Consider the following 61,633-nt stretch of genomic DNA (forward strand, 5'->3'; position numbering starts at 1 on the left):
TAACAAAAACAGAAATTTGAACCATAAAAGGTAGGGAAAGCTTATTGAAACAAATTAATCGAAGAATTGATGTACAAGAATCCCGTCCTAGAACGAAATTGTAGGGGGTCTTCGTAGCCACTTGGTTACGCGTTCGCTTACCAAGCGATCGATCGTGAGTTCAAACTCAGGGCCCTCAATTGACCATCTTTGTGTTGTTATAGAATAACTACGTCCACACAACCATCATCAGCGATGGAAATCGATCCACGGTGGAACAAAGATCGATTCATCCATATAACTGCTCTGCTCTGCAAGAAACATCAGGCTGCTGTTCTATAAATAACTCAACAATGATCAATATCAACTGTCTCCGCTGTCCGGTCTGCTGAACAATGGAAGAACAGAAAGAATACCCTTACGCCTAAATGGCTACTACTGTGTAATTTACCATAATGTAATGGAACAGAAAACTTAACGCCTAAATCGCTACTACTAACTACTGTGTAATTCACAATTTATAGAAACATAAACATATGTACATGTACACGATTAAACCCGGCTCTGTTACAGCTAAATGCTAATGAGCCTAATAAATAAATGGGATAAAAAAAAACGAAATTGCCATAAATTTGCAATAAATTTAAAAATGAATGAATTGTTTGCGCAATTGTTATATTGATTAAGCTTTTGATATCAAATTCAGGCAATAACTTGAAGTATCGTTTGTTTCACTTCGAAAACATTCACTGCCCAATATGGGTTGTAATACACGAAAATCTTCAACGCTGAAAATAAATTGGACATAATTCAAAGGCTCGAAAAGGGTACTAAAAGGACAAAGGACAATGAATTCAATGTGTCGCACAATGCGAATTCATTCATCTTAAAAAATATGGACTAGAGTCGTGAGAAGGGTAATGTAATTGGCTTCAATGATTTTCAATTGGTATATTTTGTCTGGCGATGTGATAAATAAAATCAACCGTTTAGCAAATCAGGGCCTGACGGCGCATTCAACAATGAAACTATAAGCCCACCCAGTAAGCAAATGCTTTCCAGATTATCTAGGCTGATTTATTAACAAAAAAAAATCAATTGACAATTTACTAATTTTTTTTTTCTATCTACAGAAAAATTTGTATCGAACGAATGAGCTGAATTTTATATTAATTGTTTAATGTTTTTTGTTTCAAGATGATTAGACACCAATTGCTTTTGTTTCTAATATAATTTTATTGTTTTGCGTGAGCTTGGACGTTTCACTCCTTATAGCGACATCTAAGCTCTTTATAACGACAATCTTTTATACCCTTGCGATGTCGCTATAGAGAGCTTTCACTGGATTTTTTAAAAATCGAGAAACGTAAGAAAAAACGTTTTGATCCGCATTTTTCTCTTCAAACGTTTTGTCAAAAGACATGGTTTTGACTTGTCAGAGGTCAGAATCTGTTCGATTCTTTTGTTCCAGATAATCAGAAGGGCTGGAATCGTGTACGCCATGGCACAACTTTTTTTGAACTCACTTACTTATGATTAATTATAATGATTTTTTCCCAGTTCTATTTTTGTTCTGTTGCTAAATGATAGATAAACAAGTACAGTAGAACTCCCATTATCTACGAGCGGATGATCCACGGTGCGGTTTATCCGCGAAAGCGAGTTCCATAGTAATTCTATGAACCTACCCTAAATTTGACAATGATTGGTAAGTTTTTGTTCTTCTGTTTTGGTCATGATTTTAACATTATTTGACTACTGGTGTACACGGCCTTACAGATGGATAGTTCAATGATTCCTGTACTAAAATATCTGATTTTTTTGTGTTTGCACCTCATTTTTAGTCATTTGTTGTGTTATCCGCGATATTCGTGATCCGTGGTGAGCTAGCCCGACTATTCCGCGGATAATCGGGGGTCTACTGTAATGATATAATGGATACTAACAAATATTCTTTGTTTTATGTTTACGGAGCTCGGAAAAACGTCCGAAATTCGTGTCTCTACACTAGAATACCACCTTAATGCCCTCCTCGACCGCAAAAAAACGAAACGACTAGACGCCCAAGAAAAACTACCGCAAAGGATGACTCTGCCATAAAGCCTCGAAAAAGATCCGAGACGAACTAAACTTGTCCGTGAGTTCCCGGGCAGTTCAGCGGCGGCTGGTGAAGCATGGGCTAGGCGGTAAAAGCCCCCGGAAGGTCCCGATGCTGACGCCGAAGCATCTGAAGGCACGGCTGAAGTTCGCGAAACACCACTTCAATTGGATCGGTCCGGTGAAGGAGAAGCAGTGGCGAAATATATTGTTGTCTGATGAGACGAAGGTAAACCTCGTCGGCTCGGACAGAAAAACTTGGGTCCACCGCCCAATAGGCTTTGCTTACATGCCACAGTATACCATGAAGACATTCAAGCATGGAGGAGAGAACATTATGGTGTGAGGGTGCTTCTCCTGGTACGGGGTTGGCCTCCGTTGGCCTACTGGGTGGATAAGATCATGGATCAGTACATCTGCGCCCAGATCACAAGTAATTTTATGCAGTCACACGCCGAGTAGGAGATGCCCCTGAAATGGCAATTCATGCCGGATAACGATCCGAAGCACACCGCCAAGACCGTCGAAAAGTGATTGCAGGATAACAAAGTCACCGAACCTGTACAGTCACCGGATCTGTACCCTATAGAGAACCTATGGGAGATCGTGAATAGGTCGGTGTATACGGAGAAATCGGAGAAAAAGCAGCAACTGTGGGATAGGATCCAAGCTTGTTGGTATGCCATCCCGGTAACCACGTGGCAGAAGCTGGTGGAATCCATGCCCAACCGGGTGCGTGAAGTGATGCGTAACAAAGGTTACACAACTAGGTACTAACCCTAGAAGATTTTCATGGTATGAAATTTCTTGTTTTTATTTTGTTACCATGAATTTTAAAACCGCTCTTAATTTTTGTCGCGTCATTGTTAAATATGCTCAAAACGCATTTTTTAATGAATTACTATTGTTTTATCTACAGATGTTATAAATTTCATCGAACGATGAAAATAAATTATTATAAATGGGTTGAAGCACTGGATTGGATTATTTTTGACATAGAACTACGTCTTTCATTAAGGGTGCCAAATCAGAAAACAGGTCACGTTTTTATGAAATAAACTTAACGTTAATAACTATTTTTGCCGTGAACGGATTCTGGCGATTTACATACCAAACGAATCGGAAATTCCCTAAGATTTATTTGATATGCTATACATTACAATCCCATAGTCTGTATATAGTTTAAATTGTGAAAAATGGAAGCATATCCCATACATTTGTTCTGTCCATTTGTGTGCTTTCCCGAACAGAGCTGTCAATAACGAGCAACTTATCGATGAGCAACGAAGGGGAAATCATAAGATGTAAAGTCTCCGTGAACATAGGAAAAGAAGAAGAATGAAGGGGAATATTTGCCTAGAGTATAAACTAGAGATGAAACGGATATCCGGTAACTATTCGGTATCCGGCCTATCCGGCCAATATTTGCTATCCGGCCGGATACCGGATAGTGCCTCACTATCCGACCGGATACCGGATATTTGAGAAAAATCTTATTAACATTACATAAATTATAATACAATAGCATATAAACATCATCCACACGTGATTAGAAGTAAGGTGCGATTACTGACATGTCAAAATTGTTATTAAAATTGAATCATTATCAACTCATACCATCAACGTTTCATTCAGCTTCATTTCGTTTCGTTTAACAGATGTTGAAGACGACAATTCTCAGAGGATTCGTCTCAAGATATTTTTGTATCATGACTCCTAAATGGTCTGACCTGAATCTCGAGTCTCAAAAGGTTACATTCAGATAATTTTGATCTTCTTCTAAGTAGTTAAAACGACCTCTCCATCGGTATGGTCGTTATCCAATTACTTTTTTGATGCAGCAATATGCGAAAATACCTCGAATATATAAAAGCCCAACGAACTTCTCCACCAAGCCTAACAGTTGATGAGTCTTCGATTTGTGGTGAAGTAAGTGTACCTCCTCTAAGACTAGAATACCTGAAGACCGTTCTAAATTTGTTCTCAATATCTATGAAAATAAATGATTTCAGATTGCATGTAACTCTTACTCTCACTCACAATACTAGAATCATCTCAATACACTCACAAACATCTACTTATTATAACATGACCCATTATCGGAAAAAAAAAACTTCCAAATTCCTTGTAGAAAACATGATACAAACATGATTAAAAAGGATTTTTTTAACTGACAAAAATCGCACCATAATCGCAAAGCTAAATAGGATATTTATTCCAAACGATAAAATTTATTAATCGTTCAAAATTCTTTTCAAAAAATTTCAAAATGTGTTTATTTCTTCCTCACATTCAACGCTTCATTTGCATCATGTCACATGCCGTTTCTCTTAATTTTACATTTGCTAATATAGAGCCGAATATCCGGCCGCCGGATATCCGGCTATCCGGCCTCGAAGCCAGCCGGATATCCGGTATCCGGCCAAACCACTATCCGTTTCATCACTAGTATAAACATTGGATCTTGCTGAGGCAAACTTCATTCTTCGTGAGGACACCGACTGGACAACACCGTTGCTGGGCGAGCTGGACGGCGAGGGATCGAATGGTTTCCTCAAGGAAATGGGGGTGGAGGAGTAATATGAGGAAAGAGTAGAGCTTTCCAAGGGCCTTTTTGAAGGCTAGAGTCGAATGAACTGAAGAAGTTTAAAGTCCCTTTAATTCAACAAGGAAAAGGTAGGAAAGGCAAACTTTCAGTATCATTCTAGATACGAAAAAATGAACATCGCTTGTTCTTCCTTGTTTTGCGTCTTCACATGTCTTTGTTTCGGACTGAGCTGTGGACGCGACCAAATACTCACTCGCTGATGTGTCTGGCATTTCAATCCTTGTTTCAAACTGACGCCATTGCATTAATGTTTTGAGCTACACGATTGTGTGGGGAATTATCAAGCTAGGCTATCATCAGCTCACCAAGAAAATAAATGTTCTGATTTGGTTTCACATGACGGTAGGAAAACTCTCTCCACTAAGGAGGACAGCTGCGCTTATCTTGAGCATGTATTGTTCTGCGAGCACAAGAATGAATCATCAAACAATTATCGTCAAATGATTCTGCAATAAAAAACATTTCAGGGCAACCGAAATGGTAGAATGGTTATTTCAAAATTTTCGTAGCATTATATATACGCAGTTATAAACAAGCGACTTGAATTAAACTACAGCGTAGTTCTAGGCAAAAATGCAGTCGTGTCTTGAACACAACCTCCTATATTTTTTTCTTAAAGTTTTGACACTTTCTTTTTTTTTGCATCAGCAGTGGTCTTGATGTTTTGTCCGACACTGTAGACCGGTGAAGTCATACTTGTAGACCTGATGAAATGCCCTATATTGAACAAACTTATGAGGAAAAAGTGCGTTTAGACTGGCGAAATATAAGACATTTACCTTATATGTAATTTAGTTGATTCGTTTTAACTAATGATGTTTATTTCTATCACAACATCCGATTGTCTCGGAGCAACCTGGCACTGCTGTGATTTCCACATTGCACATTGATATGTTGTTCAAACCATTAGAGCCTTCGCCCCCCATTCTCTCTACACTTTCGTACCGCCAATTTAGTCAAGATATTTCAATTATTGCACATCAATCAAGCGCGCAGTACATAGATCAAAGTGTCGTAAATGAATTCTACCACCCGCACCTGTCCCTCTCGAGCGCGTATGGTATCTGCACCACCAGACCAGCAAAGCTCACCACCATCTTCTCTCACACCCAGAACCGCGCACACACCCATCAAGCGAACGCAAAGGCAGCCTTTACTCCGCAATCATTTCACAGTTGGCTTCGTGTGGAAATATTCTTGGCCGTATAAATTTACATTGTGGGAACCGTGGGAATTTTTGCCAACTGCTCTTTGCCTTCGCTTTCTGGCTGATGTGTAAATGTATTGCCATGCTCTCCGTGGGTTTACGATGGTGCGGTGGCGTGTCGTGCCAGACGGGTGGACAGAGGGCAGAGCAGGGGGATGTTTCTGGTTCAACTTTGCCGAGGCGAAGTTGATGGAACTTGAAGCTCTGGAAGCCACACCGTCGAGGACATGTCGTCGAGAGACGAAAGAGGAAAGTGAGAGAAAGAGAGCAAATGTAGCGTAGTTCTGGGGCTGATTGTGCTATTTCATTCTATCCCACGCCGCAGAGAATCGAGTTTTATGTATTAATGAATAAATAATATGAAAAATGGGCTTTTAAAAATTAAACTTATGAAGAGTTGATGGGGTGAACGGAACTCGAGCTTCCTGTGTTGAATTGTTCTCTCGAATTGGTACGCATTTAAAGGGACTCAATTTAAAGGTTTGAGTCCATTTAAAGTTTAAATTCCGTTGTTTTCGTATGTTTTTATTGAATATGGTGAGCTGCCAAAACATCGATATTATTCAAATTAATGACCATTGCGTATTTGTTCAATTCAGACGTGTCGATCAATGAGACATGCATCCTATTAGATGTGCAGCCGCATTAGTATGTAATGACTCTAGGAAGAACCACTTCGCAGCATGGGAATCACAGTGGTAGAAGAAGTAAACATTTTTGCTATACAAATGCGATCACTATGATGTTATCTCATATTACGGTTTTCAGCCTGGCCCTAGTCCAGATCAACAATACGACAATACCATACTTCTGAGTTGCTGATGATAACTTCGACCTATTACAGCGTCGACTCGATTATAAACAGCCTTCGAATTCTTTCCATTGTATAAAATCGAATCCTGTATATAATCGAGTCAAAAAGAAATATTTTTTAAATTTTTTTTTGACCCCTTAAAGTCATAAAATACAGGTCGGACTCGATTATATACAGACTCGATTACATGTGATTCGATTCTACACAATTTTGGATTCGATTATATACAGTTTGAAAGAAACTTTTTTTTTAAAGTTCAAATATGACTTATTTCAAGAAAAAATCTAACCTTTACAACGTTAAGGTGGAATTGGGGTGGCTATTATATCTACATGAGGGCAGCGAAAATGGTCATGTCAAATTTTCAAAACCGACCATGTACATTTTGTTTATTGGCTCAAAAAAAATGACCTGTGCAAAGTTTCAGCTCAATCGGTCATGATTTAGGGGTGTCTCATAGCGCTCAAAGCTTAGAAGTTTTGAGGAAATTTGGAAAATCGATTTTTTTTCGATGCCAAATGACTTGAAAATACATGAAATGTTGAGATCTAATGTCATCTCGAAAAAAATTTTTTGGCTGGAAATCGAAATCTTGAGACTTAGAAAAATCAAAACTTTGAGTGCTTTGAGGTACCCCCAAATCATGTCCGATTGAGCTGAAATTTTGCTCTGGTCATTTTTTGGGTCGATAAATAAAATGTACGTGGTCGGTTCTTTAAATTCAATCATTATTTTTTTCCATACCTTCATTGCCTCTCAGTCCCAAAAGGTCGATTTTCGGCCAAAAATTTTTTTTCGAGATGACACCAGATATCGACGTTTCATGCATTTTTAAGTCATTTGGCATCGAAAAAAATCAAAAAATCAAAACTTTGCACAGATCTTTTTTTTTGGCCAATAAACAAAATATACATGGTCGGTTTTTTGAAATTCGATAATGAAATGTTTTCCACACACCCTTGCCACCCTAATGAACGTATCATAATATAACGATAATAATACAGGGTTTTCCAACTTTAAATTCCGAAAGTAAATTGAAATAAAACACACTTAGAGTTCGAATTTCGATAAAACTTTTATTTCATATTAAAGTTTGGTTAATGCCATTATGTGTGAAATACAACATCATTCAAATGTCCACCTAGGGCTTCCTCGCACACCTTGATCCGGAACAGGTAATTTTCGATGACTTTTCGGCACATATGGGGGGGTATCTCGGTCATAACTTCACGAATGTTGTCTTTCAAATGTTCAAGAGTTTGCGGAGAGTTGGCATAGACACGGTCTTTCGCATAACCCCACAAAAAAAAGGCTAGCGGGTTCAAATCGCATGATCTGGACGGCCAATCGGCATCACCAAAACGCGAAATTATGCGTCCCTCAAATTTCGTTCGCAATATGGCCATGTTCGGTCGTGTTGTATGGCACGTGGCGCCGTCCTGCTGAAACCACATGTCATCCGTATCCATATCTTCAATTTGTGGCAAAAAAAAATCGGTTAACATGCGGTCATAGCGCTCACCATTCACAGTTACCGTCTCGCCGTTCTCATTTTCAAAGAAATACGGCTCGATGACTCCACCAGACCATAATGCGCACTAAACAGTGACTTTTGGCGGATGCAATGGCCTCTCAACAATCACGTGTGGATTTTCTGAGCCCCATATACGGAAATTTTGGGTGTTCACATAGCCACCGAGCTCGAAATGTGCCTCATTGCTGAAGAAAATTTGATGCGAAAATTAAGCATTTTGCTGCTGTTGTTCGTTCACCCAATCGACGTATGCCCGACGCATTCCATGGTCATCACGCTCTAATTTTTGTACCAGTTGGACTTTATATGGATGTAGGTGCAAGTCCAAATGCAAAATTCGCCACAATGATGTGTTTGACAAGCCCAATTGCTGAGCACGCCGTGGAATCGAAACATTCGGGTCATCCTCCACACTGGCAGCAACAGCAGCAATATTTTCGGCCGAACGCACATTACGATGATGCACAGGTTTCATAATTTCCGCTACGGATCCAGTTTGTTCGAATTTACGCACTACATTAGCGATTGTGTGCTCTGTATGCCGTCCATGACGACCAAAATCCGTCCATAATGCTCGAAAAACATTTGCCGGTTTTTCATCATTTTTATAGTATAATTTAACAAAATTAACACGTTGTGCGAAGCTAAAACGATCTATATTGTAAAATGGCAGACATTCAACTAACGATATGACGCTTTGGTGGACAGCTATGTCAAACGGTTGTCAGCGCAGGGCTGTATACTTTCGGAAGCCCGAGATGGAAAACCCTGTATAATATAACATGTAATATATGCAAAAATCGTGATATTTGAAGATTTTACTTGAACATCCACCAGGAATTATTTATATCAATATTGCAGCGAAATTAAGAAAGATAGAAGCTGGGTGTCAAAGAACAACTTGTAGAGCGATTTGAATGCTTTAATTTGATTGATAGAAACAATCAAGTTCAATATGAATTTTTAAGATAGAATCAATAATTACACATTAAAAATTACTAACTTTGAAATGTTCACTTCCAAAAAGTGATTTAAACCTACTAATTTAGATATTCTACTACTATATCCTGTACTAAATTTTCTCATCTTTCAAATAAAAGCAACAGAATTGGCTTACGCAGCGTACTTTATAGTGTAGAGCCAGTTTGAGGTAACAGAGTCCGAAACAAAAAAAAAGTTCTATAACTCTGTCATTGTTGAAATTCGAACATATGCGTAGAAGAATTTTTGTCAACAGTAATGAAAAGTTGCGTGAATAAAATTTTTAATTACAATTTGCGATTTAAAAAGAACTAGCTGACCCGGCAAACTTCGTCCCGCCCAAAATTTGTTTTTTGTTATCAATACCTTCAAACATTCACGTTTTCTTACTTAGCGCAAGTTCATGAGTCCAATCGCAAAACAAAACTACATCTTCTAATCGACCCCGTTGAATTTACCTTTTAATAAAAAAAATCCTAGTACTTCTACCGAAACTCATCATTATAATATAAGATTATTTTCAGGCACAATTCTCGTTCAAGATTTATCAACCACTTGCAAATAACATGTTTCTCCGGTACATGGAATAAATGTTTGATACAGAAATTATGATAGAATAAAGACAGACCCCTCCCGTCTTCTCCCCTTAGAAAGGAGAAAGGAGTGTCTATTCACAATAGAAACGTTTCGTGCCCCCTAAAATCTTCACATGCCAAATTTGGCTCCATTTGCTTGATTAGTTTTCGAGTTGTGCCGAAATTTGTTTTTCATTTGTGTGGCTTCGACTGTTTAGCATATCCTAAGATCTCCAACAACTACTCGCAAGCAAGGTAGTGGAAGACCAGCCAAAATTATGGAAATTATGTTCATTCTCATTCTCATATCTTCTCCCTGAGTCAACGGGATGCCGCAAAAAAGTTCAACTATTCTCACCAGTAGGATAACACGGGGTCAGTTGGACGTGCATACAACCACCCCTCTATCTCAAAAAGTACGGCTCAACTTGGATTTTTTTATAATGTCATCTCCTTCTATTGTTGAACCGTATGTACCTAAAGTAAAAAAATTGTAAAATTTAACAAGTGGAGGGAAACGGTAGCATGAACACAGCAAGCACTTTGAATGTCAAAAAATGTGAGTTTTCCGATTGTGGTTTTGAGCTTTAACCGCTGATTAAACTAACTTTTTGTGTATTGTGCAGTAAAGTTCTATTCGCTAAAGAGGAGGAACGATTTGATGCAGCGAAACTGTAAGTAAAAAATATAAATTTTAATGTCCGAAAATCATCTTTTTTATTTTATGATATATTTGGTAGTTTGATGCTTGATATAATGATTAATAATTATTGATTCAAAAAAAGGAGGTGTAGCTCAGTGTACAATGTGACATTTTTTATTTAGAACGTTTTGATTCGGAAACATACGATTTGCTTAGGGGGTCCAAATTCCTCCTATTTTCCCTACATCTGCAAAACTTTGAAAAAAGTCAGAATAAAGTGCCACAAGAAGACAAGCGCCTCTGAAATACACTGAGAAACAGAATTTGACTTTGAAATCCGAATGCCGCTGGTTGATAAAAAATTATTCCAGGAAATGTTTTGTTTTCGACAACGAAAGTTACTTCCCTCTTTCGAAGGCGCACATCCCCGGAAACGATCGATATTACTCCATGTACATGTTCTAATGCTTCTTCGAACATAAAATATAAATTTAAGTTTGAACAGGAAGTGATGATTTATATTGCCATATCCGAGAGAGGTTCATGCTCTCTAGTTTGGTTATCAATCAGGATGTGTTCCAGAACTAATGTTTGAAGAAAAATTTGATCCCGTTTCAACAAAAACATCATGCATGCGGACAATTCGTGTTTTGGCCGGATAAAGCGTCACCGCATTACGCTAAAAAACGCAATAGTTCCTGAATAGCAGCCATTGTACCCATAACCGCAACCCGACAAATCTACCTCAGTGTCACCCAATCAAAGATTTCTTCTGAATTTTGGACTCTTTGGTGTACATGCTTGGTCAACATGCTGTATGAAGAGATTATTGTTGACATTATTGATACAAAAAAGTGATTCACCTCTAATTGGGCATACCGAGGCTCCACTCAATTTCGCGTTAGAGTAATTGGACATATCAACAAACACAACACAATGTGGAAAATAAGTTGAAACAGAAAAATCATTGAAAATCTAACACATAACCATTAGAAAAGTGTGCAAAATACATAATCTGGTAAAATGGTTGAAAACACTCCTAAAAATATATCGTGTTGTAGAAACTTCGCGCAAAGGATGTTAATAAGAATGTCCAATCGGAGGATCAAATTTCCAATTATTTGTTTCTCTATGTTTCCAAAGTCGTATAACATATTACGAAAATCGATACATTTAATTCGAAACAAATCACTCAATTTCAGAATTCAAACGACAACGAACGCAACTTTTCAACCAATCTGGTTCAATCTGGTGTTCGCTTCGTGCGTCTTCGAAAGCACACCCCTCGTGGAACAGAATAATAAAGCGGCCACTACTACCATTGAGTATGGTGCAAGTAAAGTGTGGGTAGGAGGCAAAAAAAGCGTGGGAAAATATCAATCTTCTGCACTTGTATGCACACTCTCCTTTCGCGCGCGCACATTGCTTTGTTTCTCTAGCCTCCATCAAGTATTGCCAAACTCATCAAGGAAATAATTTGCATTTCCACTATCTACACCGATCATTATCATTATCGTGGGTTTTTTTTTGCTCTCGTTTTAATCGTGGAATAGTTTTTGTTGATGTTCATTATGAGTTTGCCTTTGAATTGCTTCAAGCTGGATGTATTTCATTATTGATGTAATAATACTTTTTTCTATGTAATGATTATATTATCAATTGTGTTTTGAAGCGAAGGTAAAACGGTGATCTAAACAATATCGATTAGCTTCTGATTTAAAAGTTGCAATGAATTTGTTATAAATCATCAGTTCTTCTGAGCAGCGGATTGAGAAGAACAAACTTCCTCCATTCAAACATTTGCTGATCTACTACTCAATTCTTTGTACAGTTTTGCTCATAAAAGACGATTATTGTTTATTTTCATCGAATTCGTTCTAAAAAAAAAGTATAAATTCACTTTTTGTTTTCTAAGTAATTCAAATATGTGGAATCAGGGTGGACATTCGTTTAGCCGCATCCTAAAATTTAAATAAAAGAAAATTTGTGCGGCAAATTCCGAGTCCAATCGGTGGCTAATGTTTAGTATGTCCACCTCCATTTCGGATCACTTTGAAAACTCGATTTGGCATCGAGTCAGACAGCTTTTAAAGTGTTGCCATATTGATTATAGCCCAACATTCCTGAATTACTGCGTTGAGACTGGAAATGTTGTCAAATTGTCATCCGTTTGCATAGACCATCTCGGCCAAGATTCTCCATAGGTTCTCTATGGGATTGCATCGACTGCAAGCAGGTCATTCAAGAAGCGGAATGTCCATCTCGGCAAACCATGGCTTCGATTGCTTGGAAACGTGGATCTATGCATAATCCTGGTGAAAAAACGACATCCTCGGTAGCGTTATTCTCAATATGGCCAATCAAAACTCCAGTAATTGAAGATACTTTTCGGAGTTCATTCGGGTGAAAATGAAAAAAATGAGAAGCTTGATGTGATAGGAAACGGCTCCTCACACTGTCAAACTTCCGCCCCCAAAGTTTCGCTTCGATCTCACGACACGCCGTTGACTCAAATTGTACCAATAGCAACTGTAACAGTCCAGACCATCCAAATTGAACTTTTTTCGCCGGAAAACTTAACATTTCTCCATTCTAGTTTCCATTCCATGTATTGCCTGGCGAAAATGAGATGGTTCTGCTTATGGGTGGCGGTCAGTTTCGGCTTCCCTTGAAGTTTCTTCCACATGATGTTTGGTGACTCATTCAAGATGCACGCAATATGCCTCTTCGTTACTGGAACAACCGATTCTGCCTTAATGTATATGTAGGACATCGTTTCCTAGTTGCTTCGTGTCTTTTTCGAATTTTAAGACGCAAAGTAACTTTGGTGTTCCCATTTGTTGGTCGTTATATCCCATATTTCTGGCACTATTTGAAGAAATTCCGTACCACTTTCTCAGATCGACCAATTTTTGTTACAATCGAGCGATTAGAAAACTTTTGTTCACTGAATATCTTTATTATTTTCCGTCCCTCTTCCGTCAATAGAATACCTTTCGCCATTCATTTAAATTCTACGTAAATCACTAATCTGACCAACTTCTTACGTTGCACATCTAATATTTATCTTGTAAATTGAACATTCCCAAGTATTTTTTCAAAAAAACACAGATAGAGGCTTGGTGATTATGCGAAAACTCGATTTTTATGCTCTGCGGCTAGACATATGTCTCGGGAAAACGACGTTTGAATGTTTGTATCCACCGATGCCGCCTTGTGTGTGTGTGTGATTGTGACGTACGTCCTTTCAATAAAAGTGACTTAAATATACTATCACTACAGCAAATAAGTATCCCGATAAAAAGTACATTCCAAGTTGTTTTCTAAGTGTTTCAAGTTTTTTTTTCAAGTGCGGCTAAACGAATGTCTTTCACTGTATTGATGCACATTCGCAGATACATATATGAATTGATCGGTGTTAAGTCAAAGCGGACCAAGTCGCAAAATAGAAAATTTTGAGTTATTGATTACATTAGGTTAAGTATTTTGTAAGCTACATTCCACATTGATCAGATTTGGAAAATCACGCGGACAGTAGGAATAATTTATTGGAATTGTTTTGAAAGCTCAATGAAAACCCCTTATCAAACTTCAAACTCGTTTTTCTCGAAATCATAATAATGTCACACGGTCCGGTTTGACTTAACACCGACCAATTCTAAAACAATTATTGATCGAGAAGTAATGCACACAGGCTTGCAGAACTTGGTACGTTTTCCGGTGTGGTTAAGATGCTAGAGCACACGTGTTCTAGTGCTTTCTCTGTTTAAGTAAAACTGTGAGCTACTAACAAAAAATAAAAAGAAAATTGGTAAAAAATTGGGTGGGTTATATCTTGGGTTATGATATAACAGCAAGGTTGACGTGGGACTACCGTTGGCGTAGTGATAATTTGTTTGTATTGATTCAATAATTGACGGAATAAAACAATTTTCGAACTCAATTTAATTCAACATATTTGCTGTGTAAGTAAAGAATTTGACCAAACGCCATGTAATGTAAGGCCGAGGACATAGTGAACGCGAAGTGATGCGGACGCGGCCGCAAGCTCGTTTGCCGGAAAGCTCTCGTTCACGAATGCGGAAATCGAATGCAAACCGACCGGACCTGACATATCGCATCGCATCGCATCGCATCGCATCGCATCGCATCGCATCGCATCGCATCGCATCGCATCGCATCGCATCGCATCGCATCGCATCGCATCGCATCGCATCGCATTGCATTGCAATTTCATGAAGAAATGTAACCTTTCAACGTTAAGATGAAGTTTAGGTGGCTATTACATGTACAGTGGGGTAAAAATCGTGATTTTTGAAATTTTTGATTGAATCTTCACCAGGAATTGTTTATATCGATATTGCAGCCAAATTAAAAAAGAAAGAAGTTGTGCGTCAAAGAACAAATTGTGGGACGGTTAAAGAACTTCATTTTAATTGATAGAAACAATCTAGTGTAATATAAATTTTTAGGATAAAATTAATAATAACACATTAACAATTATTAACTTTTAAGTGTTTCACTTCCAAAATGTTATTAAAATTCACTAATTTAGTTGTTCCACTACTATATCCTGTATTAAATTTGCTCATCTTTCAAATTAAACTAATGTAGAGCTAGTATGAAGCAACAGAGTCCGAAGCAAAAAAAAATTCTGTAACTCTGTCATTGTCGAAATTCGAACATATGCGTAGGAGGATTTTTTTCATCAAATATGATCGTCTATCACCTCCTGAGAGAATCTGGATAATTTTTTTTTTCATTTGAGAAAGGTGTTTTCTGACTTTAAGGGGATAAGTCAAAAATCAAATTCCTCTTTTATTTTCAATAAACGAAGAATACATGCAAAAAAAAACAAATAAAGAAAAAAAATTGTTTTGAGTCGGTTATCCGGAGGATTCGATTATCCGAAGTGAAAAAAAATCAATACTCCGGATAATCGAGTCAAACCTGTATTTTGTGTCAGGGAACATATTTCGATGGGAACAAAAATTCCCCCAACTTGCAGGTATTTGCAATGCTAGTTTACACAGGCACCTTGGTTTTGAGAGAACAAAGTTCGATTGGAACGAAAATGTTCTGTGTTTAGGTTTCATTTTACCCCCATATAGTTCGGTTAGACGTACTCCCACGTCAAAACTTTTTGAGTCAAACGGTTTCATAATAATAATAACACACATAATATACTTAAAGCTAAAAAATAATTAGGAAACTAGCAGCTTGCAGTTATCACATCCCTTCCTTCATTGTTGAGACTAAAATAAAATCGTGGGGCATAAGATGAAACCACTAACTGTGGATAATGGAAACATTTTACAAACATGCTACACACATAAAAACAGGACTCTTCTGTTCTCTTCTGCGCTTCTGCGGGGGAATAAAAAAAATAGAAGGAGGTATTCATAGTTGTCGTAGGACTACTAAATTATTTTTTAAATTCGCTTATAAATTCGAAGGCGGCCACCCGGGGGACACTCTCTAAATTATTGAAACAATCAACTATTGGACAATTATAATATATTAGTTTGGTGTATAGCATTACAATCAATCATGTGTACCCATTTTGGCGTGTGTATAGGTGAAACGTCATGCTAAACAACAAAAATAAACTTTTCAGATGGCTTTATTATTTTGTTATTTTGCTTGCAAGCAATTTAGTGTTTTAGTGGTGAATATGGATATGTCCTGTGAAACCAATGTTACAATAATAAACACACAGGCCTGTTAAGTGTGTTTGTATGATAAACGGTATGTTTTTAAAGCATTCCATAGAATTATTGAGACACTTTTACCTGACTCATAGCAAGAATCGGTGCAGCCGGGAGTTGGAGAGCTGCAGCCTTGGATCGGGTTTATTGGAGATGAGTAGTGAATCAGATCTAATCTCAATGGGATGTAGAGTCATAGTAAATAAAAACAACTGTATTCTGTGCAAAATTTTTGTCATATTTTAAACAAATGCACCAGAATCGTGGCGTGCATTTTGAAGCAGAGTCAGGCAAACATAGTCCGAAAAAAAAGTTCTATAACTTTGTTATTGTTGATATTCGACTATCTGCGTTGAAGGATTTTGTCATTAATGTCATTAAAGACGCACCACGCTAGATATGGGGTACAGACTAGGGGGGCGTTGCTGATTAATGGTCAGCTGCATCCCAATAGGAAGTATCCCGTGTCGGGCACACGTACAGAGCATCGAAGACTGCGACATACCAATTATGAGAACACTTGTAATACTAACCTCGAGTCAACCGCGAGTAATCGGTTACATATCACTAACATAGTCTAAGCAAACATTGTCAAAATATTGAACTCCCGGCCCCGTTAGGCTGACGCCATATGAGCCTTAATAAAATATATATTTTGGATAAAAAAAAATTAAAAAAAAATTAAATATGATCCTCTATCACCTCCTGATCGATTCCGGATACATGTTATTTTTTATGTAAGAAAAGTGTTTTCTGAGGGGTGAATCAACAATTGAATTCTTCTTTTATATTCAAATAACGAAAAATATATGTATGAAATCCAAAAGAAAAACAAATTTTCACTCGATTATATAAAGTGAAAAGAAATTGGAGACTATAAATTAGAAAATTTAAAAATATTTTTTGAAGTTTTGTGTGATTACAAACCGAATACTTCGTTGAATGTTGAGAAAATTCAATATACGAGTACTTAGCCTCGTCGCCCGACGGTGTCAGTATCGCAAGAGAGATTACTTATCGTGTAATACATTCTCGTAAACGGCTATTGTCAAAATTTCAGCCGAATCGGACTCGTAGTTTTGTTTGGACCGTGTGTGGAAACGGGCGTGTCCGCGGATTTTAGAAAAATGGAAAAAAATTGAAATTCCGCCGTCACCACGGCAAAATTGGTCGAACTGCTGCCCCATCCACATTCTCCAGATTTGGCCCCGTGCGACTTTTTTTTGTTTCCAAACATTAAAAAGTCACTCGCCAGGCAGAAATAAGAGTCGAATTAGGAGGTCATCGCCGCCACGGAGTCCTACTTTGCAGACCTCGAGAAAATGTATTTTTCAGATGGATTAAAGAAGTTGGAGCATCGCTGGGTCAAGTGTATCGAGCTAGGAGGAGACTATGTTGAGAAATAAATCACCACGTTTCCAAAATATTTGTTTTTTTGTAGGATAAGTACTTATCGGACTGCCCTCGTATGTACATCTAAAACATCTATTAGATCCTAGTAGACAACGAATCGTGGATCTATACATATGAGTTCTAATTCAAACAATGATCGACAGTATGAGTTTTTAGGACAAGAACAAATGAAAGTTGTTTGTGCTTAGAGCACAAACGTTTTTTGATCTAGTTTATAGCCCAACAATCGAGCAACTACAAGTTAGGCTTAATGGTTTAAGTTCATGGATTAGTTCTGAATGGAACACAACCATTTTATCACTAGTAGTGTTCGGAAAAACAAAGACGTTTCCCTTTATGACAACTCAAAATCATCGACTTCTTGAACGTTCAAACATTCTAATTGATGATTCATAGACTGTATAGCCTTGATTTCACCTTCTTCTTATTATTACTGTGCATCTAAAATAAATACCATGGTGAACGTGTTTCTACCTGTGGCAGCCGTGGCCGAGTGGTTGGGAGATTTTTATCTAGACGTAGACCTTTAACCTTTAACGATCTATCTGGCTAGTTAGATGGCTGCCGAGCTCGAGATGATGGATCGTCAAGGACGACTTCGTCAGGCTTCTAGATTTGGTGGTCCATGATAGGGAAACACCCCCCATATCTTTCTGTCAACCTTTTATAAGACAGTGGAAACTAGGCAACGAATCGACTACAATATTACAGAGAACATAACTCTTACATTACTCATGTTATACATATTTTCCATTGAGAAAAAAATAACTTTTGAAACAATTGAAAAAATTGATGGCAATATAGTTGCCACTGCCCGTTAACCTCAAAAACACTGTTTGCCGCTACCTTGTAAGTTCACTTTATTACGCCTTTGTTTATGCAAAAATTAAAACAATATATCTAGTGCAGCGAAAGAAAAGTTTTTTTTAAATGGACTTTCAAAGAAAAACAATTAAAATTCGAATTTTTCATCAAATACACCATTTATTTTATTGAAAAAACTTCATGATTTTACACAGTAGATCCTAAAAAGTACGTTTATAGTGAAAACCCTGTCAACTTGTTGCATTTTGAACGAATTGTTACATGAAAATGACTCCCACATTAATACTGTACATTTGAAGCAGTTTTAAAAAAATTGGAGCGCTGCCAGATACCTTTAGAAGTCTTGGGTTAGGTAAAATATTGAATTAATATTCCAAGGGCAGCGAAAAAAATATTTTCCGTGGGTGGCAAAACAGTATACATATAAATATTCTAAAATGAAAAATATCCAAGCGTCTAAATAAATGTTTTTAAATATCTAACATATAGTTTTGATATGAACTTTTCAAACAGTTTCAGATCCTTCCACTGGAAATGTTTTATCGGGTCACCACGCTGTCAAAATGAGCCTCGTAATCAAGCGAAAGTAACGGCAACAGAGTATGGGAACAGACACAGGTGTTCATTTTCAATTCATTCCCTTCTCGCGCTTCGCCATGCCACCCATACATATTAACTAGTTTCATATCACTCTTCGTTGCTTGCCGAGCTGGCGATGATGGTGATGATGACGATGATGATGATAGTGTGTTGTGTCTTCATGCTGAATGTTTATAACGCGGATAGGGAGAGAACCAAAGCAGCATAATCCCTTCGCAATCGCATACATATGTTCATGAGAGCGGTAGTAAAGTGAGCGTGAGCAAACGCAGAGAGGGTTGCTCCGTTTAGCACGCAAGTTGAGGCTAAAGCAATCGCAAATGCTCCGTTCATACGTTATCGTGAATGCATTGAGTATAGTCGCGCGTTCGGATTTAGCGGGTCTCTCTCTCACCGAAACCGTTTTTCTTGTCAATGAAATTAAAGATACCAAAAAAATATAGTAGCAGAGCAGTTTTGGAGTCGGAGTGCTTGTGGATTCGAAGTTTGAACTAATTTATAACCCCTCAGTGTTGATGTGAATTGAAGAAGATTCAATTGGAATGTGCGATTATCTTGGACTGAACGGTGAAATCGGAGGATATTTGTCCAGTTACAGCCGGGAAGCATAGATGTGTCGTATGGTGGTTGAATGGATAATTGCGTTCAATACATATGAAAGAAAGTTTAGCCTGTAGACATGAGTGAGGTTATGTGTAGTGCTTTATGTTTACCTTTTATTTTGACAATTTGACGAGCGCAGCTGCGCGTCTCATGACATCCCCAGTGGTACGTATTGTGAGAGAGAGTTCAGCGTGGGATGAAGTATCCAGGGAAGTGATGCCAGATATTACTTAGGATTGTTTCGTTATTTTGATTGGAAAGAATGTAACAAAAATAAAGTTAAAGAGGTGCCACACATCTCATTATATTACACTGTCTAGGATTAGATCGCTCGTTCTAAATTTTTGAGTATTTTGATTCATAATATTTTTCTCACGGCTGTGTTTATAAACAATGTGCGATAGATGAAGTGGGTTGACCTTCCAAATTCAGACAATGTATGCGAATGGGGCATACAAGTAACCGAAAACATTTTTATTTTGATTTATCATATAAAAATCAATCGATATTATTCGTGATTTATTTAGAATCGGTTCGAACGTCGGAAATGTTGTAAAACTAAACGAGCGCTAACCAGCCTCCTACTTTGAACGAACTGATGATTTAGAGATTGCCTAGGGTAGTTAAACTATTTTCAAAACGTATTTTTGTGATGTTCAATTGGGTTTGCTTCACGGAGCCGACAATTTCGTTCATTGTTCAATAATAATATGTCAGTACACTGTATAGTTTAGTCAGTACAGTATGTCAGTACACTGTATAGGTTTGGTTATTCGAGTTTTTTAAGAAAGTGAGATGATTTAATTATATCAGGCATGGAACGAGGTAATGAGGTGTCACATCAGATGGATTATCGTTTGGTGTTCAACCGTCCGTCAAATGTAGGCGACTGATAAAATGAAAGGGAAAAAGCGTTGAGTGAAATGAAGCACATAGAAATAGTTCCCAACATGTTTGAGATAGTTTGTAATATTGGTTGCACTATGATAGTACCATTATTCATTCACGGAATACACATGGTGTATTTTGTTGAAATGTGCGAAAAGGACATGTGACTATCCATTACACGAATGAAGTCCCAACTTGCATCCAAATTGTTCAACAAGCTCTCAACTGCATCTCCCAATGTAGGGGAATGCAGGTGTTTTATTCGTAGAGGTGTAGATTTATCTAATGATTTCATTGCTAAACATGAAACATATTTCTATATTTTATACGGGGGTGCAATATATCCGGCAATATTACTCCAATGTTTAAATAGTCGAAATAGTAAATTCGAAAAATATACAAAATTAAATTCAACTCATCTAGTTAAATCGATCTGTACCTGAATTTAGGATAGCTAGTGCACAGAAGAGATGTTTCGGGTTTTCTTTAGATATGTAAAATCTGCATTTCTAAAGCACTTGTATTTTTCTTGTGTGAGATTCTGTTTAGGCTCATATTGTTCCAAAAATCTAAAATTAGCTACAAGATACCTGCAGGGTAAAAATCCGTTCAGAAACAACCGATTTCCATCAAATCAGTTTCAGAGAAGTCGCCAGTACTGTTTATCCACTGAAGTGTATAACATATTGAGCCCTGTGTCGGTTTCTAGGTATTGACGTTGAGGTTTTTGATAGAAAAACATTGATCACTGAGATTGACAGTTACAAAACAGGAAATATAAAAAATAGTCTGTTTTAGGATGTTTCAGGAATTTCTAGTCGGATTTCTGATTTTTCTTTTTATACAAAAGATATATTTGAGAGCGGAGACCGACACTGATATTATGCAAATGCTCTGCGAGCTGAATGGAATCCGCAACAAGCACGTTTCGGGGCTTAACATGTTGAAAACTGGTTTAAAACTCACGTCTTTTAAAAAAATGGAAACGGCTCCATCGCGGTTGTTTCTTCATGGATCTAGATTCTTCTGGTATCATTAAACCTGTAATTAGCTCTAGCTCTTCAAACCAATAAAAATATTATTAGAATGCCATACTAGAAAATGCCATCCATAGCCTAGTGTTTAGCGTGGTCAGTGGCGTCGCCTGGGTGGTGCGGGGGGTGCGGACCGCATCCCGGGTATACGATTTTAGGGGTGCACAAATACCCCTACATTAACAAATACTTCACCATTCGGCATACACCATATACAGATAGTAAAGCGAGAAGGGTGCAACTAGACAATTCCGCCCCTGGTGCAAAAGCTCCACTCGACGCAACTGAACATGATACTTATCAAGGTGGGGGCTTCGGGTTCGATTCTTGTTCTGATCAGAAAATGTATCGTCAAACATCGATTTCCTGGCTTACACTGGTTCGGTGGAACTGTCTAGGGTGTGATGGGATGAGCAATTTCAATCTCAAAAAAAGTTACGAAAATCTGGAAACAGCTCCTCTAAGCGATTGATGCGGCTGTAAACGTCTCTGCGCAGTCTTGATGATGTTCAGGACGTGAAACAACAGTATAATGCTTCGGGCTTCGTAAGCTACACCACATTAAAAAAAAGCAACGAACGATACAAAAGGAAAATTGTGAATGTTAATGCTGTCATGTTATGCTGAAAGACATTTAGTCAAAATAAGCAAATAAATACACGAATATCATATATATACAACATATCCGAAAAACAGTAAAATCTCCGATGTCCGCTCACCTCTCGAAAGTCAAAAAAGGTTAATGAATACTTATGTATTAGTGTTACCGGAGCCGAAATTCAATACAGAACAACTTTATTGTTTGCACGGGCACTAATTATCTTCCGTATTGCTGTTGCCTTGTTCTTTGCACTTTTTTGTTGTTTTTAGTGCTACGAAAATGCGTATTTGTAATTTGCGGTATTTACGTACAAACGTCACGTTTGTACGTCACAAACGTTGGATAAACAAAAGGTTTTTTCTAGAAGTTTTGCACCGAGTGCAACAATAGGTATGATATATAATTTGGGGAAAATATTTTCCTGTAATTCAATCAATGTTTATGTCACGCGAAAATAATTTCATTTTTTTATCATCTCAAATTACATCCGAATGCCCCTCACAGCAAATCTTCAAATTGAATATGGCGTCGATTGTTTACGAAATTCTGCTTTTTAACTGGACCAAAGCCCAGTTAACGTTTTCCCAGTTAAAGAGAAATCCAGTTAAACTAAGGGTGACATTGCGCATTTCGAAACGAGTGATTTTTGTTCGTTTCGACCATTTTGACATGCCTTTGACCAGCTTTGTTTACGAAACCAAAAATATTACATTTCTCTACGAGACAAATTTTGCTCTAAATCTAGTACACTGAAAATATGAACTTGAAAAAGATACATAATACTAAAACCAATTCGATTTGAGTTCGAATTTTCTCGAAACGAGTTACTCGTTTCGAAATGCGCAATGTCACCCCAGGTTCATTTATCGAATGATTACTGTACTATGGAATCACAAGGAAATAATAAGATTAATTGGCGCCATATTGAGCTTCTCACACTACCTACATGCGTGCGAAAATCGAAAGCGGCTCTAGAATGCATTCTAGAATAGTTCAATATATTTGTTGTTCCAAATCTCTAACAATTAAATCACATTTAGTGTGGTTAGTAAAAGAATTCAAACATCAATCCGAGAAACATTATAGATGAATAGGAGAAATGTTGTTATGAAAAATCAAGTCTACTCGTATTCTGCATGAATATATCCTTTTTTTTACACAAAACATATCTTCTGCTGAAAATATTCATTTATTTAATCGATTGATGATTCTTAGTAGAAAATAACACTAAAATTTTTGAATCTGGCATCACTTGTCGGTAAACACATCGGCGGCCGGAATGAATTCATTTCATTCAATAAAAACTGTTTTTTTTTTTGCTTCTTTCTCTCTGCAGACTTTGACAACCAACAATCAGGGAACATCGATTTTTGTTGTATGTGTCTCTGCGCAGAAGGACTACGAACATATCCTGACCCGAAGATACTGGGGACCTGTGAATTGTTTTTCCAGCAAAAGCTCTTGCTGAGTGTAGTGGACACGGAACTAATCGCGGACGCGGATTGCTCGTAATCGAATACGGAACGAATGAACGGCGGCTCCGAAGGCTCAACAGCAGCCTGCCAAAGTGTGTAGCAAAATAATGTTTGTGATAGCAGTGAAAAATGCGGCTGCTACTGAAAACAGAAATCTTTGATCCGTACTTTGTTGTTCTCGTTCGAAGTGTACTCGAGTGGTGAGTGATAAAACAAATGAAGGATGAGCGAAAACAAAAATGTCAAAAGTGCTGCCGCCGACTCCTAAGCAGAGGGAGAAATTCCAATGAAATAAGTTTATTGCGCTAGAAAGTTTTCAGTTCGCATCTTATTACCAGCAGTGATTGTATCTGAGAATATCCGTCGCAAAGGTAATCAAGACACGCGCGGCCTTGATTTTTCCGTTGTAGCATCAGGATAGAGCAAAAAAAAACTCGTTCTGGCAAACACAAGCACACACCATGCCACATCAGTATGGAATACCTGGCTATGGCCAGACTCCTCCGAGTCCACCTACGCACCACGGTGGAGCTCTTATTCCACGGCTTGGTGGAGGAGCCGTTATTCCAGTTTCCGCTAACTCAACTGCTGGCAGTATGGGCCCGTCCGGAAACGCAATTTTCCGGGGTCCCATCGAGGAGCGGAGACTTACGCGGGAAGCGATGGAGAAATATCTACGGGATCGCAAAAACATGGTCATTGTGATATTGCATGCAAAGGTAATTATTTATTCATCTTTCAATCATCATCAACAGCAGCAGCAGTAGCTTTGGCAACAGCCGGGTTGATTGCGATCAGAGCGTTGTTTCGTCGTACGATTTGTGTGCTGCGTCGCGCATTGTGAAATTTGTTTTCCTGTTGTGAGACACATGCAAGTTTGAAAGCTCCTTCGGTTACGCTCATACTTTGTCAACGTTTGTTTTCGTGGAATTATTGTCCGACCAGAGGGCTTGTCTAGCTTTTCAGGCCATCATTATTTATTTCCATTCATAAGTTGATTGATGAAAATTGTAGCGATAGCTGACACTGATGACGAGGACTCCAAATTTGCTTGCATTTATGCTAATATTAATGGTAAACTTCAAATGTTCTAAAATGGCTCACATTCAACTGTTCGATAAGAACATGTAAAGTTTAAATGAAGTCAAAAAACTATGGATGGGTTATACCTATGATATAACCGCAAGGTTGACGTAGGACTGCCGTTGGCTTAGTAATCATTTGTGTTTTTTCAATTAGCAATAATCGCACCTCGGATGTTCCTCATTGGGTACGATATCGCCGCTGCGCAGAGCTATCTTTCGCATGTATTGATTAAACTAGTGAATGAATGAAACAATTTACGAATTCAATTGCAAACAAATTCTAATTTAGGTCAATTCATGCATAATGGTACTGGTTATCGCAGCAAATAGTTATCAACATTTTGCCTAATCATCAAACGGTATGCTCGAAGGTTCAGTGAGCCAGTGACATGAAGGGATATGCAGTCTTGAATAACCGTGCCAAAGCGTTGCATTTGTACCCGCTTTTGTAGACCGTGTTAGCAAAACCATTTCCGAAGTGTAAAAATACATGGGAGTATAAAAGTACTGCCAAGATCTGCAATGCCGATTTTCCCAACTTATTGGTTTCGGAATCTGTGTTGGGAAAACACATTCCGGTTTGCAAACAAAGTATAGTAGAGTACAAAACTACCCGCTGCTTGTATCTATTTTGCAAGGCCGATTTCCCCACGCTTCATGGTTTTGAAATCCGTGTTAGGGATACATTCCGATTTGAAGGAACGCAAACGAGTCCAACATTACCCGTTGATTGCATCTCATTTGCAATGCCAGTTTCCCCAGGCTCCATGGTTTCGAAGTCTGTGTAGGGAAAAATTCCGATTTGCAGAAATGCAAACGAGTACAAAACTACCCGCTGCTTGTATCTATTTTGAAAGGCCGATTTCCCCAGGCGCCATGGTTTTGAAGTCTGTGTAAGGGAAACATTCCGATTTGCAAAAGCGCAAACGAGTACAAAAGTACCCGTTGATTGCATCTCATTTGCAATGCCAGTTTCCCCAGGCTCCATGGTTTTGAAGTCTGTGATATGGAAACATTCCGATTTGCAGAAATGCAAACGCATACAAAAGTACCCGGTGCTTGTATCTATTTTGCAATGCCGATTTCCCCTGGCTCCATGGTTTTGAAGTCCGTGTTAGGGAAACATCCATTCATTCCAGCGATGGTATCTCGATCGTTGCGCAATCATAACTGAGTGGATTTCCGAGCGACACTCGCTTTTATACCGATTGGTGTGGTTTCAATAGCCTGTTTTGATAGCAATTTTGAGGCAATTGAAACAAGTTTTTGGATCAAAAAGTAACAAATATAGAGCGCGTAGACATTTTATCTTTCGAACTAAGTGTTTATCATACCATTTCGTTCAGTTGTTTAGGAGCTATTAACGCTCAAAATCTCGGTGTCTGGCGTAACGCTTTCGTTTTCGAAACTTTGAACTTACACCCCAGTATAGAAATGAAAGACGTAGTCCTACGTCAAAAAAAATTTACAAAGAGATGCTGCAGTCGCAATTTTTTCCTGTTGGAGCGACATCTGAAGCTTTTTCATCGCAATATAATCCGCTTTGTTCTGTAACGCGGGTGTCGTGAGATAGCTAGGTCTCAAGCTTTATTCTGAAAGTCATCTTACTTCTAATTCCGGGTCAATGACATGATTGCAAATTCAATGTTTGTTATAGTCACAACATTCGGTGGGAATATTGTAATACAAACTAGGATCGGGCTATTTTTGGATCTTGTATCGATTTTTCCATTTTGATTTCCGATTTTTTGTACTCGAAAAAATGGCGAAAATCTATTTTTCCGAGTTTTTAGACCTTTGAAAAACTTCTTGTGTTTTTTTCATCATCGGCTTTAACTGACATGAAAGTAGTCACCCTCACTGCCTGCTCTCTCGATCAAGTACACAAAAAAATAGAAGTGGGTTATATCTGTGATATAACCGCAAGGTGGACGTAGGACTAACGATGGCTTAGCAGTCAATAAATAACAAGCATATAACTCTAAGACATTTCATCTTTCTAATAAAGTGATTATCATACCACTTCTTCTAGCCGGAAAAAAATTTTTAACACTCACCCGAATCTTCCTCGAAAATACCCAGCGCAAATAGCACCCCTTCCACAAGCCCCGACAATGGGAATCATCGTTGATGCAGGTTACGATGATTGAGGATTGAGCAGGATTATTAAAGCTTGAGAAGGAATGGATTCCTCCTGGGAATTACACAGCAAAAATAAAACCCCCTTCCCAATAATTGGAAACGACGATCGATTGTGGCATTCGTAAACAAATAGTTTTGTAACGTTGCTTTCTTCATTTTATTGATATGGTGCAATATTTATTACATCATATCAAATATTGCGTATTCTTCACTGTCAAATCCATAGTCAATGAAACCCATCGGTATCGAACTATCATCGATACCTCGGTTCTCGCTAAACGCTCCGTTCGATCCGACTACCGAAGAGAAATGGAATTGGAAACGAAGAACTTAATGCATAGGCGTCTGAGTGCCACCATCCTCATCTCACTTCGTCGCATCAACTAAATGGATTTCCAGAGTGTGCGCCAGTTTATATACGGTTTGAATAGTCTGTTTTCAAAGCAATTTTATGGCTATCGAAACAAGTTTTTCGGTCAATAATTAACTTTGAACTTACACCCCGGTACAGAAATGAAAGACATAGTCCTACGTAAAAAAAATATTTCAGCAGTTGTTGTTGGCAATCGATTAGGCTTTGCCTGGTACACACCAGACCAGCCTCAGAGAACAGTCTTTGCTGTAAACACTAATGCAATGAGCTGAAAGATGTTTAATGACCACCAAAAATAAGGATCGTGATTGCGATCGATTCGAAATGTTTGCACATAATTGTCGATCTCCTTAGCAATGGATTTTTTTCCTGAACGCGACGCTGACTATTATTTTCATTTGCAACTTCGTTGAAACTGTCCCAAAGGGTGTCGTGAGCTTCGCGTGTAACGTTTAATTCAGTTACAACTATTTTGATTCATTTAACAGGTGTTGAAGACGACGATGTGCTGTGCCTTCAGAAGATTCGTCGTAAAATATTATTCGTTGCAGAAAACTTGATTGTCTATTGTCGGATATTCAGGATATTGTAAAAATGTGTTTATTTCTCCCTAATATGTAATCCTTTATTTGCTTCATGCAATAATACATATTGTCCTAGTTTCGTATTCGCAAATATCCGGCTGTCGGCCAAACTACGATCCGTTTCATAAGTTTTTTTTTTCAAGTTCCAAATTATAGACATACTAACGGGCTCCGTCTTTGATTTCTAGAAAACCCCGATTTTCTGTGTACGCGGGCAACGAGTACAAGTCAGGGTGGATTGAAGTATTCATTCGTCATGTGAATTAATAACCATTTGCTAGAATTGCATTGACTATAAATGAATTGAAGAGCGAGGATGACTGATGTTGTCATGTTGTCATGTTGACGGCCAATGCCGAAATAGTCCTACTTGAAGCGAAGCGACTGAGAGAAGAGTCAATTTTCATGTTTCGTCTTCGAAAATCAACCGATATTGAGTTTACTGTTTACAACACCTCAAGAAGGATCTAATTAAAATGTCAAATCTTAAAAGGGCACAACTAGAAGGTCAAACAACAAACATTAGATCTACCAAAAAGGGTCTAACTGAAATTTACTGAACATTTTACGAAGGGTCTATTCGCCTGCAAATATTAGAACTTACTGCGATATTTGCAAAATTACAGTGGATTTTGTAAAGCACTCTAAAATCCTGTTTTTAGCACTTTTTAGAAATCGATGCAAAAAATTTAAATATTTTTTTTTCGTCAAAGTAGCAAATTATTCCTGTGCAGAATTTATTGGAGTTTTCAAAACTGCCTTTCGATTTGCAGTGCGATGGATGTTTATTGAATTATTCATTATCAAAGACGAAGGGGTAATTTTTCATTCCAACCGAAATATCTCTGTGTGGGAAGGTCCTACAGGAACGTTCTTGGAACCAAATTAAAGCTGGTTGATAAGGTTAATTGGATTTGCTATTGAGTTGGTTAGCAAAAAATTGTGTTAGTCCAAAATATTCTTGAAAAAACCCTTGAAATAGAAAATCGATTTTTCATTTCTCCCCGATATTGTTGCCCACTACACCTACACACACACACACACACACACACACACACACACACCAAGATATGAAAAAAAAGTTTGAAAAAAGTTGTAGCTTGAAAATGATGCGCATCCCTTCGATATGCGTTGATTTTTCACGAAGCTACAGCATGTCAAAAATCACTTCAAATTTCCGACCTCGCACTCTGTTCCTCTATTTTTTTTTTGTCGAGTGTATATCAGTTCTGATTTAATAATATCAGTCACTTCACAGAATCAGTTCAGTGAGTAAGGCCAACCAACAAATGTACACAAAGTTAAGAGAATCAGTCAATCGGGAAGAAGAGCTAATCAATAAATCCTGCATCAAAACATTCGCATTATATCAACCGATGTACGGTCCGGTTCAAAGAACCAAAAGCATCCGTCACCCTGGTGGACACTGGTTGTAAATTCCGGTTAACGAAAAGAATGTACGCTAAACAAGATAGTCGGATTAAATCTCTGTAACATATTTTATTGAACGTCTGCAGTCAAGGAGAACAACGCGTCCGTTCTGTACCAATTCTATATTACAACTGATTTTTGTTCGATTTTATAACGTTAAGAATTGTTTGTACGCGCGAAAGATTTCAAATGAGAATTCCACAATATACATGATAAGGGCGATTTTCCCACGTCTGTCTGTGCTCGATACCACAGATCTATTCATATTTTATAGCTCCATATATGTTACTCCGCTTTTAAATCCAATATGGCGACTTCCGAGTTCCGAGAAACAAAAAAAAAAGATGCAACTTGATTGTTTTGTTTAACGCAATTAATGAATGATCTGTTAGGTGTATACTTTCAATGTCACAGCAGAGGCGACGCGTGACCAACAGAGCTACCTGTTCAATTTCATTTGCAACATTAAAACAACAACAACAATTACGATGACAGATTTTAATATTTTTATTCCTCAACATTTATCTACACAGTAAAACTAGGTTTAGTGCGGTTTTTTATGAGAATTTTTTTGGTGTGACTTTTTTTGTGCGGTGTGTGAAAAAAATGAAGTCATCGGTAATTTTTTTTCTATCTTCGATATGTGTTTTATCGCTCTACATAGGGACTGCGTCAGCTAATTTCCATTCTCATGTTTTGTTTTGTTCGTTTTAAGGTGTCAGTAGGAGCTTATTGAAAGGAGCAAAGAGTGGATTTTATGATCTGCGCATGTGAGTAGGCGGCTTATGAAAGTAAAAAAAAGGAAATCGAATGTTGATCACGAAGGGAATCATTAGGATTTGGGTTATTTTCTCAAGGAAACTTTTTTAATGCAGTCCCTATCCACCACATAACAATTTTTTTTCCAAATTGTTTAGCGAATTGTTTGCGGTCCCTATTACCCGAACAAAAACAGGTTTGCCTGTTTAACATTGATATGTGCATAATTTAAATCAACTATTTTTGCAAACGTTTGGTATTTTGATTTCCACAAATTGTTTCAATGTCTCGCTACGTTTTGACGACTGCGAGAAAAATGCCGCAAGAGTTGATATCTTATTGAAAAACCTCGACGTTTTCTTGTTGTTTATGCAATCAATACTCCGGATAATCGAGTCCGACCTGTATTTATATAATTAGGTGAATAGCCGTGAAAATATTAATGTCGTGATTCGACCTTTCCCGAAAAGTTCCTAGTTATAGATTTTTTTTTATTTGTACGCAAATACATGTATTGTTAGCATGCTACTCGGAACGCACTGCATTAATATAGATACTAATGCGCGAATTCATATAGCTCCGGATCTTCATCCGCAATATGAGCGTTGATGGGAGTGTAGTACCTTGATACAACATTTCCTCGTGATCTCGATTAATCTTACGGTGCTTTCAACCTTCCCGTTTTGAACAACTTGCAGTCCTCGATAATGACATTGAATTTTTGCTTAATTCCTGAAACCAACGCAACGCAGAATAATCATGCTGGTATCGACGAGCAGACGGGCTTTTCGAAGGGACGTTGAAATAACCCCGAAATATCGTCCGTCACGGTTTGTCTGTACCACCAAAAGAACGAAAAAAGCAAAAAAAAAAAAGAAGAGCTATCGAGGGCGAATCCCACCATGAAAAGCCCGAGATGAGTTTTTGATGGTCTGTGCAGAAGGGAAATGATTGAATTTGCTTTGATCACACACTCGCCACACACTCACTGTACACACAACATCATCGGCCACCACAGAGATCGGTTCCCAGCTAAATAACACTCTCATCCATCCCTTCCGTCTCTTTCACTCTTGATTAGTTCGGAGGAATTTTCTCACGGTACTTCTTCTCGGACGCTTTCCGCTACAGGCTGTTTGATCGTTTGTTGTTGGTATGTTTGACGCGCTGTCGTTGTTGTTGTTGTGACCCGGACTAGCCGGGCTATTCCGTTCTCGGGCCGGCTGGCTGGGAGAGCAATAAACTACTTAAATTCGATCTATGTGCGGAACTTTTATCGTCTCCGTGTGTTTCATGTGGAAAATAATTCAATATCGTGCAGTGAGTGTCACTGCTGGCGGCTGAGAGTTTTCACATCACTTGACGGGTAGCAAGTGCAAAAGACATGTATCTTTGTCATTGATAGCGTGCTTAGATCTCGCTTGGATTGAAAACAGATGCTAACACGGCGTTCTCCCATCAAATCATCGTTATATACAACAATATTAGAATGTAGAATCTGGGTGGGCGAATTTTTATTTCAAGCTGTTCCATACTAAAGAAATTTTTGTACACCCTATATATTACGAGTAGAACTTGTAATATTTTCACTACCCCCACTCACTATTTTCACTTTTTATAGTTAGGTACGTAATATATTATTTTGGTCAATATTGACGTAGGACTACGTCTTTGATTTCTCTGTAGTGAGGACACTCAACGAAATTGAAAATGGGACATGAAACGATTGTCAAATGTATATTACACAAAATCTTACTTGAAATGTATGTTATACTATATACCACTAGACGAGAAATTTATTCAGCATTTTTCCTGATGCAAATTAGGATTCCCTAAAAGTTTGGTTTGCATGAATAGCGAAATTGTCCTGCTGAAATGTAAATTTTTTTGGACCAATATCGCGCAAAAAATGAATAACAGAGCCAGCGAAGGCAAACGACCAATGAACAAGTGTATCCCTCTAATCGAATGTTTTGACATCACCTTCGGCAGACGTAGCGGTGAGCTACCAAGATCTTAAGAAAGCAATATGGAACAGAAATCCCAGCTGCCTGCACTTTCGAAGCGTTGCTTATATTATAGATTTTTCGGAATGAAACATAAATTTCTGCATAACTAGAAAACTAATCAATCAAATGGAGCCCAATTTGGCATGTGAAGGTTTTTGAATATGAGAAATGTTTCTATGATGGTATGACACACCCTCCCTTCTCTGAAATGGAGAGGGGGTCTCGTAAAAATAGTACACATATTTCAACCAAACATATTCCAACCAAACATGACAATTGATTTTTTTTAATGTGATAAAACGCACTCCTATATCTTCTTCTATCTATATAAATAAAAAAGGGATCACCGAATATGTTGGAATGAATTTTCCGATTTCTATCATATTTTGTGTATCAAACATTTATTCCGTGTAACGGAGAAACATGTTATATGCAAGTGGTTGAAAAATCTAGAACCAGAATTGTGTCTGAAAATAATCTGATATTATAATGACGAGTTTTGGTAGAAGTACTGAAATTTTATAGTGAAAGGTATTTTTAAAGGGTAGATCAGAAAATCAATGAATGAACAGTTCAGCGATTGGACCTATGTACGTGCGCTTAGTAAGAAAACGAAAATGTGATAACGAAAAATAAGTTTAGTAATAAGTAAGCTATCGCGCTCAGCAGTCCCCATACGGTTATATTACCTTAAATTGTTCTATTATTATATTCCTTAAATTGTTACGATTTTGTAGATCGACTCCTTCTGTTATAGCCCTTTAGCACAGTACCCATATCGTAGAGGGTATCCAACATTGTTGGTCATTTATAATAGGGCACCTTGCTCATGCTGAAGCAGTTCAATACAGTGGTCCAATATACGTTGCAGTTCGCATTTTCGCATTTTATCATGGGCTCGCTTAAAAAATAGTGTAGAGGCTGCCTGAATTCTAGATTATTAATTATTCATTAATAAATACAGGGGAACTTCGATATAACGTACCCTCGATATAACGTCACTCGATATAACGTACACATTTTCAATGTGTAAAAATATCTTCAGAATAGGTAGTGAGAGTTTCATGTCAATCTCACAGGTTCAACAAAGGTCACTTGGTGGCCTGGGTAAAGGTCCCCGAGTTTTAATTAGACCATTGGAAACCCCATAAAAACAATCGAACTGTGTATTGTGCATTCTGAATAAGCCATAACCGTAACCCATTAGCCCATAACCAGGACTTCCATATAAAATTTGAATTTCTGCATTACATGCTCTGCAGTATGGCTTGAATACTTGTGCTGAAGAATAAAATTGCAAGCGGCCATTTTAGTTATTTACCCTCAGGAATTGTTCAGTTATAATCCGGGATTCCTGTTCATTTTATGTCGGTGATTCTAGTAGGTGGATCCCAACTGTTTTGACAGCAAATTGTTTGGAAAACCTGCATCTTTCGACGGTGAAAATATCAATTTGAAAAAGTTGTCCAGGATGAATGCCGAGAGAAGAAATTTGAGTTTGGACACCCACATTAAAAATCCGAAGTACTGATTTCAAATCATGAAGTACAGATTTCAAATCATGATATCGCTTAAGGTGGCTGAATGGTATGATGTACTGAAACGTTTTTGAGAACGTACAAGTGTTGTTCTGATGAATCAGAGGACTCGTCTTAGTGGAACATACGATCGGAAGCCAAGATGCGACCAAGGTTTGCGTCACAAACAAGACAATGGACTCGAAAATGCATAGGGTAGAGTACCTGCAGAAACATGAAGCAGAATTGCGGATTTTGTGCCAAAATTGAGTCGGGATGCTGCAGACATGAAGAGATCATGGAATTAAATGGTCCAAACATTGATAGAGTGCATCCGAAGAAAAGTAAGAAAATTCATCAAAACTGTAAAAGAATGATTTTTATAATATTTTTCTCTGAAAAAACAATAAATTATCTATATTTCGATATAAAGACATTTTTTTACCTTCAACCAATCCCGAGATATATTTGGTTTTATGACTCCGGATTCTGAATGAATCAAGCTTTAATCAACAGTATGATCATGAGAAAGGTTGGCTTCACCTTCTAGTTGAACTTTTTCATCATTATTTGCTTATCTTACCCAAACAGCATACACAAAAGGGTAATATAAGCTATGGTCCTGAGCTCTTTATTATGCTTCGATATGACGTTCAATTCGATACAACGTACAATTTTGAACGTAAAATGTACGTTATATCGAAGTTTCCCTGTAATGTGGATGGAGGACCATACAAAAACCCTCATTTTAAGAAGGTTATAGATATTTTCGATTTAGTAATTTAATCATTTTAATATTGATGCACTATTCTTTACTACAACTACTCCAGGACGCAGGGGTTTCGACCGAGTAGAACGTCGGATTGCTTGCCTTTCCCGGGAGTTAGCAGGTTCAATACTTCCTCATGATCATGAGGGATCTCACTTGGATGAAAAGTTCAAAACTAGAACCCCGGAACTGGAAACGAAATAGGGAATTATACAGGGGAATCGTTAGCTGATGTGTGGAACAACGTAGCGATCCCTTCAAAGCGGAATATATTGAGCTTGAGCTTGGGTAGACTGTACAATTCGTAGTTGCTCTCCGTGATTGACCTGAACCAACCAAATTGCACAAAGAACATACAGAATGACGCTTGGGACTAGCAAATCATTCTCGTTGTGCAATTTTCGGCGATTCAAGCTTTAAATGGTCAATAACGACGCCGGCCACGTCCTTACAGTCACCAGGGGAAGGGAAGGAATGTTAGTATGCTATTCGCCGCCCGAAGGCCAGAAGGGTCGCCTCTATAGCAAGGTTTCCTAGCGAATATCATGGAAGGGATAGTTGTTAGTAGGGAGAGGCAAGAATCAGGATTCACAGTGGTAAGTGATGTGATTGTGCAACGCGAACTATTGACGATTTTATCTTTAGGTAACCTGAGAAGGAAAACCTATAAAATAAATTGGACGTGTTATATATTCCATTTTCATCGAACGTTCTTTTAATGTAGGTTTTATAGAAGTCCAATCGTAGCGGAGAAATTTTTTTCAGGAAACCTGATAAGGTAACCGGGAAAACTTCTGTGAAACTAATAAACCAAATTATGCATCGTATTTCATCATGAGTATTCTTGTTCTTCTTCTTCAATGGCACTAACGTTCCTAGAGGAACTTCGCCGTCTCAACGTAGTATTACTTGCGTCATTTTTATTAGTACTTAGTTGAGATTTCTATGCCAAATAACACGCCTTGAATGCATTTTGAGTGGCAAGCTCTAGAATACGCGTGATCACAGTGCAAGTCGGAGGAAATTTCTTTGACGAAAAATCCCCCCGACCAGAACGGGAATCGAACCCGAACACCCGGCATGTTAGTTATGACGCTAACCACTCGGCCAAGGGAGCACCATGAGTATTCTTAACAAACTATATTTGGGGAACCTGAGGTCACTGAGAGATATATTGCATTAATTAACAAGTGTACTTTTTATTGAACTTTAATAGCGACGGCATAGGGTTTTTTTTAGAAACCTGAGAAGGTAACCGAAAACTCCTTTAGAACTAATAAGTCTAGAAACATATATCGCCATTCATCGCACACATACACCTTATCAAACTCCAAATGCGACTTTGGAGACCTATACTTGGGAGTCCTGAGAAGATCACCGAGAGCTCGTCTAAAACTAATTGGACCGGCAATATACCTCGTTGATCATTGAGCGTACCATTTATAAAAATTAAAGAATGAAAGAGTTGAAGAACTAACCAATTAAATATTAAAGAATTCAACAATTAGAGAACTGCAGAATTAAAGAACTAAAGCATGAACGAAACCAAGAATAAAGGAACCAAAGTATCAAAGAATTAAGGAATCAAACAATTAGAGATCTAACGAGCCTCCGTTCTGTTGAGCACGAAAACTACTCAACACTTTATGTGCCCTATACACGCGCCGGAGAACTACACCTAGCGGAACACGAGACGCTTCCCCTTTTCCTTTTTTTACTTTCCCTTCAAAGCGGAATATATTGAGTCCATAAACTCCCAAGCCGATGAAGCGGAAATAATATGATATTAGGCCGAGTGGTTTGCTCATCACGTAAGGACATCACAGTACCTTTTGCAATTGGTGAAATGTAACGACAGAAACTACTGCGTTGAACTAAGGTGTAGTTACTTTTGTGTGAAACAACACCAATTTATACCAGCCCATGTTCCTCTCAGCTAAACGCCAGAGCACCAATCCCAGATGTGAACATTAATTTTCGGTTTGTTCTAAATTCTATGGACTTGTCGAAAGCTCTTCCGAAGTCACACTTGTATAAAAGGATTTTCCTTATAAACATTTGATTCCGACCTGGGTATCTACCCTGATTTTTACGTTGATATTTACGTAACTTAAAAAAGCTAAAGTATTATGAAAATTCTTCCAACGACTTTGACTTCGATTTTGATAGCGTTATGTAACATAAGAGGGAGGGAGGTTTGTCTTGCGTTACTTATCGTTACATAGGGAGGGGGGGGGGGGTTTGGTTTATAAACCACATTTTTAGCGTTACGTAATTTGTATACCACGCCTTACCTATATAACTGAGGGTGTATGTCATTTCCGGCCAATTGTGTGTAGACTCGTTTGGACCACCTTCCCCTAAGTCTTCCCGTTTGAGTTTTTTTTAAACATATGAATTGATAATATGTTTTATTTCATAAAAAAATATAACTATAATAGAATGACATCTTCTGAAGCACTAACGTTCCCGGAGGAACTTCCGCCATATCAATGAAGATATTACTTGCGTCATTTATATTATTACTAGCTGACCCGGCAAACTTCGTCCCGCCCAAAATTAGTTTATTTGTAATCAATACCTTCAAACATTCACGTTTTCTTACTACGAGCAGGTTAATGAGTCCAATCGTAGAACTGTTCATTGATTGATCTTCTATTTGTCTCAGTTGAATTTACTTTTTACTATAAAATTCCTAGTATTTCTAACAATACTCATCATTATAATATCAGATTATTTGCAGACACAATTCTCGTTCAAGATTTTTTAACCACTTGTAAATAACATGTTTCTCCGTTACATGGAATAAATATTTTATACACAAAATATGATAGAATAAAGACAGCCCTATCGGACAATTACTTCCTCGACTTCTGTTCTTATCAACACATCTGGCGATCCTTTTGTTTTTGGTATAGATAGAAGAAGATATAGGAGTGCGTTTCATCACATTAAAATCCATTTCCAGTTTCGAACAAAGATCAGACATGAGAACGGGAAATGAAACATTAACCACTTGACCACATGAGCACCAAAAGAATTACATGTCTCTCTGAGATTTTTTAATTTGTTATGTAATATAGTCTTAGCTCCCCAACGATGGACTAAAGGTTTAAATGCTTTTGAGATGCCTCTTAGTATTTTCCATGGAAGATTTACTCAAGTGTCATTTATCTGTTAGTAATCTTCGCAATTTTTACATATTCTTCCAGTCTTCTTTCATTGTTTCATTTAGTACAACAATTTTGTGCAACCAAATAATCAATGATAATAACTCATCTGCTGGGAAAAGCAGAATCTGCGTTTGAGCACAAGCCAGAAATATCATAAAACCCCGAATGCAATGCACTTTCACTACACACATTTATCACCGGTCGTATTCGGCGAGAATATTTCTCAGGAATCTACGCGAGAATGACGTTCAACGCAGTCAACCTTTGCTCATGACGCTTGATGGGAACATTCATACCTCGACGGACATCAGTCTGCTGTGGGTTGTATTCGATTGTAATAATTTAATTCAATCAACCCAATCTAGTACCGCTTCCTTCACATTTTTTATCTCGCCTGCTAAACGCTGATCTGTGCGAAGCGACCTCCCCAACTCTTTAAACGAAGCGAGCGGTATATTCAAGATCTTTAGCATCGTTAGGAATACTTTGTGAGGAATAAATACGAAATTACCCCTGAAAGACTGTCAATGGCCAATCGAATTGAGTGCGTTCATCTAATCATTTCCTAATGGTTGACCTAAAACATTCCATTTCCGTTTCATTCTGGTGGTGAAATGCCGATTACACAGTTTTTAAATAGCAAAGACATCAAACAATTCGACATGTATAGAGTTAAGCGCAATTGTACTATTATTTGATAATTTCTTCCGATTTAAATGGCTTGAAAAGCTCGTGGGAAATCGACCCATCGCTTCGTTCAATTAAGTCAGTATGTGGAAGGGAGCGAGATCCATCGGCTGTGGAAGACCAAGCGGAAGATGAGTGTAAATTGGGGTATTTTTAAATTTGTCTTGCCGATGATCGATGGTGTTTCAAGCCGCAATTTAAGCTTCATCCAATAGAGTCGTAACATAAACATTTTCCCACGCTTTGCTTCAGATACTGTTCTATTAATTGAAACTTTGTAAACTAATTAATCAATTGGAGATCAGCAACAGTCACACATCTAACATTCACCTTATTTAATCTCGTTACAGGTTGCCCAAAAATCCTACGGCAATGAGAAGCGCTTCTTCTGTCCCCCTCCCTGCATTTACCTATTCGGCGAAGGCTGGCGGTTGCGTAAGGAGCAGATGCTGCGACGTGGCGAAAGCGAACAATCCACCCAACTATGTGCCTTCATCGGTATTGGCAGCTCGGACCAGGACATGCAACCGCTAGATCTGAACAACTCGAAGCAGTACTGTGCCGCCAAAACGCTATTCATCTCCGATTCGGACAAACGGAAACACTTTATGCTGTCGGTGAAAATGTTCTACGGCAATGGGCACGACATCGGGGTGTTTCAGTCCAAGCGAATCAAGGTGATATCGAAACCGTCGAAGAAGAAACAATCGCTCAAGAACGCCGACCTGTGTATAGCGAGTGGCACCAAGGTGGCGCTGTTCAACCGGTTACGATCGCAAACCGTTTCGACGAGGTATCTGCACGTGGAGGACGGACACTTTCATGCCAGCTCGACGCAGTGGGGCGCGTTTACGATACATCTGCTCGATGACAACGAGAGCGAGTCGGAGGAATTTCAGGTGAGTTGGACACCGGTTGAATAATATGCTGGTCAGTCCGATGATATTGTTGAATGGCAAACAATTCGGTAAGGTCGGGCGTATATGCGGAGGCACATGGAAAAGAAAATCGTGTTCAATAATTGTTCCTGTTTCCTCGCAGTCTTCAATAAATTCTGCATTTTAGTGTAAAGTTCAGTTTTTTTGTCGATTCCAAGCGAAATGTAATGTAACTCCTCGCTATTCAATATATGTACTCTGTACAATTATTCAATTACTGTTGCGAAAAGGATGTGTTTCCACAACACGCGGAAGATAAATTTATTCAGATTTTCTGGTAAATTTATTAGCGAAGATAAACTTTCTGGAAACATTTTTTTGAGCTGTGACACTAAGTTCTATTGGTTTGGAGGCACCCCAAAACGCATCTATGTTTCATTATCCATGTTCGGCTTCATTCGTTATTTTGGACATGAAACCTGATCTCGAAGTAGGATCGGGCGATCTCGGATCGATTCTTAGAAGATCGATCTTTTCCATTCCAATTTCCGATTTTTTGGATCGATCTTTGATCTTCGATCTTTTTGTAGATTTGTTTTTCAGTATACATCGATTTTTTATCTCCCCAAAGGCCAACTAACATTTTTTTGAAACATAAATGTCCAAATCGTTTCTTCTGCTATTTATTTCTGTACAAATGCTGACAAAGACAGAACTACCGGCAGCTACTGAGGGGTTGTACCAGTTGCGCAAAGGATCACTGAACTTGATGTTGACATCAATTACAGGCGAAAGGTTGTTTTTTAAGAACTGGCGTCAAAATCAAAAATCGACTTCGACTAAATGACAGATATATGGTACGATTGGTTTTTATGGGATCAGTGTAAGCTGAGTTCTGGGCGGTATCGTTTTGGGCTGTTGTTGAATAGCGGTTGTTGAATCTAATAATGCTTTTTCAATTAATTTACGACTTTCCTGACAAGATGAATGCATTATGTCCTTCATGCTGAGGACCAAAACAAAATGCTTTTGATGTTTGAATATAAACATGAAATTTGTATTCCCTGTTTGAAAAAAACCACATTCGTTTAGAATAAGCAGATAAATAAAAAAAGCTTTTAATTTTTCAAAGATCGATTCAGCAAAAATCGATTCGACAAAGATCGATTCTTTGGTACCGATTTCATCAGTGGATCGATCCCCACGTCGTTTGGAAAATCGATTCGACAAGATCGATCTTTTTGAAACGATCGCCCAATCCTATCTCGAGGACTGCGAGAATCTCGAGCAGGCTACTGTGCAAGTCATCGCTCCACTCGAATCGCTTTTCCTGTGTTGAATATATATCCATAACTTGCAGTCATCTCGATATCTATACAAAACATACTGATAACATCCTATAGTTACTCAAAATGGCCAGCGCCTGAAACGGTCATTATTTTGGGTAATGATAATTTACCCGATTTGGCATGGAATTTTAAAAAATCAAAATAGGGGATTGCCATTCTAATTATTGAGCTGCTTCAGACTGATTTCAGAGAAAATCCGTCATCTCTCCGGTCGTTTGTGAACGCTCGCTAAAAACCATCCATTCATCCATTCAACCGGTCATCTTCAAATATTCAGGGAATAATGTAAAACATGTTATTCAACGTTTACCATGTTTGTGCACGTGATTTTGTCACTGTATCCTGCCGTTCATTTTTTTTTGTATTTGACATGAAAGTTTTGCTTACATTTAGTTTTTTTTTCCACATCTCTAACGGATATGTTCTGATTTCTCTTAAAAGCATGAGTTACGCGCTTGTCCTCTACACTACACCCATACCTCGCTATACGGCCGCTCTTTATACGGCTTTTCGTTGAACAAGATTGGAACCGATCCGATAGAGTTTGTATGAATTTTTATTGGAATAATTGATTCGTTATACGGCTTTTTTCTTAGCGACCCAGGAACGTATCTAGGCCGTAAAGCGAGGTATGGGTGTATACGTAAATCCATTTTGGTCATTTATTTCCTTCCGGTCGTTGTACTGATTTAAAACACGACTTGCTGTAGACTGTACCATTCCCAGTTTCCTGCTGATGGCACGATGAGCGAAATCCTGATTTTCTAGTTACGTGTGCTGCTGCTGTTTGTCCGGCCCTCTTTTTGTACACTAGGGTGGCAATGGATGTGCATTTGCATTATTGAATTTCAAAAAACCACCATGTACAATTTGTTTATTGGCCCAAAAAAAAAATGAGCTGTGCAAAGTTTTAGCTCAATCGAATATGATTTAGGGGTGCCGCATGGTCATGTGGTCATGTCAAATTTCAAAAAGCCGACCATGTACATTTTGTTTATTGGCCCAAAACAAAAAGACCTGTGCAAAATTTCAGCTCAATCGGACATGATTTAGAGGTGCCTCAAAGCTCTTAAAGTTTTGATTTATTTATCTTCGAAAATCTTCCATGGGGGGAGTGAAGGAAATTTAGAAAATCGATTTTTTTTTTGAAAGTTTATGCATCGTTTTATGCAATTTTAAGACATTTGACATCAAAAAATTAATATGATTTTTCGGTTCTATTATATTATTAAAAAAAGTTAAAGTTAAAAAAAATTTAAAATGATTGTGTAGATCCGGGGTTCTCAAACTATTTTGGACAAGCGACCCCTTTTTCAGAATTTAGTGATACCTCATTTTTTTAAAATTTCTTATCTATAGTTTTTTTCTTACTGAATAACTACTAATTTAAAAACATTGCAGTCAGTTAAATGAGTAAACTTGACATTATTTTCTCACAGAAGCGATCTGGCGTAGCAGTAACGTCCGTACCTTTCACGGAAAAGGTCACGAGTTCTATTCACACTCCCGACATTCTTTAAAAAAATGCAAATATTGTGACCAACCAGCCAAAATGTTGAAAGTCACCATATAATACAGAAAAAAATTCTTATCATATTCAACAAAATAAATAGACATAAAATTTATTAAATATCAAGTGTAATTGATAATTATTAATACAAACAAACTATAAAAACATTCAAATCGCAATCCAATATATCCGCAACTTCCAAAATTTCAGAATACGATTCAATATCGATAAGTTGAAGCCTTAAATATCCGCGTTCGTTGATTATTGATTCCTTCGGTCTCGGGTTGTTTGTAATTACACTGAAGCCTTTTTAGACAAGCATGATGATGGAATACTAAGAAGAAATTTTTCAGCAATGTCCCACATTGTAGGATACTGTGTTTCAATGATGCGTTGTAACCAGGACTTATGACAACCTTGGTTGTACCACTGCTTGAGCTCTTCATCTGTGCTGAAGATAATCAACTTTTCTTGCTTTATCACCTTGGCTCATTCTATGGCTGTGATAGAGTACGAATTTATTTTATGTAGAAGTAACCGAGTAAAGATTTCGTCGTTTTTCTCATATAGCTGAGCAAATAATCGAGTATTCAATGAATTGCTTTGAAGCTTTTTGATATCACTTATAACATATAACAAGGACTGATGCGATCTAAGGCTCAGATTGCTACTAAATGCTGTCTGTGTATCACGTAGTGAATGACCAATACCTCATGCAGTTGTAACTTTGAGTGAGCTGTAAAATCACGATGACGACCAACCATAGTTGGTGCACCATCAGTCCAATTAACGCAGTTTTTTTACGCGGATTTTGCAATTAACGTGGTTTTTTTTACCCGCGTAAAAAAAGACCAGTATAATTTCACATCTCCGCCTCAGCTCACATTTTTCTCTTATGTTCCCACAGAGCATATTACGGTAATTAGTGCTTGTAACGGATCTTAGCGTTTATGAAGGAAATTAGTGCCGCACCTTATCACGATTCTTACGTGTATTTTAGATGTTAGGTAACGGGTAGCTCAGCGGACTGTACAACGGGGCGGGGTTTTTACGGGCAGCGATTCATGAATGGATTTCCCTGTCTACTTAGCTCTGGACAGTCCAACAGTGGTACTGCATGTGCGTCGGCAGAAGAGTGTACAAATCACAAGGGAATCTTCTAGCAACAGCAGATGTCCTCATTCGTGGGGAAACCCGAACTATAGCTACCAGTAACCAACGAAATTGCAGGAAAAAACTACGGGTTTTCATAAGCGAGTTGCACTCAACTTTTGAATTCCGTTCTACGTAAGGATAATCCCATTTGATATCTATCATTAGGTGACATGGTTTTTTTACGTGGATTTTCGAATTAACGCGGTTTTTTTACGCGGATTTCGCTCGTTCGTATCCCCCGCGTAAAAAAACCTGGGTGTATAATAAATTGAATAACATTTTTCCCTCTTCGCGTTCCAATCTCAAGCAGAGCCATGCAATTGCACTTCAATTGACACATTGTCACTCAATAATGAGCCTATCGTCTTTCAATTTGCTGTAAACTCGTGTAGACTGGAAAAGGTGCTACTCTCACTTCACGCTCAATAGAGAGAATATCATTTCACCTTCATACAGTCTCGTTTCGCTTCACGTCCATTCCTTTCATTCTTCACAGCGAAGCGAAATTATGAAATCATCAAATAAAAATGAAAGGTTTTCATATCGAATGAAAGTGTTTATTTCGAATGAAAAAATCGTTAGAACTCGAACCGTATTCACTGAAACTAATGAAAATGACGATGTGAAAGAATGTGCAGTATACTAGCAAGCGTAATCAGTTGTAGGCGCTGGTTGAAAGACTAATGTGCCTGTGAAACTGTGAAACTGTGAAACTGTGAAACTGTGAAACTAGTTGAAGTAGCACTAATATGCCTCTTACGATTCAACCACATGTGAAACTGAAAGCGACATAAAGCCCATTCAAATGATAATGAATAGGACACTTACAATCGCCAAGTGAAAGCACCTGCTTTCAAATTCAAAAAAATGACATAGAAAACGATAAAGGAAATTGAAGAATCGATGTTTCAGTATGCGTAGTGTATACGCAGTGTGTAGTATGTATATACAATCGGAATTGAAATTGACTGGAGTGCAAGGAAGAAGTAAAAACATCATTTTCATCTTTTAGTTTCGAAATTGTCAAGCCCTGATCTCAAGTTTCCTGAAATAATTAAAAAAAATATTTTGCCGTGTACATAGGTAATCAAGCATTTTGTAAATTCTTTTTCAATCACTTTATTCTAATTCACTTTAATTTAGCTATGTAAACACGTTGTTATCTCTTGAAATCAATTAGAAGATGAGTACGGAAATGAACTTGCAACCTAAGGACAAGCTTGCTATACAGTAAAATATCAGGAGCATGTTTGGACATAAATTTGATGACGACTTCCTCCGTGTTAAATCGCGTTCGGTTAAATCGGTTTTTGTGCGGTTTTTTTTGGCAAATTTTTTGTGCTATTTTCGATCGCATAACTGTCATCTAATTCCCATTGTAATGTTTTGCTTTGTTTGTTTTGAGGTGTCAGTAGGAGCTTATTGGAAGGAGCAAAGAGTTGATTTTATAACTTTCTACTAAATTGTTAGTCATTCTTATAACAGGGTGTTTCACGTAATACATCTTACGCAGCATCTTGAATATTTCAAATAAAAACTTGTGTTATTTTATAGGGGTCGATTTTCAGACCTCGTCGACCCCCAAAATCAATATTTGGTTATGTCGACCCCTGGGAGCCGGGAATTGACCCCAGGGAGTCGATATCGACCACTTTGAAAAACCCTGGTGTAGACGAACCTAGAGATTTTTTACCAATCTAATATAATCTCTTGAAATAATTTAGTAGATAAGTGTATCATCCAACGAATTTCAGAACGCAAATGAACTTACAATATAAGTGCTAGCTTGTTATACTGCCATTCTATGTCAAACCGGTATAGTGGTTCAGATTTTCGTGAAAAGTGGTAGTTTCGATCTTTATATTATACCTATATATATTTTTTATTTTTTAGGGTTAGGGTAACCATTTGTTTTTTAGGGTGGTCTAAATTTTTTTTTCTCATTTTTTCCAAAAATGACTTAAAAACGTCAAAAAAAATTTTGAACTACTGTACCGATTCAGATGACCGACATATCAAATTAAAGCCAATTGGCTGATGAAACGCTGGTTTGAAAAAATACTACAGTTGCAGAAAATTCGAATTTTGTTCTCGTTATTATTAATTGCATAAGAGAGGTGTCTTTTGACTTTTCGAAAAAGACCATCTAATTGGCTTTTATTTGATATGTCGATCATCTGGATCGGTTCAGTAGTTCAAAAGTTATGAATTCAACCCCTTCACGTATATCGTCGAACCACACTCGTGGTGATTAGACTGTGCTACAACGTACAACATCGAACCTCACTCGTGGTGTATCAATGTGAAATGATCACATAACTTGCGTATGACATTCGCTCAGCAAAGCAGCGAAACGACTCGATGTGCTCGTGTTTGGGCCGTGCTGTTGGAAAATCAATCGTACGGCAAGGGGTTAAAAAAGTCATTTTTGGAAAAAATTAAAATATTCTCGGTGATTTTTCGTTTTTCAAAAAAGTTCAAATTAAATAGCATAAATAAATGTCTAAATAACTCATAAATGTCTGCATAACTCGAGAACTTATCAAGCATAACTGTGGAGGTTTAAGGGTGCAATAAATGTTTTTACGGTGGTTAGACACTTATCCCCCTCTCTATGGGGGGCTACCATAAAAATGAAGCATAAATGTCTGCATAACTCGAGAACTTATAAACAGAACCAAATTTGGCATATGGAGGTTCCAGGAGACAAAAAACGTTTCTTAAGTGGTTTCACATTCCTCCCCTTCTACAAGGGTTGCGCTGAATAACTCCAGAACTAATCAAGTAAATGGAATCAAAGTTGGCATATACAGGTTTTAGGGATCGATAAACGTTTCTATGGTGGTTCGACACTCTTCCTCTCTCTCTAAGGGGAGGCTGCCATACAAATGAAACACAAATTTCTGCATAACTCGAGAATTAATAAAGCAAATTGAGCCAAATTTGGGATGTGAGGGTTTTTTGGTACGAGAAATGTTTCTATGACGGTATGACACCCCTCCTTCTCTGGAATGTAGAGGGGGTTTCATAAAAATAGTACATATATTTCAACAAACATGACAAAATTTTCGGAAAACTCTGAAGGAAAATGGGAAAATTCGAAAAATTCAATTCGCATGTGTTCTACAATTACATATTGACGAGCGTTGTTAGTCCATTCGATGTTTGCGGTAACGAAATTGATCTTCGTTCAAAAGTGGAAATGGGTTTTAATGTTATAAAACTCACTCCTATATCTTCTTCTATCTATATAAATAAAAATGGATCGCCGAATGTGTTGATAAGATAAAAACTCGAAAAAGGAATTGTCCGATTTAGATCTGTCTTCATTGTATCATATTTTTTGTATCAAACATTTATTCCATGTAACGGAGAAACATGTTATTTGCAAGTGGATGAAAAATCTTGCACGAGAATTGTGTCTGCAAATAATTTGATATTATAATGTCGAGTTTTGGTGGAAGTACTGGAATTTTATAGTAAAAAGTAATTTTAAACGGTAGATTAGAAGATAAATCAATGATCAATCCGGCGATTGGACCCATGAACGTGCGCTTAGTAAGAAAACTTGGATGTGATAACGAAAAATAAATTTTGTGCGGGACGAAGTTTGCCGTGTCAGCTAGTAATATATGAAACAAGGTTTTTCCCACTTACGTATAACATATCATAAGAACGGCTGATCAGATTAGAGATGAATAGAAAATTTCGAAAACAAAATTGCTATGGGTTTTGTTTTTATGTTTGATGGCCCTTTCAATTTATATTTATTTTTATAAATAAAATAGTTTTATAAATAAAAAAGTTGAGTTCAATTGAATTCGAAAAGTGTTCCATGAAATCACAAATGCTATTAAAATGGCGTTGCTTATTATCTATCGAATGTATGTTCAGAAGAATCATTTCAGGAAACGTGAATGTTCGAAATAATTTAAAACGAAACAAAATTATGGGCGAGACAAAATTTGCCGGGTCAGCTAGTTTTCTTTAAAAACACAGATTCCCGGCTATGTTTCACAGAATGTATATTGAGTGGAAAGCTCCAGAATACGCGTGGCCGCTTTGCAAATCGGAGGATTTTTTACGAAAAAAAAACCGGTCAGAATTGGAAGCGAATCCGAACCCCCGTCAAGAAAGTTTGACGCTAACCACTCGGTCACGGGAGCACACGTCAACTTTTCAAAAATTTGTGAACAAAGACCATGGTTAAATATTTGAATTTTACATTTGTTTCAACTAGAGGAGCATTGGTATCATCCCGCGAACTTTTCAGCCAACCTGATATATTTCCATCTTATATCATCAGACTGACTACTCTGAAAACCTATCATCATCATGCCCTATAGTGTTGATCATATTTCCAGGTCCGAGACGGGTATGTGCACTACGGAGCCACGGTCAAGCTGGTCTGTTCCGTGACGGGGATGGCCCTGCCACGGCTAGTCATACGCAAGGTGGACAAACAGATGGCACTGCTCGAGGCGGACGATCCAGTGTCACAGCTCCACAAATGTGCATTCCACATGAAAGACACCGAACGGATGTACCTCTGTCTGTCCCAGGAGAAAATCATCCAATTCCAGGCGACACCCTGCCCGAAGGAACCAAACAAGGAGATGATCAACGATGGCGCCTGTTGGACGATCATCTCCACCGATAAGGCTGAGTACCAATTCTACGAGGGTATGGGGCCGGTGAGGACGCCGGTCACACCAGTGCCAATAGTCAATTCGCTGCACCTCAACGGAGGCGCCGATGTGGCGATGCTGGAAATTACGGGTGACAACTTTACGCCATCGTTGCAGGCGTGGTTTGGAGACGTCGAAGCGGAAACAATGTATCGGTGCGCAGAATCGCTGCTCTGCGTCGTACCGGACATCTCACAGTTTCGCGGGGAGTGGTCATGGGTAAGTGTTCTTTGCTAAAATAATTTAATCATTGATTGATTGATTGACTGAGAACTGTTTTATTCGAGGTCCTAATTTTGGTAACACTACAATTTGTCTTCATTTATTTCGTTTTGGCTGGACTCTTGCTTCTAGAGGACTTCTTGCTTTTCTTCTTCCCACCAACTGCAGGTCCACCACTGCTCTGATTTCCATCATCCTCCTCGGTGGATTTAGATTTCGTTTTCGACTTCCGGCGAACCAATCGACGGCTTTTCTTCGAACTACCACTACCGCTGTCGATGCTCTTCTGGTTGAGCTCGCTCAGCACCTTCGTTGTTGCGATTTGTTGCTGTGAATTAGTCTTTTGAATGGGAGCTTTCGGCATAACACGAGTATACAGATCGTAGTTGAAATCCAAGCACACCTTTCCATTGCAAAACTCTTCCATGCACTCGCTGCAGCTGTAAATGCGTGACTCGATGATGCCGGATTTATTCTTCACCTTTCGCACCGACGAAGAGAGCTGATTCTCACGCTTATCACGTTGCTCAGTTTTGATTTGCAACTTGCCCAGTTCAACCAGCCTGGGATCCAGCAAGACGTGCACGTTTGCAATTATGATAAACAGATGGATAACATATTATTAGGAGACAGTATGTTGATACAGTACGACAATGAAATTTTATAATAACTGTAACTTACTTGCTAAAATATTCTTCCTCGATTTTGGTTTTCGGCCGTTGGGGCGTTAGCATTTTCCAATCGATCGAAACACTGCACAGCTCCAGAATAACCAAATTTCTCATCTCCACCGGAATCGGATCCATGTACGTGTACAACTTGTCCCTCTCGCCTCCGTTCTTAATCAACATCTTTACCTCCTTCTTGGGCATTTTGTAGCTAGAGTCCTTGTCCTTGAAGCGGATTTCCTCTGGCCGCACTTTGATTGGGCGCATCTTATAATCCGGCACCTTCTCGAACATTTTTTTGAATTCCTCCCTAGTGGTGGCCGTTGACAGGGAGAGGTCAAGTATTGGAACCACTTCTTTCTTCTTACCGAAAATATCGTCCATTGTGTTCTGGGTTGCTCACCGGAGAATGATAAAGCATAAGCAAATACTACGATGCGTGGAATGTTCTGTTGTTGTTGTAAAAAATGGATTTTCCAGCAGCTATCCTGGAGTGAATTTTCTTTTCGCATATTTACCCGACAGTGAGAAGAACAAACAAACACAATCACAATCGACAGCGTGGCCTCAGGGAAATTGAATATTCATAAGCGAAACCGATGCAGGTAGCTAGTGTTCCTGCTATTACTGCAGTGGAGACGACACGCGGATTTCTGATACTAAACCTTCTTCTCCTCCGAGAAAATTCGTTCTCTTATTAACATAGGTGCCATTGTGTGTTGTTGATGCGCTAAACCGCTACCGCTATTCTGATTTTATCGATTTAATAATGGGAAAACCTGTTGCTATAGTGAGTGTGTGTAGTTCTCAAAACAGAGAGGTGTGCTACCAATAAAGGGTGGTGGGAGTTCGGCCGGTATGACCAGGTGGCTCGGTTCCTTTAGCTTTTCCTCGCAACTTCGCTGTAAGCTTCATAGTGATGGGGAAACACTAGTGCTTTAATTGTAAAGTAATTGATATTTTGTGTTGACATTAGGATAATCGAGTATTGTTACGGATTAAAGTGGGTGTTGTATTTGTTTAGGTGATTGACGTTTGGCGGTCGGTAATGTTGAACATCTTGGGGTCATTCGAGTGATCAGACGCAATGGCTGCAACGCTGAAACCAATTGGTTTAAAAAAATCGAGCCTGCGGTATAATTACAAAACATCTTCCGTTGTGACTACAGCCGCGACTGAATATAGGAAAAGGTTTTGAGGGTGTGTTTTTATGGATTACTAGCAAATCCGGCGAAATTTTTCCTGCCCAAAATTGATTTTCTGATATGAATACTTTCAAACATTTACGTTTTCCTACTACGCGATCGTTCGTGGGTTCAATCGCAGAACTTTTCATTGCTTACCCTTTGACTCGTTTTTGTTTTTTCACTTGATTATAATATAAAACTATTTTCAGACACAATTCTCGTTCAAGATCCTTCAATAATTTGCAAATAACATGTTTCTTCGTTACATGGAATACATGTTTGATACAGGAAAAAAAAACAAAATAAAGAAAGCTCAAATCGGACAACTCCTTCCTCAAGTTTTGCGCTTATTAACACATTCGGCAATCAATTTTTATTTATATAGGTAGAATATATATTTTATCACCTGAAAATCCATTTCCACTTTCGAACAAAGATTAATTTCGTTAGCGCAAACATCAAATGGACTAACAACGTTGGTTCCCATATTTGGTTCCATTTGTTTGATTAGTTCTCGAGTTAATCAAACCCAACACCTCCCCCAACACATGTTAAGATGTTAAGAAGAGCTTCAATTGTATCTTGGGAAGCTCATTTTTCAAAAAACATGAATGCAGTTACTTACAGTTCAATATACTGTTTTTCGGAATAATCGACCAAATACTTTTCAAATATGTGTTTTCCAATGTGTTTTACTGTTGATATAACCATTAGCGAATTGAATTTTGAAATTAAACCACTCAAAATGCTTACTAACGAAGCCGTAAAAATTACATTCACGCACGGAATCATACATGATTTTCACTTTTTGTTTCCCTTTTCCACTTTTGATCAGTATTCATTGTTATTGTCATATTGAAACCATCAATGTTATAGTATAACTTGTAGAATGGGTTCTCATTACCAAAACTTTGAATTTCATAATGTCACTATACAAATCAACGTGTCCATATTACCCCCACCGTCCGTCTTACCCGCACCTCCCCTACACTCATTCCATCCTATACCGATATAGTTCTCAGATTTTTGTTTAAATTGGTAGTTTCATTCCTTATCGTAAAGTATTAGACTCGTATTTTTTTAAAATTTTATTCATAAGAGTGCCTATAGGGTGGTCCGAAAAATATTTTTTTCCCTTTTTTCCGCTCTGCAAATACACGCAAGTAGGGGAGGGGGATTTTTGTTTCCATCGAAGTATGTTCCCTAATACAGCAATCAAAACCAAGGTACCTGAGGAAATTGGCATTGCAAATACATACAAGTTTGAGGGATTTTCGTTCCCATCGAAATGTTTTCCCTAACATAGCCGTCAAAACCAAGGTGCCTTACATTACATGGCGTTTGTTAAAAGAATTCAAAAATTATTTCATTAAATCAATTTTAATCTTTGTATTTGTAAATGATTACAAAACCAACGGTAGTCCAACGTCTACCTTGCGGTTATATCATAGATATAACCCACCCTTTTTTTGCTTGAGCAGTGGTCTTAATGTTTTGTTCGACACTGTATATTGGAATCCCTGTCAAAGTTTTCCTGGATGGACACTAAAACTAGCCTCCATGAAAAAAAGCACTTCGGTCTATACTTTTTTAATGTTCACTGTTTGATGAGTTTATCATTTATCTATTTCGAAGTGATTTTCGGAGATACATTGTCGACATTCATTTAAGATTGGCAGTAAAGAAAGCAGTTTGCAATTGTTTTCACGAATCGATTTTGTAAGCGGTGTGGGGATCGATTCACTGATTAAATCGAAGCCAAAGAATTAATCTTTGAAAAATCGAAAGCCGTTTTTCCAATTTATCTACTTATTCTATATGGCGGTTCGCACACCGGAGCAATAAGCAACTAGCAAACTGCAATACGCAATATGCAACAGGCAACATTTTTTGTTGTGCTTCGCATACTAAAGCAATGAAAACGCCTGATATTATGCAAACAATTTGCTTTGAACTTGCCAAATCATGGTCGTTGTTCTTCAACCGACACGTCGTGTTTCTAACGATATGTGTTGCTCTACATAGGCGATTGCGATATCCGATTGCGTCGGTGTACGAGATCAACAAAACATGCTTATTGCATGTTGACATTTGCTTATTGCTCCGGTGTGCGAGCCGCATATAAATGTCGTTTTTTCTTAAAAAAGAAATAAACATTTCACATTTCTATTCAAACATCAAAGGCATTTTATTTTGATTCACAGCATGAAGGTCACAAACAAAACTTGAAAGCCCAGAGAAATTGTATTTTTCAGGGAATTTATCTTGTACCGTCATGTAATCATTTAATAAAATAAATTAATTGAAAATTATTATTCAACAACTGATATTCGCCCAGAACTCTGCTGACGATAATTCCATAAAATCAAATCGTTCCATACGTCTAACATTTAGTCAAAATCTTAGTAGTATTCCCAGTTCTAGAAAAGAACGCTCCAGCTGGACCTAATGTCATCATCCAATTTCGTCGCAATTTTCACTGTCGCCTAGTGAATGCCATGTTGTGAATATAATACTTTACGAGCACTAATTTGACAACTTTGAAAAGGATTCAATGGGCCTGATCACGAACGTTACTTCAAGGTGAAAACGAAATGAATTGTATGCAATTTGTATGCACTTCATTCCGTTTTCACCGTGAAGTGACCTTCGTGATCAGGCCCAATGTTTATGTAATTTGTTAGGTGATTCTCGATGAGATTAAAGTCAATGTTCATAGAAAAACAAATTTATATAAAATTTTCATAGATCAAAAGATCAATAGATCAAAAGAAAGATTGAAACGAAGAGACCGATTTTCGCGATTTTTTGAAGTACAAAGAATCGGAAATCGGAGAGGAAAAGATCGATCTTCTAAATATTGATCCAAGTTCGCCCAATCCTAGTTGGTAAGCGCAAAATTCGATAAAGAAATGGTCCGAACATCGAAAAATTTTCGGAAAACTCTGAAGAAAGGCAGGAAAATTCGGAAAATTCGGAAACTTTAATCCCGATATGTTCTACAATTACATCATGATAAGCGTTGTTAGTCCGTTTTATGTTTGCGGTAACGAAATTGATCTTTGTTCGAAACCGAAAATGGGTTTTCAGGCGAAATAACGCATCCAGATGTTTTGGTAGCCGCAAAACCCGATGAAGGAATGGTCCGATTTGAACTGTCTTTATTTTGTAATATTCTCTGTTTCAAACATGTATTCCATGCAACGGACAACATGTTATTTACAGATGAATACTAGCAAATTTATAGCAAAAAGGAAATTTTAAAGGGTCAAATGGTAATCTATCAATGAAGAGTTCTACGATTGGACCCACGAACGTTCGCTTAGCAACAAAACGTGGATGTTTGAAAGTTTTCATATCAATAGATCAATTTTGGACGGGACGAAGTTCGCTAGTTGTGAATAAAATAATTATCAAATATAGTTTTTGTTCAATACTTTTTGCAATCCATGCCTTTACCCTAGAATACCCTCTTAACCGAGTCACTGAAATATATCTAAAATCATCGTTTATGAGCACCTTATAAAGCTTACAAATCTGATGTGCGGGTTCTGCACAATTTCATCGAAAAATGGATTGCATTTGCATCCGCCACTCGCTTCATAAACGTAACGAAAATGTCGTTGCGAATTGCAATTGATGGAACTGGGAATGGATTTAACAATGTTGAGTGGTTAAAAAACATGAGGTAGGCGAAATAAATCACCAATAGATAACTCCGAAGCAGGTCTTAACCCGAAGAAAGTCATACTCTGTGTTTTTTGGGATTGGAAAGGATTTATGTATTATGAGCTTCTACCAAGCAACCAGTCGATTAATTCTCGCAAGTACTGCTCGCAACTGGACAAATTTAAGGCAGCTATTCAGGAAAAACTTTCAGAATTAGTCAATGTGATTGGCGTCGTGTTCCATCAGGATAACACTGAATTTCATGTCTCTTTAACAATACGACAAATCATTTTGAAGTATGACTGAGAGGTGTTAGCCCACTAGCTAAACTAATCGGATAATTCAGATTATTACAGTTCCAGGTCCCTGCTAAATTGTGTCAAGGGCAAGAACATTGACTCCATGGACAGCATAACATGTTATTGGAGTATATAATTTTAAGCTGCGTGAAAAATAGATTGATGAGATTGGATAAATGTATGTCTCCCTAAAAAAATTATGTCTTCGTTTTCCCAAAAATCGGCACGATCTTTCCGGACAACCCGATGTGAGCTAACCTGATTTTTATTGCCATTCTTCCTGATTTTTGAAAATTAGCTTTTTATTAGGTTTTTAGCAACCCTAATCATGATCATGAGGAAGTATTGAACCTGCTAACTATCGAGGAAGAAAGAGCCACTCAACATTCAACTCGGTTGAAAGCACTGCGTTCTGGAACACTTGTAGCAACGAATATTGCATCAAGACTCAATAGATTGAAATGATAAATCGAAAATATCTATGATCTTTTTAAAGCGAGGGTTCTCATATGGTCCTCCACCACATTAATTTACGGGCTTGTTACTGGCTTGATTATGCCGAGTAATCCGAATAATTCCGAATCCAGACAGGTCGCACACCATTTTAAAATCGAGCCCATGAGCCAATGCGTTCGAAGAACAGTGCCTTCCTGAACGAACTCCAACGTATGTTGGACCACTGTACCCAACTGCTTCAGCATGACCATGACCATTATCTTGCATCCTTCGATAACAGATGGAATAAGCTTATGTTTAGCAACCATGACAAAGTCATGATCCGGTAGATCAGATTCTCAAAGTGGTCGATATCGATCCTGAAAAGGAATCTCTTGTCCGAAATATTTAAAGAATCCCTGCGGTAGATTAATGCGATATTCGAGATGCATTAATCGGTACCTGCTTACTGCCTGCTGTGAAGTACATTAATACACGATTGTGTCACATTTACCCGAAACCCACTCACCCGAAAGACATATACTAGAAAGACACTCACCCGAATTCCACTAACCCGAATGAGACAGCTACCCGGATGTAACATCTACCCGAACTGACACTTACCCGAATGCGACACTTACCCGAATGCGACACTTACCCGATCGAGTTAGGAAGTATTTGTTTATTTATTTTTGATCAGTGTTATATAAAGATCATATTTGTATCGTACGTTCTTTCCCATTCAAAAAGTATTTTTCGTGGGTAGTGCAATTTGAGAAATAGTGGCGTTGAATAGAATCTTTTTCAAAATAAAGAAAAGTGAAATAGTGCAGTTTTATAACGTATTACGAAGTTCATTCATTCATATGGATGACGCAGCCCGTTTACTTAACACGTTGAGTGCCACGCGGTTTTATAACGACTTTCCTGACAGGCCACGCGCTGATATCGTAGTACAGCAATGCGAAGCGCAATACACCATGTTTTTTAAGCGTTTTTAAGAGGTTTTTTACGAGGTTTTTATTACGCGGATTTTCCAACTAGCGCGGCTTTTTTTACGCGGATTTTCCATTTAACGCGGCGGGTACCGCGTAAAAAAGACCAGAGCAATATTACATCGCTCACTCCGCTCACATTTCGTCTTCATGCTTCATCAGAGCATATGACGGTAATCAGTGCTTGCGACGGAACTTAGCGCTTATGACGGAAATTATTGCCGCACTCTATCACGATGCTTACGTAGATTTTAGGTGATCGGTTTTTTTACGCGCATTTTCCAATTAACACCGCATAAAAAAAACCTGGGTGTACTGGAAAATTAGAATTTACTCGATGGAAATTTTTGAACGTATTAGGGCCATCGTTTCTTATCGTAAGAAGGTATTTCTGCTCGAAAGCAGTGAAATTTCTGCGAAACCTACCTTTTCCATCATAGTTTATACTGTTAGTCACCGGTGACTGACGCGGCCTGAACGTGTTAAATGAAAGCTAACAATTTTGGATACGTATGACACGTACGGCAATTTTTATTATGAATTTTTATTTCACAATAAAATTTATTGTGAGATCAAAATACATCTTCTTCTTCTTCAATGGCACTAACGTTCCTAAAGGAACTTCGCCGTCTCAACGTAGTATTACTTGCGTCATTTTTATTAGTACTTAGTTGAGATTTCTATGCCAAGTAACACGCCTTGAATGCATTCTGAGTGGCAAGCTCTAGAATACGCGTGATCACAGTGCAAGTCGGAGGAAATTTCTTTGACGAAAAATTCCCCCGACCAGAACGGGAATCGAACTCGAACACCCGGCATGTTAGTTGTGACGCTAACCACTCGGCCAAGGGAGCACAGATCAAAATACATGACATGCATAATTAACCGGGCAAACGTAATGCACCAGGTAAACGTATGCCGTCCGACCAGACTAAAGGTACCTTTCCTATGTTTCAAACAAACCAGGCAATCTGTGGTTTGCTTGCGAGAGGCCGCCGCGTCCGACGGCGGGTCGGCGGCCGACTTGGATTGCGTCGTCTCGGCGGCTTGGTGCTTGGGCCACCTCGGTTCCTTATCCTCGTTAAATGGGGACTTCGCCCCCATTACATTGATTTCATAATAAATTTCATCACGAAATAATTCATGATCAAAACTGTGCTGCGGTGGTAAAATACGTAAGTACAATGTTTTTCTTATTTGTTCCTTTTCACATTTTCATTTAAATTTTTTATGGTAAAGTTACCTGCTTAATTTTCGGTACATTCCATACCCCATGCTCATTTCTGAATGATCTCTTGGCCTTAAAAGAGCAATATGAAATTCGGAATACGGAGCAATACGGTAAGGGAAGAAGACGGCATGTCAATTGTGACTACACTAATTTCTAAAAATTGCATGACTTCAACATCTTTATCGAATTTCCTCATTACAATTTCTCATTTTACTTCGTAACAGGAGATTCGACAAAACTCATAATATGATTTGTCGGAATTTTTCCTTCTTCATTCGGGTAATCATTCCATTCGGGTGAATGTTACATTCGGGTAAATGTTCATTCGGGTATATGTTGCATTCGTGTATTTGTTACATTCGGGTGAATGTCATTCTTGTATGTGTTACATTCGGGTAAACGTGTTTCGGGTGACACCGGGACACAACCTAATACACGTACTTTATCATCTTGGCTCAGGAAACACACCTTATTCGGTCCCAGAATCGAATGTAGCTCCTCAAGCATATAGGGGCGCGTGAATTTATCTAGGAATAAATTCACTTTTATTTTGTTACGTAACGTTTACGAAACATGTTGGAGAACAGAGATAAATAAATCTTCGGCTTGAAATACGTTATGCTGGGAATGTTCCTGAACATTTTTCCGGATACATACTTGCAGATGGAATCCAAAAGATTGCAGCACGATTCAAAAATACGTGTGATTCATACTAGTCAAAAACTCTATTTTAATTTGATCAAGCAACGCAATTCCCAGAATTGAGAAAACAAGATACTATTTGTGCGTGGTTCATGAAGCAATTGTTCTATCATGAAACGGGTTAAATCAACATCTAGAAACAAGACAACAGAAAATCATTCGGAACGCTATTCTTTTATAGTAATTATAATATTTGATATATATGATAGTAGTCGTAGTAGTATTTCCGCGTTTCCAAATATTGTAAATATTTTATGATATAAAGATTTCCTATCCACTTACAGGTCCGTCAGCCAACGCAAGTGCCTATTTCGCTGGTACGCAACGACGGTATCATCTACGCGACGGGACTGACGTTCACCTACACGCCAGAACCTGGTCCTCGTCAGCCATGTGCGGCCTCGGACGATGTTCTCCGGCGGAACAACAACGCAAATAGCAATAGCAGTAATAACAACAACAACAGTAGCAACAGTAACAGCAACATCAGCACAACGACGCCGGGCGGCGGAGTTGGTTCCGGTGGCTCATTGCCACCGATCTCGGACGTGGCCTGGAGCGCACATGCCGGTGGAATTCCGTAAGATAATCGCTTACTAATTTTTCGGAGGGTAACATATTTATTGTTTTTTTGTTCGTTGGTTCCACTCGGATGAGGAATTACCTAACTATACATATATTTGCTAATTTATATACAGTATTTTTTACGTAACGGGCAATCATACCGATTGAGAAACAGTGAGTAATCTCAACATTTTATTCCTACTACGAAAATCAAGCAAACGAAGAAAGAAAAACAGAACATAGGCCAATGAACACATTTCTATATATTGCGGGCAGGAAAAAGAACACGTTCAAGTATATTTTTCCTAAGATTTTTTTCTCTCCTATAGCAGAGAAAAATGTAGACTATCATTTCCTACTCTATTTTTAAGGAAAGCCGTATTTTGACAGATTTTTTGTAATAGAAACACTATTTTTAAGATGAGAGATTACGTGATCAATCACACAGACATTGAGAAAAAAGTGATATATGCAGGTTTTAAAGAATAAAAACAAAGTATTTAAAATTAAAACGTGAAAACAAAGTGACTATTACTTTTTTTTGTTGCGAAGGAAAAATCTGACAACGAAACGTTTTTTAGAGGGTAGCTAAGAATCACACCGTTTATCGTTCTGATAACTGTTCTTTTAAGAGATGAAGAAACACAGCAACAGACAAACAAACAAACAGAGAAAAAAGCCGAAGCATTTTAAACTGGGAATAAAATTGCCAAAGAAGTAGAAATCAATCTTTTATAAACCTACCGAAAGAATAATTCTGTTCCACGTTTCCACCATCGTCAGGTTGTGTTAATAGCGGCGAGATGTCATGTGTCAAGTGTATGTTAGTTCTCCATCGGAAGTTGTGCAGGGGGGTTTTTGTTAGTGTTTTGCGTGATCGTGAGCTGACAAACGAGATAGTTCTGAGTAGTGTCGTCTAAAGTTCAGACCATCAATCTACTTCAAGCATCTGCCCTTCGGCGTCAGCGAAGTGTGCACGGGAAGAAAACGATGTCTGTATAATGTGTGGTATCACAGGCGTTGTGTTGTCGATCAAGATTCGGAAGAGAGATGTTTAATTATGGGTGGAATTACATGCGGTGTTACTCAAGTGAGTTACTTGTTCGTAAATAATGGCAAAAGTGTGATAAAAAGTATTAATCATTACCAGGTTTTATCTGACGAAGAGACAATCGTCTCAAGTGGTATAGTATAAGGCAAGTATTCAAAATAACACTAAAGCTGACCAATTTCTGTTTCCACGATTTAATATAGGCACTGAATTTTCTCTCAATTATCAATGGAATTTTTCTCGAGCTACTTGGCGACTCTAGTGAACTACCATTTTTCACCGTGAACACGCAATGTCCGCACTGTTCGCAGATCATTTCGATCACCGGGGGGTCACGGGGGTCATATTGCTTCCTAAGTATTCTCACTCCGAGCAATCTTGCCTGCAGTGATTTTCTCATCATTGTAATGATGATTGCATTTCCCATTGTTTTCGCTGCCAATAACTACGCCACCCGACCCCATCAGTGTGCAAATTGCTTGTATACAACGCATCGTGCGCTCGTTTTCAACGTTTTGCCTGCATTCAAGTGGCTTTCGAATGCGTCGTCCCCGAGTAATAGCGCTGCGCTGATAGTACGAGAAAGGTTAGAAAAGTGCGAGAAGGTGATTCCGGTACAGTTGGTTCTGCAACAACATTAGGTTGATGAATGTGACTGCGTCCTTTCCGATAGGTTTGTCGATGTCATTTTTTATTCAAATGAACAACCTTCTCATTTATAGATTAGACTTATGATCCCAAAAGAATTTCGCCTTCTGAACGATGTATTTTCTCAAATTCCTATTACGGGTGCAGTAAAGCAATGAGGAAGTGCCGACGAGATCTTAAATCGACCCCTCCCCATTACAAATGTGACGCTAAATACTCGTCCATGAGACAATAAACGATCTAAGATGTCATATAATGTGTATAATCTGTCTTTTAATATAACGGGTGGCAACTAAAATTTTGGAATTTCTTTCTCAAGCTGTAGAAAAAAGATAAGCACACATAAAGAAGATCTGATTTATGGATAAACATTGTCCAGCGTTGAAAAAAGTGAACATTTGAAAACGGTCCGTTATTGACTTTTCGGCAAAACTTCCGATTCTACCAATCAACTGTTTGCAATTCGTGGCTCTCCAGCTATGTTTATACACCAAGGAGCTCAAAATTCAGAAAAATTTGCCGATTGGGCGACACAGAGACAGATTTGTTCGGTTGCGGTTTTTGGGTACAAATGGGATCGGAAAGGTATTTGGGAACGATTGTGTTTTTTTGGCGTAATGCAATGACGCTTTATCCGACCAAAATACGTATTGTCCATCTGCATTATTTTTTTTTTGAAACGGTGATTGGGTGACTGTTAGCCATATCTTAGGAATACAGTCATACTTCGATATGAGACAACCTTGATATAAAGAGACCTCGATATAACGATATTTTTTGAGATGTAAAAATAAACAATACAGAAATAGTTTCTGGAGTATAAATTATTTCTCATAAATGTTTCTAGTCAATTTTCAAACAAATGAGTACCGTAAAATGAGATAGCATTGGTAATTTTAATTTTGGATCTCAATTCTATTTTTTGATAAAAGGAGCTTGTGGAAAAGCAATGTACGGATTGTTTTGTATTACAGTCTACGACAATTTCCCTTATGAAATACGCATGCCTTTAACCTGATATGCTTGGGCGGTGTTTCCACTTGGTATTATTATGACATTTTTTGAGCTTTTAGCATAACTTTGAGTTATTTATTTGTCAAAAGTTATTTGACGTGACTCATATTTTCATTTGCCACTTCGTTGAAACAGTCCTAAAAGGTGTTTCGTGTATAAGCTTTGATTCAGTTTAGTCCATTTGTTTTATTTACAGGTCTTGAAGGCGATGATGCGCTGTTACTCTCGCAAGATTCGTCGCAAGATATTTTATGTTCTCCAATAAACAGAACTCCTAAATAGTCTGACTTGATCCTCGGGTCTAAAAAGGTTGCAATTAAATAATTCTGATCTTCTCCTAAGTAGTTGAATCCCTATCAGACAAAAACCCTGTTAAAAATTTCTTGCAGAAAACTCGAATCTCTATTGAAGGATATCCACGGAAACGAGAAATTTATTCATAGTTCATTATTTTCATGTAAAAATGTGTTTATTTCTTCTAAAATGTAATCCTTTATTCGCTTCATGCACAAATGCAGTGTCATCCAGTTTCGTATTCGTGAATAAAAAGCCGAATATCCGACTGCCGGATATCCGACTATCAGGCATTAAAGCTATCCGGTATCCGGCCAAACGTTTCATGAATGTTTCATGAATCCGTTTCATCACTAATTGATACCAACTTCACTTCAATTTTTTCAGACCTTTTCCTCTACTTAAAACTGATCATGTTTATCTACGAAAATTATTTTAAATGGGCATAAGAAAGGTTCATAAATACTGCTGGGTGATAGAATATTAGTTTTTGCGAGTTTTTGAGTAATCATGGACAATTTTGCATTAATAAAAGATTTTTTTTTGTTTCGATACAACGTAACGAGAAAAAAAAAGTCTTATATCGAGGTATAACTGTACCTCTTTTTTAACAAGGCTTACTACTCTCGTTTCCATAGTGAAGTGTATACGGTAAGGCCCATAATCTCTTTATAAATACACCCAGGTTTTTTTACGCGGGGGATACGTACCTCGTAAAAAAACCGCTTTCATTGGAAAATCCGCGTAAAAAAACGGCGTTAATTGGAAAATCCGCGTAACAAAAACCTCGTAATAAAACCTGGGAATAAAATGAACTGTATATTTAATTCATGCTCCTGCTATCAAATTTACGTTTTCAAGTTTTCTTTATCTCTCTACATTTGTTTAATAGCAGGAAAATACTAATTGTTTAAAATATATGACATTGGGTTGAATAATCAATACAAAAAACGGTACAAC

The 61,633-nt window shown here is 38.0% G+C and overlaps 2 protein-coding genes and 1 pseudogene across 2 annotated transcripts; 1 reads left to right on the forward strand and 2 right to left on the reverse strand.

Annotated features, from left to right (window-relative positions):
- The first annotated feature begins 19,303 nt into the window (after nt 1–19,303).
- Nucleotides 19,304–58,382, forward strand: LOC129778574 (recombining binding protein suppressor of hairless). Its single transcript, XM_055785544.1, has 5 exons — nt 19,304–19,752; nt 23,447–24,304; nt 38,465–39,013; nt 47,371–47,913; nt 57,387–58,382. Exons 2-5 carry the CDS (start codon nt 24,047–24,049, stop codon nt 57,684–57,686), a joined length of 1,650 nt encoding a protein of 549 aa, XP_055641519.1. The 5' UTR covers nt 19,304–19,752; nt 23,447–24,046; the 3' UTR covers nt 57,687–58,382.
- On the reverse strand, nt 24,805–24,881 carry LOC129780845 (U4 spliceosomal RNA; annotated as a pseudogene).
- On the reverse strand, nt 47,967–49,314 carry LOC129778575 (uncharacterized). Its single transcript, XM_055785545.1, has 3 exons — nt 49,103–49,314; nt 48,598–49,033; nt 47,967–48,479 (listed from the first exon to the last, which is right to left on the reverse strand). Exons 2-3 carry the CDS (start codon nt 48,966–48,968, stop codon nt 48,017–48,019), a joined length of 834 nt encoding a protein of 277 aa, XP_055641520.1. The 5' UTR covers nt 48,969–49,033; nt 49,103–49,314; the 3' UTR covers nt 47,967–48,016.
- Nucleotides 58,383–61,633: the final 3,251 nt, after the last annotated feature.

This window comes from Toxorhynchites rutilus, chromosome 3 (assembly GCF_029784135.1).
Source record: "Toxorhynchites rutilus septentrionalis strain SRP chromosome 3, ASM2978413v1, whole genome shotgun sequence".
NCBI classification, from domain to species: domain Eukaryota; kingdom Metazoa; phylum Arthropoda; class Insecta; order Diptera; family Culicidae; genus Toxorhynchites; species Toxorhynchites rutilus.

Coding starts and splice junctions, on each gene's coding strand:
- LOC129778575 (XM_055785545.1), bottom strand. CDS start 48,968: ATGGACGATATTTTCGGTAAGAAGAAAGAAGTGGTTCCAATACTTGAC. Junction 48,480..48,597: donor GAGGAAGAATATTTTAGCAA/GTAAGTTACAGT, acceptor GCTGGATCCCAG/GCTGGTTGAACTGGGCAAGT.
- LOC129778574 (XM_055785544.1), top strand. CDS start 24,047: ATGCCACATCAGTATGGAATACCTGGCTATGGCCAGACTCCTCCGAGT. Junction 24,305..38,464: donor TTGTGATATTGCATGCAAAG/GTAATTATTTAT, acceptor ATCTCGTTACAG/GTTGCCCAAAAATCCTACGG. Junction 39,014..47,370: donor GCGAGTCGGAGGAATTTCAG/GTGAGTTGGACA, acceptor TCATATTTCCAG/GTCCGAGACGGGTATGTGCA.